We start from the raw sequence: 72089 nt of genomic DNA on the forward strand, positions 1-72089 counted from the left end.
GAAACATCCATATAATAAATATTTACAAGATTTCCATGAATTAGATTCTGAATGTGGAAATTGATTTAATTCTCCATTAATTCCCCAGCTCCACCCGTTGCACTTTTCATGCAGAAACAGTAATTCGTGATCCTGACTGTTCCTTTACAGGTGATTTATAATATGGCAAAGAAAATACTGAACCCCAAGAGAAAAACCAGAGGGAAAGCTCTGGAAGAGAGAGAGAGAGAGAGAGAGACCATGAAATATGTGAAACCATATGTGTGACATGTGAACCATGACCATATGTGAAAAACCAGAGGGAAAGCTCTGGAGGAGGAGGAGGAGGAGGAGGAGAAGAAGAAGAAGAAGAAAAAGATAGAGAGAGACCCAGGAGAAAACTCAGGAGCCTTCACCAAATCACCAGCCAGACTTGAACAGCACTCTGAAAAGAGAAACCCAAGACTGAGCACTGAGGTGTGTGTTGGCTTCCCTTAAGTAGGAGTAGCCCAGGTGGAACCAATTGCCCCAAATTAAGAGTGCCTCTGTCTCCCTCTAGTGACTGGGGGTGGCTTAGCAGGCAGCCTCGCCCCAGCCCCAGGCAGACACCTCTTACAGAATCTTCCTATAAACTCTCCATTCCAGACACAACCTTGATTCTCTTATTTATTTACGGTGAGAAGCGTTCATTATTAATATGACATTTTGGATCAATGACTTCTAGTCCATTCATATCTTTTTAGAAACGCAAGCTAGTAACATATAAGACTTTTCACATATTTGAATAATGCAAAAATATAGTCCATTTATACCTTATCAACAAAATCCCAGAACATTATTTTGCAGATCCCTAGTACATGTGCAGTACATATGTTTTATTTTTATTATACACACACACACACACACATTTTATTTCTTTATTTTTTTAACAGTGTAACTCAATGATGATGATGATGATAATAGTGAGCCAAACTGGGCTGGTATTTTAATGCTGACAACATTGGTCTGTATTCGTCAAGCTTCTTAATACAAGTGAGTTTCAGGATTTTCTTGATGCAAGTCAAAGTAAATAAGAGATGGATCTGATCTTAAGTCAACACTCCTACTCTGAGGAACTTCATGAACATGGACCACACGGCAAGAAAAGTTATTCACAATTATTTCTAGAACCATCATCTAAATGTTCATGATGGTGACAGTCCTGTTTGCCACTTGGTGTTGACAGATTCTGCTGCACTATTGACCCTAGTCCATACACTTGTATTTACATTGTGTAATTATAAAGGTTTTAACATGTTAGTTTTTATTTATATATTTTATATTTTCTTTTTGTTTAGTGGATTTCATCACTGCCTGTAAACATCAGATAGATTGAAGACACTTATATTTACATTAATTCTTCACTTATGGCAGTCAGATCCTTATTTTTATTCATATTTATCAAACTTTTATTCTCTCTCGCTCTCTCTCTCCCTCTCTCTCTCTCTCTCTCTCTCTCTAGTAGCACTAATGCTAATCTCAGTAAGTACACTAGTCCTATAGCAGTAACTCTGGTGTAACTGTTAACGCTAGTCGTGTTGATGCTAATCTGAATCACTCTGATGTTTTTACACTAAACTTATTAATGTTCAATCTACTTTCAATTGAATGAGACTTTGACTTTTACATAAATTTATTACATCAAACTGTTACAAAACACACCATCACTCCTCCCTTAACCCCCCAAAACCTTTAGAGAGAGAAAAGAGGGAGAGGAAAAGAGAAGCAGAGATAAGAGAGTGATGAGAGGAGAGAGGAGAAGGGAGAGAGTGTGAAAGAGTGAAAATGAAACAAAAGAAAGAGGTGTTTACAGCATTTAATGAAGTGAATGATTCATATGAATGTTCACTAATGTTAATGCATTAAATGTCTGAGTCTTTTATTCTGAAACATCCACTTCCTGATGCAGTTGGACTAAACTCTAGTGTTGCTCTCTTCACACAGTTGTGTCCAGCTGCAGAGTCTGGGTTTATTCAATCTGACACAAACGCACTGAGGAGTCTAAATAAAGACAAAACCCAGCACAGAGGGGTTCAGTGAATGTGGTGGTAAATGTGTGTAAGTGTGTGAGTGTGTGTGTGTCAGTGGAGACGCTGTAGAAGGACAGAGCGCCGGCCGGACAGTCCACATACACTCCTACTCTCTTAGAGATGGAGGGAGGAGGAGGGAGAACAGTGATGTTCTTATTGTGACGGACAGAGTAACTGTTATTAGAGCAGATCAGACTCCAGGACTTTTCATTCCATCCAAACTCACTGTCATCACTGTCTCCTTTTCTCTTGATTGATTTATACGCCACTGAAATATAAACCCCCCACCCACTCCACTCAGTTTCCCAGTAACAGCGTCCAGTCAGACTCTCTCTGCACAGAACCTGCCTCCAGTCACTGAATCTCTCTGAATGATCAGGATACGACTGTCTCTCCTTCACACTCTTCACCTTCCTGTTCCCCTCAGACAGAGAGAGGAGTGTGTTCACTGTGTTTGGGTCCAGTGTGAGCTCACAGTCATCTGCACACAACAAGATACACACCACACAATCAGACACACGACACACAATCAGACACACGACACACAATCAGACACACGACACACAATCAGACACACGACTCACAATCAGACACACGACACACAATCAGACACACGACACACAATCAGACACACGACTCACAATCAGACACGACACACAATCAGACACACGACACACAATCAGACACACGACTCACAATCAGACACACGACACACAATCAGACACACGACACACAATCAGACACACGACACACAATCAGATAATGCAGTAAGTTTGTCAACAACACACAATCTTCTCTCTCTCTCTCTCTCTCTCTCTCTCTCTCTCTCACACACAGACACACACACACTCACTCTCTCACACATACACTCACTCTCTCACACACTCACTCTCTCTCACACACAAACACACACTCTCACACACACACACACACACACATTCTCTCTCTCTCACACACAAACACACACTCTCTCTCACACACACATTCTCTCTCTCTCACACACACACACTATCTCTCTCTCTCACAAACACACTCTCAATCTCTCTCTCTCACGCACACACACTCTCTCACAAACACACACTGTCTCTCACACAAACACACACTAAATCTCTCTCTCTCACACAAACACACTCTCTCACACACAGACACACACACACACACACTCACTCTCTTTCTCTCTCAAAAACACACACAAACACACAGTCTCACACAAGCACACACTCACTCTCTCTCTCTTACACACACACACACACTCTCTCACACACAGACACACACACACTCACTCTCTCTCTCTCACACACACACACACACACTCTCTCTCTCTCTCACACACACAAACACACACTCTCTCTCTCACACACACTCACTCTGTCTCTCACACACTCACTCTGTCTCTCACACACTCTCTCACACACACTCTCTCTCTCACACACACACTCTCTCTCACACACACACTCACACTCTCACACACACACTCACTCTCTCTCACACACACACTCTCTCTCTCTCACACACTCATTCTCTCTCTCAAAAACACACACACTCTCACACACAATCACACACTCACTCTCTCTGTCTCTATCTCTCTCTCTCTCTCACGCACACACAAACTCTCTCTCTCTCTCGGTCTCTGAGATGACACACTCATGTTATGAACATTACACTGAACACAGTGAACTTACATTTCTTCACTCCTGGTTTGATCCTGTTCTCCCCGGCATGGTCCATCCTGAAAGAAGAAACACACTCATCCAACTTGTTTCTTAATATTAATCTTTCTAATGTATTTTTCCCCATGATTTTTAAGAAGAACAGTTATTTAGTTTTCCATTAAGAATGTTCAAATACACATTCAGTGTACAACCCTGTTTACAAACAAGTTGGGACACTGTGAAATATAAATATAAACTAAAATAATATAAATATAAAAAGTAAATCTAAAATAAAACAGAATTACATCAAATGATTTAAACCCTATATTTAATTTAACATAATACAAAGACAATACGTCACAATGAGGAAGATTTTAAAGATTTTTAATATATCAAATTATAATTACATTAATTGTTATATAATTAAAATAATATTTGTTTTTATTTGATGAAGCAACACTTTGGTTCAAGGGCGTAGATTTGCTCGTGTCATTGTTGGGGACCAAATAGCTCTGAACATGGCTCACTTTTTTCTTTTTTTTTTGGATGGAATCAAGTTATTGGTGAGGACAACTCAATAATGGCTGGATATTGGTGGGGACATGTCACTTATGTCTATGCTGATTCTACGCTGTTGCTGTGGTTCATCACAGAGCCGTATAAAGAAAGACTTGCATCAATGGAAGTTCAAAATGCTTAGTGGTCAAATGACTCATGAAGACTCCAAATAGTTCCAGGAAGCTCTAGTCGGCCAACATGTCCGTGCAGTTTTGGTCATCAGTCTTCAATCAGTGTATTGATTTACAATAATTCTAGAGCACATTTAGCAGTGTATTTAGTTTATATATATATATATATATATATATATATATATATATATATATATAAAGAAATACTGAGGTATATTTATCAGACAGTCTCATAAGACAGTATTAAGAAATGTTCAGTGTGTTTTTTATGTTCAGCCATATGCTCTATGTATGTGCGCTACAGAGAGGGATGTTTAGGATAAGCTGTCAGAGAGCAGGAAACTATCAATTTTACACCCTCCCTTTAGAACATGCAAATGTAAACTACCCTCTATGTTTGCCTTATTTGGAAAGGAAAGAACTATATAGACGAAAGGATCCGAGCCAGCGGAGAGAGATCATAGACATGGGACAGAGAGAGATGATCGGAGCGCTCAATTGAACACTACTCTCACGGGATCCTTAAGAACCCGTAAGACACTGTTTTGGTAAATAAAGATGTATTTACACTTTTAACCGTGTCTGCGGAGTTTCTTTTCCATCACCTGTCTTCACAACACAGCAAAGTTAACAACAAAGATGGCGACGAGGATGGGATGCGGAGTTGTGGATCTTCCTGCTTCGGACGGCCCCTGCATTCGAACTACCGCTTAAAAGCTGGCAAATAGAAGGTGAGATTTTCACAAATTTGAGCGCTGGTTGGGTGTTTGGGCTGTCTGATGCAGAAAGAGTTGCATTCATAAATAGACTCAATAGTGTATGTAGTGTTGTGTTGATAATGGTGTTGGAAAAAGTTCTCCGTTCTAAATTTTAACTATAGTCATAGAAAATAGAGAAATGAAGAAAATAAAAGGGAATAATGAAGAAAAGAGTAAAGAGGAAAAAGAAAAGGAAAAGTTGAAGTATAAGTGTAGAATAGCTTAATTAGTAACGATAAGGTGAGCTGATGATGACATGCGAGTTTGGGTAAACAGGGCCCTATTTTTGCTTGAAACTGTAAGACATGAATCACAGTCATTGCGTGAAAGTAAGCTTTGAGTTATTGTGGAATTGGATTATATTGAAATAGTGAGAAGCCCTGGGCCCAGTGGCATTTGGTTAAAATTTATTTAAGGTTAAAAGGAATTTAAGGTTTTAAGGTTAAAAGTAAAAGGAATAAAAGAGGAAAAGAGACAATAAGAGAGTTAAATAAAGAAAGGAAGCCGCTGATTCGGATAAGCCCTCGTGGAGGCGGGATTAGCCCGGCCGCAAATCCTGAAATATTCACTAGGTGATTTTTTGGGTCAGTTTGATGAGAAACTGGAGGTGTGATGCAGAGATTTAATTAGGGGTGCCCACTCAAAACACTGTTGACGAACACTGTATTGATGCTGCCTCTTTTTGAATTATTACACTTCATAAGGTAGCATAAATTAAAAATAAGGAATAAGAAATAAGGAAATAAGGTAAGGGCGGCAATAAAAAAGCATGCTGTTAATGTGTGAAAGAGTCGACTATGAGAAATTGTGTTGAAAATGATGATTGTGTGTAAGCGCTGTTTGGATGATGAGTATGTGTGTGTGCCTAGTGAGTTAAGAAAAAAGGAGTGTCTGGCTGTGTATGTGTATGTGTCAGCTGAGTGTGTGTGCCTCACCCCTCCCTTTTCCCATCTTATAACTTTGTCTCTTAGTCTGTAACTATGTGTGTGTGTGTCAGCTGAAAGAATTTTTTTGGGAGAAAAAGGAGAAAGTGGGGGAATGATCAACCCCCTCCCTTCTGTGGTTGCCTTTGAGTGTGTGTGTGGAGAGAACTCTCCCTTGCGCTGTAAAAGAGCCATGAATTTTCTGTGGGTGTGTTCAGAGAAAAGGGGGGAAAGGACACCTCTGCCCAGAGAGTGTCAGAGAGAGAGAGTGTTTAAAGAAAAAGGGGAAATGTGATAAAGAATGAGAGATTTAGAAATTAATAGGGAAAGAAATTTGTAATGGTAAAAACTATGAGCTTCGTTCAAGGACAGTTATTTAAAGAATATGAACCTCAATAAAATGAGGGGTTTGTTTATCTATGACAATGAGCCTGAACAGAAGACGTTTTTAAAGTAAAATATATAAAGTAAAAATAAATTAGCTTTCTGGGAGACAGTAAATTAAAGAAAACAGTAGAAAATGAGCTCCAGAGAGACGATTTTATGAGCTTTCTTGGAGACTATACATTAAGAAAATATAGACAATGAGCTCAAGAAAAGACATTTTTAGATGCTGAGAATAGGAGAAACGAGAGCAAGGTGTAAAGCTGAGTAATTAATAGGGTACATTGGGGAAACTGTAAGGTTTAATCATGGGAATTAAAGGGAAAATTGTTATTGGGGAAAGGAGAAAAATTTTGAAATCTCCATATGATGGCTTTTATTGGGAGAAAAAAGGGATCATGGGTCTAGTTCCTCTCATTTTATTGAATTTTTGAAATCTTATGCTTTGCAAGGGGGGTCTCTTTCTGCAAGTGTGTAAGGCCTAAAATTCACTCTTGAAAAAGAGAGAAATGGCAGGACTTTGATTTGTGACGTACTGATAAAAGCCACGTTGATTTGATTTAAATAGAAACTAATAGTTATTGGGCAAATTAGAAAATTTTGATGTATAGTGCTGTGCAGGGGTTTGAAGCTCCTGATAATGGGTGTGGTGCTTGTGTTGTGCTTATGATCTAAAATAAAAGGGAATAGAGGATTAATTTAACATAGTGGGTGAGAGTGAATTGGTGGAGCAATAATTTGGTTGTGTTCCCTTTAAATGCAATAGTTTGATGAAATTGAGATACATTGAATGGGGTAATTGTTTTAGGCCAGTGGAACTGAGAAATGGCCTTATATGGAGAGAGCTGCTACAAGATGGAAATTAGAATTGAATTAATAAAGTGTGTTGGAATGGTGTTATTTCAGTTGCTCAGAAAAAGGGGTGAATTTTATAGTCTATGGTGTTGAGATCTCTGTGAAGCACTGTTACTTTATATGAGAAAAATAATAATTTTTAGCTGCCAACTGATAAATGAAAAATACTGCAAATGTGTGAATATTGGAAAACTCTGAGTGTTTGACATTGGTGCTTTCTGGGGTTTAAACATACCACTACGATGTTTATATTTGAAGAGTACAACATAGTACATTAATCTTATCTTAATATATACATCTTAGGAACCAAGATGCAGGGTTGGAAATTTACTATCATGTGGTCATAGAATAGTATGTGAAATGTTTATGCTAAACTGGTTAAGCCAAACCAGATGTTAAAGGAAGCTGCATTAAGGATGAACTTATTGCCATCAATCACTTTAGACCCTTTTTAGGGGGGTTGAGATTACGGTCGTTTAGGCTTCAAGCCAATGAAGAGATTTGTTGGAGGTGTTTACAATATTGAATGAAGGGTAAAAATGTTATGAATGAACCAAATGTTGGTAAATAAAATACAAATAAGCATATTGAATGTTTAATTACTAAGAAGTACGCTGAATGTATTAAATTTCTATTTGTCTTTTTATCCTGTGGGGTGTGTGTGTATGTGTGTGAGTTCTCTCATCTGTGAGGAGACGGTGAGAAGAGGAAGGAGGAAAAGAGGGGGTCTGCCCATAGCAGAGCAGACTGCACAAAGGCCAGTCATTTTATCCACAAACTTCTTTCACAAACACCTGTATTGATACATTTAGATTAAATCATTAATAGGTCTCATTATTAAAAAGTAATAATTGGAAATGCATTGATTTGTTTATCTATTTGCATTTAGTCCATTATTGGTGCTATAGTACATGACATAGACTTCTTCAAAGAAAGCTTGGCAACAGGTTGTTCATTTTAAGGTAATAATTTGATTATAAAGAATTAACAACGAGGTTTATGAAGAAAAATAATTATTTGTAAAGGGTTTTTTTTTTTAATTTAAGCTTTGCTATGAGTAATGGGGTTGCAAATATTTAGTGGTAATCATATTTAGAAGTGCTTGTTGAGTCTTATATAAGTTTGTATATTTTTTAATTACAAGATAGTCATTGAATGTTTAATAAATCTAGGTTTATGGTGCACTTAGTAGTTATATCACTTAGTAAAGGGGATTTAGTGGTGTGAATTGTATTGCATATTAAGGTTTGATTTCTCTGAAGTTGGCAAATTCAATTGGGGATTAATTTTTATTGATTGTGGTAATATAGTGGCATATAAACAGAGGAAAAAGGGGAGAGAAATAATTAATAAGTATAAGTTGGGAACATATTTAGTCATTATTATGCCAAAAATGGGCACTAATGTTTCAAAAGGGGTTACTCCTGTTGATATAGTTAAGAAAAATAATCCTTTAATAAAAGGCATTGCAAGAATATCAGAAAAATTTTATAAGCGATGGCCTGACATAGACCAACCATGGCCGGTAGAGGGGACACTTAACCCAGATGTAATTAAAACAATAGAGGTACTTGTATCAACATATAAAGCAGGACAGAAGAAAGGGCGTAAAGGAGAAAAGCGAAAGGAAAAAAGAGAAATAGAGCTTGGCATTCTCCAGTTATTTGAACAAGAGAGTCAGAAACTGATAAAGGCAGCGAAGGACAAGAGGGAGAAAAGTGTAGACGCGATTAACCAACTTACGAAGAAAACCGAAAGACAGATGGCCGAAGTTAATGTGTCTTTTTCACATGTGGACTCAGTTAAGACACCACCACCTTATGAGAAGGAAGTGAAAAGTGAAAAAGCCTATCCTCAGCTTCCAGTGATTAGTCAAGGAGGAAATTATCACATTGAAGACGAAGATGAATGCATCATTGAAACAGGACAAGCAGAGACAATGATAAAACTGTATCCGAGTTCCAAAAGCAAGAAGAAAACTCGACGTCTGCAGACTAGAGGTGAACTGAGAATGAGAAGGAGGACCATTGGAGATGAGGATCTGAGTGACCAGGAGGAGGCCATGGGCGGAAAACACTTGAAAAGATGTGTCCAGTGATAGTCCGTGGACGGAATTTGGAATACAAGCCTTGGCAAAATACAGATATGTCAGATATCATGGAAAAGTTGCCTACTTTGCAAGAAGGAGCACATCCTTGGATTTCAAAATTGGAAGAGCTTCTGGTGGGAACGCAGCCAGCAATAGGTGACATAAAGAGACTTTTAGCAAATCTCCTGGGAGTTCCAGCCATGGAAGAAATTCTACAGAAAGCGGGCCTAGAACGATATGTAAGAACTGCTGTTAATGATCCAGAGCTGTTTGCTGCAATCAGAGGTCGAATGTGGAGAGCATTGAAAGATTCATTTCCAACCAATGTGCATCCTGACAATATCCTGATTGAGCCTTTGGGAGAAGATGAGAACCCGAGAGCCTATGTGCCAAGAGTCCATCAGGTATGGAGAAATATCACAGGAAATGATCCAGATTTAAATCAGATGGAACAGTCAATTTTGCGAGCCAAATTACAGAAAGGACTACCCTTACCAGTGAGAAGTAAACTGGCAGAAGTAGTGGGTCTCGGAAGCATGGCAAAGAGTGTCTATACAGATCATATAGCCCATCAAGTGGAGCTATATAGAAAGAAGGAACATGATCAGAAAATACAGGATGAAGAGACCCTCAGAAAGCTGAACCAAATACAACTGGTGGATAACAAGAAAAAAGAAAAGAAACAAGCTATAGTCATACAAAGTCAGCCTCCTAATCAGCCAGGACCGCATCTGGATCAGACTCAACCTCAAGTGAGCCAGTCAGCATCAGTTGCTCCAGTGACTCCCTGGCCACAGCCAGTGTTTGGTCAGGTGCAGACATGGAGAGGAAGAAGTCAAGGAAATCTAGGAAGAGGAAGACCAGGAAGATTCAGTCTGAACTTTCAGCAGCCTCCTGAAGTGTGCTATAATTGTGGACAGTTTGGTCATTTTGCTCGTGAATGCAACCGGCCAGGAGGAAACTTCAGGGGATAATTTAGAGGAGGATTCAGAGGAGGATACAGAGGACAACCAAGGTCAATCAAGGGACCTGTGAACCCTTATAGGGGCCCGGAACCAGGATTCTAGGGATGCCCGAAGAACTCGTGTGGGAGGTGTCAGCTGGTAGCAATAGGGCCGGAGAGAGATCCAACAATAGAGGTGAAAATAAATAATCGACCATTGACAATGATGGCAGATAGTGGAGCTGCTTTCACCTGTATTCGGCCTGAAGGTGCTATACACCTCCCCAGGTCTGGTCAGATGATTCGGACAATCGGGTTTGAGGGAGTAAAACAGCTGATTCCTCTCACAGAACCAATTGAGCTCTGCTATAAACATCTGAAGACTACAATACCCATACTGGTATCAGAACATACACCTATTGCACTTTTGGGAAGAGATGCTTTGTGCAAACTGAACTGTACAATAAAATGCACACCAGACGACTGCCTGGTGGAGGTGCCGAGTGAAATGATTGATCAACTGATGATGAAAACAGAGACTGAAGCTTCTTCAGTATTTTGGATTGGAAATCTTAGTGAAGAATTCTTGGAACCAGCCAAGATGTGGGAGAAGTTTATTGTAGCAAACATGCCTGATGCAAAGACTCCAGAGTATCCATTTCATTGTACACTGAAATATTTTAAGGATGCTGAACAATCAGATGGAGAACAATGGCTGAGTCATCAACCAAAGCAAGTTGAATTACGTTCATGTTGCATAATTTTGGGACCACAAGGAGCTGCTATGAAGATAGACAAAAATTATTACTTGCATAAAGAGTTTGAGATGGGAAAAAGTGTACCACATGTGACTTTGCTGGTGTCTGAAGATTGTGAGCAGAAACAAATAGGTGAAATGATGGCAGAAGCAGAAGAACTTGTCTTTAAACCGCTTAAAGAGAATCTTTCCATCTGGAGGAGTGAAGATCAGCGATTTATTAAGATTATGATTACTGCTCAAGGACAAGGACAGCCACAAGTTATCAGGATGACACATGAATCACTTTACAATGAGAAGATGGATTCAAACTCTTTGAAAGAGGAAATGCTGCGATGTGTTTCAAAATGTTTATGGTCACAACATAGCACTGACATTGGATTTGTGAAGTCAGCTCAACCAGTGAAAGTTGAACTCCGACCAGGAACAAAACCTCCGTGGAAGCCTCAGTATCCTTTGAATGAAGAAGCAATCAAAGGGATCGAACCACAAATTGAAGGTCTTGTGAAGGCAGATGTTCTGAAGATAACACAGAATCCGCAGAGTAATACACCTTTGTTGCCTGTGAAGAAGCCAGATAACTCTTATCGTTTAGTACATGATTTGAGAGCAGTAAATGAAGTAGTAGCAGACTTTCCAGCAGAAGTGCCAGATCCACATGTTTTGTTAGCCCAAATTCCTCCGGAGGCAAAGTATTTCACAGTATTAGATTTATGTGGTGTATTTTTTAGTGTTCCACTAAGTGTAGAAAGTCAGGGTTTATTTGGGTTTACTTACAAGGGACAATTCTATGAGTATAAGAGATTACCACAGGGATATAAACATAGTCCTCACATTTTCAATAAAGTATTGAAAGATGATTTAGTTGGGGTAGATCAGAAGTTAAAAAGTACTGTCATTCAATACATGGATGATATTCTTCTCTGTGCACCAGATGAGGAAACATGTCATAAGGATTCAATTACTTTGTTACAGATGCTGGCAGAGAAAGGGCACAAAGTCTCTCAGAAAAAATTGCAGTATTGTCAGGAAAGGGTAGTTTATTTAGGACAGACCATAACACAGGGACACAGATATATTTCTGATAAGCAGTTAGAAGCTATTTGCAAAGCTCCCAAACCCAGAACAGTTAGAGAAATGATGACATTTTTGGGTATTGCAGGGTATTCCTCAGCATGGGTAGAGGACTATGCTAGTTTAACAAGACCTTTGAGAGCTATGATTAAAGATACAGGGAATGCTCTGTTTATTGTAATTTTTCCTTTATTGTAATCTTTCCTGGACACAGGATGGCCTTTTAGCGTTTGAGACAATAAAACAGAGGTTACAAGAGGCTCCAGCATTAGCTCTGCCAGATTATTCTAAGAATTTTTTGTTATATGTGTCCACTTCTACTGGAGGAAAATATGCATGTGCAGTTCTTTGTCAGCCAACAGGTACGGGAACCAATCCCCAACCAATTGCTTATTATTCAACTGCTTTTTCAGAAGTGGAATTGGGGTTACCAAGTTGCTACAGAGCAATGGTGGGAGTGTACTTAATGTATGAGAAAGCATCATCTGTCATGATGGGTTATCCAGTGACAATTCTTACACATCATAGTCTTAGAAATCTTCTAAATTTTGGTAAATATACTCTAACTATGCCTAGAATTAGAGATTATCATAGGCTCTTAGAACAAGAAGATGTCACCCTAGCGAGGTGTGTAACAGTAAATCCAGCTGAGAACTTGCCAACTCCAGAGGATGGTGAACCACATGACTGTGTACGAGACGTAGAGAGGTATTCGAGACTTAGATCTGATTTGCAAGCTATTCCATTGCGTGAGGCTGAAGTGGAGTATTGGACTGATGGGTCCTGTTATCGTGTAGGAGATAAATTGAGGGCTGGCTATGCAATAGTAAGAGCACAGGGGACCGAATTTGTTGTTGAAAAGGCTGATGTAATTCCACAGCCTGCATCTGCACAACTTGCTGAACTTGTGGGGTTAACAGAAGCATGTTTGTTGGCTGAAGGTAAGCGAGTGAACATATACATAGATTCGGCGTATGCCCATAATGTGTGTCATTTGTTTGGATCAGTGTGGAAAAACAGGGGGTTTAAGAAAACTGATGGGTCACCAATACAGCATCATGCTCAAATAATGAAACTGTTGCATGCTATGATGAAACCTAAAGAAATAGCAATAGCTAAATGTGCAGCTCATAAAATGGATGCATCAAGGGTTTCACAAGGGAATAGAGCAGCTGATGGAGCTGCCAAAGCCATTACAGGAGCTGACAAACTAGGGGAAGTGTTTTTGGTAACTCATGAAGTGGACTTCGAAGAGAAGGTGACACTTAATGATGTACTTTTAATGCAGGAAGCTGTTCCTGAAATAGATAAACAATTGTGGTTAGATCGAGGTGCCAGCAGGGATTCTACTGGTCTCTGGAGAAACCATGAGGGGCTGATAGTAGCACCCCCGGACTTGTTAGGTCTGATGATTCAAGAGGCACATGGGTTAGCTCATGTAGCTAGGGGAGAAGTTAGGAGGAAGATTACAAAGGAGTATGGTTTTTGGGCACCATATTTGCTTGAACAGATTGATTACGTAATTGGCAGATGTATAATTTGTTTGAAAAATAATGTTCGCAGGGGGTTGATGGTTCCGCCTGGCTACATTCCAACACCAAGGGGTCCTATGCGTGAGTTAGTTGTGGACTTTGTTGACATGATAAAACCAGTTGAAGGTAAGAGGTATATGCTGGTTGTTGTGGACAGGTTTTCACGATGGCCTGAGGCATGTCCAACTAAGCGTAAGGATGCTCAGTCGGTTGCCAAGTTTTTGTGTAGAGAAGTCATAAGCAGGTGGGGACTTCCAGATCGAATATCCTCAGATAATGGGAAAGAGTTTGTGGATAAAACGGTGAAATTAATTTTGCAAAAATTGGGAATTAAACAGCGTCTGGGAGCTGTGTACCATCCACAAAGTCAAGGGATTTGTGAAAAAATGAATGGTGTCTTGAAAAATCGGATTGTTAAAATCTGTCAGCACACGGGGTTAAATTGGATAGCAGCACTTCCATTAGCATTAATGGTTTGTCGCTCAAGTGAGCTGCGTGATTTACACATGACTCCTCATGAGTTGATGACAGGCAGACGAATGCCAACGCCAAGTTTGCGTACAAGTGGGAAAGGTCCAAGTTTAGCTCTTTTAGAAGATGATATGAGAGCATATGTTTCATACTTAGCTAATTTACATAAAAGAATATCCACATACGTTTCAGAAAAGCAAAGAAAATAGGAGGAGCAGGAGAGGCTGGATGAGCAAAGGAAGAATACAGTGCAGCCTGGAGACAAGGTGTTTGTAAAGGTATTTAGAAGAAAATGGTATAACGAACGCAGAGAAGGACCTTTTGAAGTTGTTCGCAGTACTGGAACGGCAGTTCAAGTTAAGGGGTCTCCAACGTGGTATCATTTATCTCACTGTGTTAAAGCACCAAGTGAAGAGGAGCCTTTCTCAAAGGGAGGAGAGGTTGCAGGTTCAGGAGAACCAAAAAACATGGAGGAGAACAGGTTGAAAATAACATGCAAGAAACAAATCAGAGTAGATCTCCTGAAGAGGAGATTGTCCCTGGTTTGGATGATGCTGATGACTCTGTGTATATTTCTGACGATGCCAGACATGACACAGCAGATTGTAAACGAGACAAAAAGTTTGGAGAAATTGAATTTCAATATGCCCCAGAAACAGCAGGTCCCATTTCAGAAAGCAGTAATTCCATTTCAAAACAGTTCAGAGACTTGGATCAAGAAAAGAGTCCAAGACCAGTTCGGAAAAAGGTTAGGCCTAAACGGTATGAGAACTAAAGAGAATGAAACTTTAAAGAATTTTACTTTTCCAGTGTCGAAAGTTAGTGAGGGGGTAAATGGATCACATCTAACTACACTAGTGCCTTTGATAATTTCAACAACGTCATCACCTTTCAAGACAGTGGTTAAAGCTAAATTAGGTAAAGCAGTTCATCTTCCCTGTAAATGTGGAAGATTTAATACAGGGAGTAATAGTCCTCCTGAGTGGAAAAATAGTCGTGGTGAAAAAGTGGTGTTAACAGGACCTGAAGTTGATCATTTGCCTCATGACCAGAGAAAGTATCTTTTGTTTAATGCCTTTAGGTGGTTCAGAGTTAGAGATTATTGTTCAATTCTTTTACGTAATGTTACATGGGAAGATCAAGGGGAATACACTTGTACTTATTTGGAACCAGAGCTTAAGTTTGTGCCATTTCAAAATGTGTGGAGAGAAGGGTACATAACTCGCACAGTGATAGTGATGATAAAGGACCAGAGTCCTATTGAAGTTTTTACATCTATTAAAAGAGTTCAGGACCAAACCACTATGGCAATGACTTTGAAGGTTACTAAAGAACAAATTAAGCCATTTACTTTAGCTCCAGAAATAAGTAAAGGAAATAATGTAACTAATTGGATTACTACTTTAGATATGCCATTAAAGGAGATGAATAGCACTACACTGCCAATGATGACTTCTGCTTCGGGTACTTCTGAATCTAGCACAACTGTTGAAAATGGAAAAATAACAAGATCACATAATGTTGTAAAAGTAACCCAGACTCCAGAAGTAATGTCCTTTCCATTGCAGAAGGAAATAAACATAACACAGGGTCCAGAGTTAAATATGGAGCATGAAGTGAATATCAGTCAAGTGACTTTTGAAGCTAGAAACTCAATGGATTCAAAGGGTTTAGTAACCACTGAGAAAATCACTTTAGAAGGACAGAGAGAGTTTATTGATTTTGACTGGACATTTGAAGAAATGACTGACCATTACCATGCATTACAGAAAAGAGAAGCAAAATGGAAAGCATATGGATTTGATTCTTCAGTGTTACAAATCACAGACCCATGGGCATCTAGAAATTTATGGTTTCAGCAAATAACCCATTCCGTAAGAATGAGTACGAGGTTGACTGGTCCATGTGTGGTGAAAGTTCCATCACCAAGCACATGGCCATCAATTTTAGAGACAGTACCAGAACCATTGCATGCTATGTGTCAATCTTATGCTTTATCGTGGTTAATATATCAGCAAAACTCTGAAGAAGATATAATAATGGCTTTATCAGTGCATTTGTTTAGACCTAGATTAAATTGTACTTGGTTGATGAAGTTACCATATGTGAATTTCCTTAATCAGCATGAAAATATACTGACAGCACGGCCTGATGCAATGGAAGTAAAATCTGTGGAGACTAAAGACTGTTTTTGTTCCAATGATACTCACAATGGACAGGGGATGTTTATGGGAATATCTGATTGTGCTCATTATAAGATGAATTTTAAAGAGCCTAAACCTAAGGACATTTTGTTTAAAGTGAATTTTCATACACCAGATAGCAAACAGAGTAGAACATTAATGGTGCAGTATGACATTTTGCCTGTAAATGTGACTATAGGAAATTTTAAGGATATTTGGTGGGATTGTGGAGATAAAGCATACATATTTCTACCATATGGGTGGACAGGCTGTTGTTATATGGCAACATTAAAGCTTCCTTATGAGGTTTATACTCTCCAAAAAGTTGAAGCAACTGATGAAGGGAATTCTGAAGGTAATTCTGTGAGAAGAAAGAAAAGGGAAATGGCTCAGTTTCATAACTTGGAAGCCTACCATTGGAGAATCAGTATAGGAGAAAAATGGGGTATAGGATTATTCCCATGGTATGGTGTGACATTTTTAGCAGATCATATAGATAATATTACGTACACTTTACAAGGGTTTGCTAATGAAACAATAAGAGGGTTTCAGTATTTGTCAAATACACAAAAAATTCACAGATTAACTTTGTTGAAACATGACATGGCTCTGGATTACATTTTAGCTAAGCAAGGGGGTTTATGTGTAGCTTTGAATCTGACAGGGGATGCCTGTTATACTTTGATCCCGGATAATACAGATAATATGACTAGTGTTATAGAAGCATTGAAGCATATAAGGGAGGCGTTTGGTCCATCAAAAGGAGCTGGATGGTCTGTGAATGCTTGGTTATTGGAGAAATTAGGACCACTAGGAGCAATGTTGGCTCAAGTTTTTGGAGCAGCTCTTTTAGCAGTGTGTATAATGTTTTGTTTTTGTACACTGTTGTTAACTTGTGCAAAAGCTATGATTTTGAGATGGGTTGGAGTTGTAATGCCTGGAAATCAAGTACAGATGCCATTATTAAGTAGAACCGACTCAGACGAACATGAGGAGGAAATGTTGGAAAACAACCTGGTAGAAAGATATCCATTTTGAATATCCACTATTATATATTTTTCCATTCACTTATGATATTATCTTTTATTTTGTTAGGTTTATTATTTAGTAATCAAGTATAATGATTGTAGGATGAAGTATACACTGTAGCTTATAAAACGTATTAATCCATTAATGTTACTATTATTAAAGTTTTATTTGATGTTTATTTGCATCTGTCATTTTTGCAAAAGATACTGGCTGTTGTTTCTTTCTTCCAGAAAGAAAAAGGGGGGAAGATCACTGTAAGGGAGGATGGTTGTTTGAGATTCCTGAAATGCTACAGGGATCCAAAAACTCAAAAAGAGGACAATAAAACAGAAGGACTTTGAAACAGAATGGTGAAGACTTGCTGAAGCTCAATATGTCATCAACATCACATCAGAAGACAAAATTGCTGAAAAGACAAAATTATGTCATATGTTTCTATTGAATTGTTTATTATTAGTAATCTTTGATATTGATAAACCATTATATGAGTGATATTAAAAATTGTAACAACTGTTTATTATGAAGATTTATAGACTGATGAAATGTAATCTGTGTAAGTGTATTGAAATCTCAGAGTTTTTTTTTTTTTATCGATGTTAGGGCCAAGGGGTGTGTCAGGTAGGGACAGGTCCATTGGAAGGTCCGATGGGTCGACCAGCCTGAATTTGGACATTGGTTTGATTTTATTTTCTGAGATTTTTATATACATTTACTTAAGTCAACTCTCTACACATATAGAATAAATTTAATTGGATTGGAGTACAATTTTGTGATCGCCTAGGCAGAGGGATCGTTGAGGGAATTTTTCCTGTCTAAAATGTTTGAAGGATTTTCAAGAAAGATGACTGCCGGGCAGGTTTTTTCGCCCTCACACTCCATGGTATTTTGTTACATCATAATGCAAGTGATGTTAAAATTGTGTGTAGGAAGGTATCACTTATTTGTTATGACATTAACATGTATGGGTTGCTTAAAATTTTACGAGACTTTAACAGTCTCGAAGGGAGGAAATTATGAGGTATATTTATCAGACGGTCTCATAAGACAGTATTAAGAAATGTTCAGTGTGTTTTTTATGTTCAGCCATATGCTCTATGTATGTGCGCTACAGAGAGGGATGTTTAGGATGAGCTGTCAGAGAGCAGGAAACTATCTATTTTACACCCTCCCTTTAGAACATGCAAATGTAAACTACCCTCTATGTTTGCCTTATTTGGAAAGGAAAGAACTATATAGATGAAAGGATCCGAGCCAGCGGAGAGAGATCATAGACATGGGGGAGAGAATCGGAGCGCTCAATTGAACACTACTCTCACGGGATCCTTAAGAACCTGTAAGACACTTTTTTGGTAAATAAAGATGTATTTACACTTTTAACCGTGTCTGCGGAGATTCTTTTCCATCACTTGTCTTTGCAACACAGCAAAAGTTAACAACAATACATTTGCCACTATTTCTGGATTAATATGAAACTCAGGCGTTAGTTTCCTCGTATGTACATTTTAGACTGATATCTCAGTTACAGACATATTCATGTTGTGGATTGTGTTCAAATTTTTTTATTTACAATTTACTGCTTTTTAAACTTGTACGGTGGTCAGTATGAAACATCCCCTATGGTTTCAGATAACTGAAAGAGGTGAAGAGATGTTCATAAATCAGTTATGATTAGCTTTCTAACACATCATGGTGGTTTCAGTAAATTTATATGGACCTATTCTTAACGACTAATGTATGAATTATTATATCAGATTGAACAGAAGGTGGAGCCTTCATATAGAAATCTAAATATGGTGCATTAAAATATCACATCCAGAAGGACATTAAATCACAATGGTTTATCACAAAAACATATTTTACCATGCACTTATTACCACAATTGATAAATCTCTAAAGACAAAAAGGAGACATTTGAAGGAAGTTCTGTTCTTTGCTGTTGTGTAACTTTAGCTTAGATTCTATTAGAAAATAAATCTTCATTTCACGTTCTTCACTCAGAACTCTACAATCGTCTTAAACACATGACACTCGCGTCTGTTCTGCTGTAATTATGGTGCTGCTGGTGTCTGCTGCTAATTTCCGGGAAATATTGAGAGTCTCCACGACCCACCATCGCTGTAAAAAACAGAGTTGGCAAAACTCTCTCTCTGTTTATGGCTCTGGTTCAGCATGCAGCATCCAAAACAATTTCACATTTTTACAGAGAAAAAATATGTGGCTTTAGCACATTAAGTGCATGTCTTTTTACACTGAGTCAGTCAGTAATTTAAAGAAAGGACCTTTAATTCAGTTCTTAACAATGAACTCCCCAACTCAAGTACAAATTTAATACATTGTTCACTACTGCAAGACTGCAGGTAAACAAGCTACACACACATAGTTTTACACAATTTACATACTTGAGTGTGTCCAGTCTGCAGTGTGGATCCTCCTTTTTATTGGAGAGCAGCTTTTCTCCTGTGTCTCCAGGGTGATTGTAGCTCAGATCCAGTTCTTTCAGGTGTGAGGGGTTTGAGCTCAGAGCTGAAGCCAAAGAAGTACAAGCTTTCTGTGTAACCAGACAACCAGACAATCTGGAGAGAGCCAGGGAAAATAGAGAGCTGTGGTATTTACAGAGGCAAAGCAAGTTTGTGTTTAGTGCAAAAACAGCAAGCACCAAATACTCTACATTATTTATAAACACTGATATGAAACAGGGCCAAATCCAAACATACAACCAATTAAATAATTTCATATAAAAATAAACCTGAATAATGTAAACACTTTTTGAGCAGCTGAGCATTTTTATATAACCAAAATTTTTCAGAATATTAAGATTATATTCAAATGTCCCTCATAGCAAAAAAGAATATGGACTTGTCAAGCTTCTGAGTCTAGGCGCATTAGTGGCATTTAATGAACACGCCATGGGTGAATTCACATGTCTCAGGGAATTTATGCTTGCATTTACCCTCCAAGGTTTGAGGCATCAGGTGGGATTTTGAGAATCGTATCTAAATACTGGGTGAATTTATTTTTTTTATTATACATCAGTGAATCAGTGAATGGAGAAAAAATAATATTAATCATTAATACCATTTTCTCTGATTCCTATTACATCACCCTCACCTATCATCAGAGAAAAAATGATCAGCTAATTCAGGGACCCTCTCTTATACTTTTTTGATTAAAAAAATACATCTCCATTCAGAAGGGATTTCAGATTTCTGACTCACATTTACTATGCACAGTTTTATTTATTTACATTGCTACCAAAGGCTACTGCATTATTCCTCACTATCTCACACTCTCAGCCTAGACTTTAATACAGTTCACGAGAGACATAAATACTCTGAATTCACATCTTAGTTTTTGCCTTCAGAAGTAAATCATAGAACATCTCACCTGAGTGTCTCCAGTTTACAGTGCGAACTCTTCAGTCCTTCACAGAGCTTCTCCACTCCTGAATCCTGCAGGTCATTGTTACTGAGGTCCAGTTCTTTTAGGAGGGAGCTGGACTGTTGTAAAACTGATCTCAGATTTTCACAAGTTTTCTCACTAAGTTTACAAGTGGCCAGTCTGAAAAGGAATAATTACATGAAAACATTTTTAAGTTTCATTGCTTCTAACATTAGGATGGGAGACATTAGAATTCAGAAGATAGTCACCATCCCAAAGACAGTCAGTGTAACAAAAACACAAACAAACACATATCAGCAAAACTGAGAACAGAGAACAAAAGAAATCCAAGCAGTTATAAATAAAATGGGAGGTTCTGCTTACTTTCCTCTCCCTGAGGTACATTCAGATCGGTGTGAACAGTGATTCATTGTCATTTAACAGAACAGATGCTGAAGCTGTCTGTTCTGAACAGGACTATTAAGACAGGAAAGATTGATCCTTGTGGTGTTTTTACTAAAGCATTTCATAGACATTTCATTAAGACCCCAGAACTGTGTTCACTTGTGGAAAATGCCACTGATGTTATTTGACAATAGGATGAAGTGAGAGTGGAGGGGTGTAATAGAGCAGTGGAGAGGTAAATGGTGACTTCACTTACTACAAATAATCAAACAATGACATATAACTGATCAATAAAAACTATCTGTGAAAGATGTACTTATTATGAGTGCCCTAAGTAACATTATTATGCATTAAATTTTAAACTTCTGTTTCACTCTGGAATCTCACTCATACTTGTCTTTGCATATTCACTAAGTTTCCAGTTTGATAAAACGTTATAACATGGTTATAAATAAGTTAACGTTATGTTAGAGTTCATTCACCAATGACTTCTGCTGGCATTCCTGAATCTCATAAATATGTTAAAATAATCCATGTACGGAGCCCTGGAGGGGATGTGGGTAAAAAAAACAAATTCAAGTGAACGATTTACAATTTGTTCAAGCGTTTTAATTCATTTGTATGATTCGTGCTCATGAATAACTAATTGATTCTCTGGGGGCTCCGTAGAAGCCAGATGCCTTTTGCCAAAACCCTTATAATGTTGGAGCCCAGGTTCTAATGGCTGCAGTCACTGCACATGAAGTAAAATTACCTTATTTAATCCGTAAAGACAAAAGATATCAGTTCAGTGTTGATCACACTGTGTACATATGGATTATTAAGCGAGTGGAAGGAAGTGTTGAAGTAAATGGCGTGCATCATCAGTGACACTGACGTGGTGGTGGTGTGTGAGTGTGTGTTGTGCTGGTGTAAAGTGGATCAGACACAGCAGTGCTGCTGGAGTTTTTAAACCCTGTGTCCACTCTCTGTCCACTCTGTGAGACACTCCTCCCTCGTTGGTCCACCTTGTAGATGTAAAGTCAGAGACAGTAGCTCATCTGTCGCTGCACAGTGTGTGTCGCTCGTCCTCTAGTCCTTCATCAGTGACACAGGACGCTGTCGGCTGGATGTTTTTGGTCGGTGGACTGTTCTCAGTCCAGACACTGAGGGGTTTAAAAACTCCAGCAGCACTGATGTGTCTGATCCACTCTACCCCAGCACAACACACACTAACACACCACCACCACGTCAGTGTCACTGCAGCGCTGAGAAAGAGCCAGAACATCATATCTGCTCTGTGGGGGTCCTGACCATTGAAGTGCAGCATGAAAAGGGGCAAACAAAGTATGCAGAGCAACAGGTGGACTACAGTTTTTAGTTGTAGAACTACAAAGTGCTCCTGTATGGTCAGTGGAGCTGATACAGTGGATAAATGTTGTAGAGACAAGGTAGGTTTTCCTAACCCAATGATTACACTGATACAGTGTATACTGCCCTTATGGTTAAATATTTACACACAGGTCTGGTTCTAGACAGATTTGCCCTGGGGGGGGGGGGGCAGTAAAACATAATGAGTGGACAACTCTTTAGTCATATTTAGAAAACTAGAACTGTATTCTGAGATTGATTTCATACATTAAAAGACCCATTTACAGATTGATTACATCACACTACTGCGAGTGTGCTGTCCCTTTTCAAAGAGTCCTCCACATGTGGCTGATAAATTCATCCAGAATATGTTACATTTAATCAGAATAGCTCAGCTGTAAGATTAGAAATACTTCTGTGGAAGGTGTGTTTTGTCCAGTATCAGTACTACACTATGTTCACTGAGGAGAGCTTAGACACAAATGTAAGACCAGGATGCAGAGTGTTAATAATAATAATAATAATAATAATAATACATTTTTATTTGAAAGCGCCTTTCAAGTGACCCAAGGACACTGTACAATAGATAATAAAAATAAAAAATAAAAATGAAAATAAAAAGTAAAAAAAAAAAGTCAATAAAAGGTAAATGCACATACAAACATAAAATGACCATAGAGACATATACATAGTATCATCCATATGCTAGTTTAAAAAGATGAGTTTTGAGTCTGGTTTTAAAAACATCTAAAGATGAACAAGCTCACAGTTCGTCAGCAAGACTATTCCACAGCTTTGGACCCGCAACACAAAATGCTCTATTTCCAGTGGTGCTTAGCTTAAAATGTGGGACCTCAAGCAAATGGAGGCTTGAGGACCGAAGAGTACGCACTGGAGAGTATGACTGTAGTAAACTACTTAGGTAAGAAGGGGCAAGGTCATGCAAGGATTTAAACACCAACACAAGCAATTTGTAGTGTATTTGGTACTTCACTGGAAGCCAATGAAGACGACTTAGGACTGGAGTAATATGCTCCCATGATCTTGTATGGGTCAGCACCGTAGCAGCAGAGTTCTGCACATACTGCAATCTGCTCAAAGCCCGAGCAGGGAGGCCACACAACAGAGCATTGCAGTAGTCGAGCCTGGAAGTTACAAATGCATGGACTATGGTCTCGGCAGCAGTGAGAGAGAGAAAAGGGCGAATCCTAGAGATATTTTTAAGATGGTAGAAGGCTGTCTTACATGTGTTGTTAATATGTGAGTCAAACGATAATGTAGAATAAAAAATTACTCAGAGATTTCTCACTAGTGTTGAGGTAGAGACAACAAAACCAGGGACACAAACAGTAGTGTCACTAAGCCTCCTGACTGTTGCAGGAGAAGCAATTATGATGGCTTCAGATTTTTTATTATTTAAGCTCAGGAAGTTCTCGATCATCCAAGCCCTCACATCAGTTAAGAATTTCTGCAAGGCACTAGGTTGCAAGCTGTGGGAAGGTTTTGTACAAATATATATCTGGACATCATCAGCAAAACAGTGAAACTGCAGCCCATGATGTCTAATGATGTCACCAAGAGGAAGGATGTACAAAATAAAAAGCAGTGGCCCGAGAACAGAGCCCTGGGGGACACCATGTGACAAGGAGCATGTGTCAGATCGAAAACTTCCCATTGAAACAAACTGCTGCCTACCAGAAAGATACGATTGAAACCAAGCTAATGCAGTACCAGTTACGCCAACCATGTTTTTGAGCCGAGTTAGTAAAAGGCTATGACACACTGTATCAAAGGCTGCAGTAAGGTCCAACAGTACAAGAAGACTCAGCAGTCCTTGGTTAGCTGACATCAGCAAGTCATTGACAACCCTAACAAGAGCAGTTTCAGTGCTGTGATTCCTCCTAAAACCTGATTGGAAGACCTCAAACAGATCACATGATTGAATAAGTTCTGTTAACTGAGCAGCTACTGTTCGCTCCAACAGTTTAGGAAGGAAAGGGAGATTAGAGATGGGCCTATAATTTGCGAGGTTCTCAGGATCTAAGCCAGGCTTCTTGAGAACTGGAGTAATAGCTGCCAGTTTCAAAGAAGCTGGGACCATTCCTGAACTAAGTGAAGCATTGATAATTTTGGTAATAAGAGGACAGATAAATGGAGAACAGGCTTTCACCTGCTGTGTAGGAAAAGGGTCTAACTGACATGAAGTTGCCCTTGAGAAATTAATAATCTGTGAAACAAGCTGTTGGTTTACAGTATTGAAGGTGGAAAAATAGCTGCTGCTGAACTGAGGAGATAGTTGTGGAATGTTTAGCCTGGTTGCAGTGGGCTGGAACTGAGAGTAAATTGTATGTATTTTATGATTGAAAAAGTCCATGAACCGAGAGCAGAGTTCAGCTGAAGGAACCATAGGGAAACTTTTCACAGGGCTCAATAGCTTATTAACAGTAGAAAAGAGAGCTCTAGGGTTACTGTGGGCACCATGAATTACATCAGAATAATAGAGTGTTTGAGCTTCCTGTAGTTTTTTCTTATAAAACAGGACCTGATCACTGTAAGCAAGGGCATGCACAGTCAGGCCAGTTCTGTTTGAGAGTCGTTCAAGCTGGCGACCAACAGCTTTCAGCTTGCGCAGCTCAGCAGTGTACCAGGGAGCAGGCTGAGAAAATGTAACCAAGCGTGTTCTTAGAGGTGCCAGGTGGTTTAAAATATGTGACAATGTTTCATCGTAGTGGGTCACTAGCAAATCAGGATCTAAGCAATCAGGTACCGGGCTCTGACTGAGTATCTCCATAACAGCAGGAGGACTGATATTTTTAACGCTCCGGAATGTAAACTGGCGTGATTGATGCTGCCCTCGCAGTTGACATGATAGCGAAGAATCAAAGAACACAGCTTTATGGTCAGATACACACAGATCAATGCCTCTCACATTAAAAGGGGTTTTACCCAGAGAGCAAACAATGTCCAAGGTGTGGCCCTTGTTATGTGTAGGAAAATCAACGTGCTGAGAAATATCAAAGCTCTGTAAAACATTAAGAAATTCTTTAGCAAACAAACAGTTACCAGAATTGATGTGAATATTAATGTCACCAAGCAGCAACAAATCACAAAAAACAGGAATAAGTGTGGAGATGAGCTCAGAAAACTCTGCCACAAAAACAGATGAGGTTTTTGGGGGGCGATAGATGAGCAGAACCAATACAGGTTTAACAGCAGAGACCAACAGTGCCAAACACTCAAACGATGTCATATTTGGGATTAAAACTGTTTAAACTTTGAGGCCAGGGCTGTACACCACTGCAAGTCCTCCTCCTCGTCCAGTTAAACGAGGTTTATCCACATATTGATAGTGTTGAGGCAGAGTCTGATTGAGCGCAAAATACTCGTTGGGCCGCTGCCAGGTTTCCGTGAGACAGAGCAGGTCGATGTCATGTTCCTGGATAATATCTGCGACAAACGTTGCCTTATTATTTAAGGAACAAACATTAAACAGAGCACATTTAAGATTATGATCAGTGCTTGGGGTGTGTAGAGATGTTGTAGACACGTAACATAGGTTCCGGTTATTTGCGTGATCAGTTGAGCCTGCCGTCGCCTGGGAAGATTTACGGCGACACGATGCCCACAGCGAGGGAATATTGTTGGGGTGCTGATAATAGTTATAAGTCCGACCAAGACCCCGATGACAATATTTAGGTCGTCGCAAAATACCAAGGTGACGATGGATCAATAGAGGAGCAGGAGTTTAACACTGTGCATTTCGGAGCGTAAAAAGTTCACCAAAAGAGTACCTTATCCGTACTTAGCCGTAACAGCCCAGTAGAAGCCAGAGAAATAATCCCGAAATAATCCACATAGCACGGTTCAACACAGGTGCTCTCGCGGCAGATGTTAAGCACAGTCACGGACGCTAAACTCTAAGAGAGCTCAGAGCCACAAGGAGAAATCCAAGGCTCATATTACAATAAATCCAGTACAAAGTTTGATACAGTGTGTTGGGTTCCGCACCACTTTTCCACACAGCGGGCAGAAAAACCGAATACAAACTTTAAAACTATTACAAACTTTGTCACCGGGGGAGAAGCGGCAGCCAAACGCGCCAGCGTATCTCTCGCAACTCGGAAGTCCAGTGTTCCAGATGAATGTGGTTTTATTAACAGAATTCCCCCCTTTTTTATCTTTCTCGTGTATGTGTATCAGAACATTTGTTCAAATCTTCACTGCACTTGCAGACACAAGCTTCCTCTCTTATCTGCCTTTCTCTGCTGCACTGATTGGATGTGTGCGTGGCTGATGTCACCCACAGAGCTCATTGGGAGATTTAGTTCTGCACTCTGCTTTTTGGATTCGGGGAGTCAGTTAATGTTCCCATTAAAATAAACAACACGCATGATGCAGCACTTAGTTTAGTAATGCTGGACTTTAGTAAAGCACATTAGTTTAGTTTAGTAACACATATTCAACTCAAAATAAACAATGAATCAATACACGACAGTATTTAAGTCTTAAATGTGTATATTAGCGCTCTTAGCCACAATGCTAATCCATGCAGAGACACTCATCAGAGAGTGAGAGGGAAGGCTACATGATTAAACTCTAATCGTCCTGTTCACAGTAACAGAACCTGTCTGCTCTGCTAAACTGCACCAGACAGTCTGTAGATTTTGTATGATTTAAAGAGCCAATCAGAAATAAGCAAAGCAAAGAAACATTCTGTGGTTGGTTCAGCTGGCTTTTGTGTTTGTGGGGGCAGAGAGGACATTTTGTGGGGATAAGGGGCAATGCTCACCCCTGCACCCCCCTCAAGAGACAGCCCTGTTTACACATCAATAATAAAGTCACTAAGAGTTTACCTGAGTGTCTCCAGTTTACAGTGTGAACTCTTCAGTCCTTCACAGAGCTTCTTCACTCCTGAATCCTGCAGGTCATTGTTACTGAGGTCCAGTTCTTTTAGTAGGGAGCTGGACTGTTGTAAAACTGATCCCAGATATTCACAAGTTTTCTCACTAAGTTTACAAGTGGCCAGTCTGAAAAAGAATAATTACATGAAAACATTTTTATGTTTCATTTCTTCTAACATTAGGATGGGAGACATTAGGATTCAGAAGATAGTCACCATCCCAAAGACAGTCAGTGTAACAAACACACAGACAAACACAAATCAGCAAAACTGAGAACAGAGAACAAAATAAATCCAAGCAGTTATAAATAAAATGGGAGGTTCTGCTTACTTTCCTCTCCCAGAGGTACATTCAGTTCGGTGTGAACAGTGATTCATTGTCATTTAACAGAACAGATGCTGAAGCTGTCTGTTCTGAACAGGACGATTAAGACAGGAAAGATTGATCCTTGTGGTGTTTTTACTAAAGCATTTCATAGACATTTCATTAAGACCCCAGAACTGTGTTCACTTGTGGAAAATGCCACTGATGTTATTTGACAATAGGATGAAGTGAGAGTGGAGGGGTGTATTAGAGCAGTGGAGAGGTAAATGGTGACTTCACTTACTACAAATAATCAAACAATGACATAGTACTGACCAATTAAAAAACTATCTGTGAAAGATGTACTTATTATGAGTGCCCTAAAGTAACATTATTATGCATTAAATGTTAAACTTCTGTTTCACTCTGGAATCTCACTCATACTTGTAGTGTAATATATATATATATTTATAATTTGTGTTTATAGCGTTGACCTTATTCAAACTCCTCTGATCTCTGATATTTGACTTAATGATATTAATTAAAGTTTATAATTGGCTTAGGCAATTAAAACATTAATAATTAGTTTGAGAATGAATAATAATCACGCTAAATGAGTACTTCAGGATTTTCAGGAAAATAATGAACAAAATGTAAACACTGTGATTTCAAATAATGAAAGTTTTATTAACAAAGAGAAGGATATTTACTGAACATAGCGTGATCTTGGAATCTCACGGCATCAAAGCAGGGGAAGCCGATTCGACTGCGGTGATACGCTAGGCACTCTAACTTGTGACTAATGTGTTGCTAACTGAGGTTTAATTACGGCAAAATTTATCAAGAAACTTGATTCAAATTTTCAGCTCTGGACATGCGTAAGTTTAGCTTACTTTTTCGTCGATTCTCACCGCTCGTTCAATGCAGAGGCTCTATGAGGTCCTGGGAGTGAAGGCGTCTCACTTGGTCTCGCGGTTCTCCCGCGAAAGCGTCCAGGCTGGGTCAGCGTGGAGGTCTTTCTTCGTCGGTTGAGTTTTCTCGGGCGTACCCAGAGTGTGATGACGCAGGCGACAGGATCCTCTCTTTGGCTTTCTGTCCTGAGCAGGAGAGTCCAGATGTATGGACGTCTTGGACGAAAGGTTCGCTAGTTACTGCAGATCCAGAACTGAAAATCGATTCAATAAACTCACTTATTCTACGACTTTCCTTATCTCGGCGGTGTTCTCTTACTCTGGCCACGAATAAGTTCACCGGCTTTGATCAGTCGTGAAATTAAACTTAGATTGGGCTATAAAACATAAACAAGGTTAAAAGAAAAGGAGATATTCAAAACACTCGACGCATTATTAAAAATTTCATACGATCAGCTAACTCAAGACGTCTCTTGTAAGCTTTTGATGAAATCTATGAGGTTCTATTTGTCTTGTCGGCGGGAAAGAGAAAGCGTCTCTTTGTTGTTTCAAAGTTTCTCGAAATCCTCGCTGTTGTTGTCGTCTTCGTTCAGTTCTGTTACTTCTGTGTCGAGTTGTCGTTCTGATGTGGTCTCTCTCGCTTCCAGTTCTCTTCTCTGTAAACTGTTGAGCTGCTCTGTGTTTTCAAAGCTAGCGCGGTCACGCCCTAACGGGAGGTGTCCTTTCCTGATTGGGCACAAATTCAGCCTCACGTGACCCTCACGAGGGAGAGAGAGTAGGAGGGGGTTTGAATCAGTGATTTGCACAGAAATAATATAAATTTCGCGTATCGAAATTCTTATACCTGTTATCAATATATAACAATGAGTACACTGGACTGTTAGCATCCAACATCCACATAAGATCCCATCTTGCGTACGTTGTTTACGTCCAATTCATGATGATACGCTGGAAAAGAATATTAATCCGTTTTCTCTATTCAGAGACAGAACTTTTCATGATAGAAACAATCAACAATATACGTCATTTCATTAGAAGATAGGCATTCATCTGAGGGTACAGAAAGTGACATTAATACATTTGTTTATACACATTTAATCAGAGTTTGACTATTTTCCGCTATTGTTTTAGACAACCCCGAGCGAGGCGTAGTTTCGCCAGTGTCCATTTGGGGTCGCTGTTGGTCCATGTGTAGGTTGTCGTGTAGATGAGTCAACGGGGTTCACTCGAGGTCACCCCTTCTAAACATCTGCTGATTCCCGTGGGAGATAATGAGAGACATTGAGGTGCCACTTCGTCATAAACAGGATTATAACCCTTTCCTTTTGTTTGAGGTTCCTGTCTCTTAGAAGCATCGTAAAATCGGTTATCTCGACAGTTCCTGGCCATGTGTCACTTGGGTGGGTGCGTGTGTGTGGGGGTTGCTAGGTTGCAGACGAAAAGTCTTCTTCAGAATGGAAAAGTTTTAATTCAAAACTTTTCATTTCTTCATTTCGATCTGGTTATCTGGTATTCGGTCCATACTCCACTACATACTTGTCTTTGCATATTCACTAAGTTTCCAGTTTGATAAAACGTTATAACATGGTTATAAATAAGTTAACGTTATGTTAGAGTTCATTCACCAGTGACTTCTGCTGCCATTCCTGAATCTCATAAATGTGTTAAAATAATCTATGTATGGAGCCCTGGAGGGGATGTGGGTAAAAAAAACAAATTCGAGTGAACGATTTACAATTTGTTCAAGCGTTTTAATTCATTTGTATGATTCGTGTGCATGAATAACTAATTGATTCTCTGGGGGCTCCGTAGAAGCCAGCTGCCTTTTGCCAAAACTCTTATAATGTTGGAGCCCAGGTTCTAATGGCTGCAGTCACTGCACATGAAGTAAAATGACCTTATTTATTCCGTAAAGACAAAAGATATCAGTTCAGTGTTGATCACACTGTGTACATATGGATTATTAAGAGAGTGGAAGGAAGTGTTGAAGTAAACGGCGTGCATCATCTTTTCGGCTGAGCACTAGAAGCTCATAGCTGTCATTTAAACACAACGACACCAAAATAGAATAATTATTTGCACTGGATCGAACTCCAGAGCCCTACATTTCACACAATTGTTCTGTTTATAACTTAGTAACCATAGATATTTTACATAATTCCTGTGAAGGGGTTTGTTTCCCAAAAGCATAGTTGATAACTACGTTAGCAGCTTACATAGTTGGAACGATGCAGTTGCTATGCAAGTGTTTCTCAAAACAGTCGTTGGAACTATCGAGGTAACTACTTTGGTAACCTGCATAGTCCGAACCATCGTTAAACAACACAGGTGTTTCTCAGAACCGTAGTTCCACTGAACGTTAAGTTGTGTAGTTGGAACTACAGCTTCAGACCTGTGGTTAGAAGCTTAGCTCCTGGTGACTACATCATCAATGATGGTACTGTAGTGTGTGTGTGTGTGTGTGTGTGTGTGTATATATATATATATATATACAATATAATATATTGATTACAAATCTGAGGGCAGTTTTAAACTTTTAAATAAAAACAATACAGCCTTTACATAAATTAAATGTTATTAATTAATGTTTATATTTAATTTAATTTGATAACAATTATAAAAAGGTTTGAAAAATATATATAAAAAACCCTGGTATTAATACACAGTCATCATTTAAATCCTGGTATTAAATACCTCACCTTGATTTTATTTTTATACCTGATTTTTTTAACTATGAATGGCCATTATGAAGTACACTGTGAGCTTAGAGATAAGTTTTAATGAAAGGAACAGGAGAGAAATACTTAGGATTAGCAGCTTTCATTCCCTCAACACTGTGTTTTCCAGCAGTAGTCGGTCTCATTGTGTCCCTTTTGAAACAATAAAGACATGTTTCAGTTATATGTTGGGGATATAATAACTTTAATGTAGTAGTTTAAGGTGGATTTGAATATTATTTTATCTTCAGTTCACTGAAGGATTGTCAACATGTCTTTTTTAAACAGATACAGATTTATAAATTCATTAATCACTAAGTACACCACACATCACTTTTCCTGCAGAACTGTTGGACAGAACACATCTATTTCCTATTCCCCACCTCTAGGATGAGGAGCTGGGGCAGCATGTAAACCTGATTTACAGGCCTTTATTGAAGTAGAGAATGGGCAGAAGGGATTGGATGCAGAAAGGATCAATCAAGGTCTGTAAAAGTGAAAAAAGCTACTCATTATACAACCAGTACATTAATACAAATAAAGAGCTATATTAATTACTCTCTGGTGGGTGGGGGACAGTGGGTCTGAGGAGCTATACACTGCACTGGCAGCAGATGCTTCAAAGCCAGTGGGTCTGGGTGTGAGTGTCACGCCCTCGTCTCGTCATGTCTGTTTTCCCTGGCCATGTGCTCTTTTAGCACATGGCTATGTGTGTTGTTGTTCCAGTCCCGCCTTTGTTCCGCCTCCTCGTCTGTGTCATTTGTTACCCTGCCCCCTTGTTATCTGTCTCAGGTGCGTCTCGTCTGTGTTTTGTATTTAAGTCCCCTTCCTGCACTTCCTGTTTGTTGGTCATTCATTCTTTGTATCTTGTCAAGTTTGTTGTATTTTCAAGTCTGTCTGTCTCTGCAAGTCATTCTCATTCGTTCTCTTACTCGTTCCTATTCCTAGCCTTGTTTCGCTTCTATTGTCGCTCTGTCCGGTCTGTCAGTCTCTATCGTGTTATGTTGTCGTTTTACTTCCTAGTTATGTTGTTTAACCCTCTAGTTTGTCTGTCCGTATCTCTAGTTTATCTGTATTCCTCTTCAGTCTGTTTAGCTCTCTGTCCTGTTAGTTTGGTAGCTCTCTAGTCTCTGTCCCTTTAGCACTGTTTAGCACTCCGTGTTTATGTTTAATCTGTTTAGCACTCCGTGTTTAGATTTGGTCCGTTTAGTCTTCAGTGTTTAGGTTTCGTCTATTTAACTCTGTGTCCTAGTTTAGTTCGCTTAGCTCCTTTGTCCATGTCTCTGTTAGCTCTCTGTTAGTTGTCTTATTTTTGAAAGTTTTTTGTTTGTTATTCTTTTGTAAATTAAAGTTTATCTGTGCTTTAGCATGTGTGTCCGCTCCGTCAGTCCTCCCCTCGTGCCTGACAGAATGACCAACCGATATATGGACGCAGCTAGCACTAAGAGTCTGTATGACAGGGCTTTGGAGTGGAATATCCGAGGTTCCGTATCCCCTACCGGAAAAGTCAACTCGTGAATCGAGTGATTGCACCTCCGCGAGTCCTGACAGAATGAACTACCAATATAAGGACGCAGATAATACAGACTATCTTTTTGTGAGGTGTGCTGTTCGCCGGACTCCATTCCGTACAGGCCCCAAAGATCCTGTGGGGGAGGTTTTGAAAGCAGCCTCGGAATGGAGTCGCCGGCTCTAGCTCATGCCTGGCGCGGTTCCTTATTCCATACCGGAGGAGTCGACTCATGATTCGAGTAATTGCGCCAGCGGGAGTCGAAAGAGTCGGCGAAAGAAACGTGCTGGAGGCACCCCCTCGATGGTGGATTACCCCCTTAGGTCCGGGGAAATTTTTTGGTGGGGGGGGGTGTAAGGGTAGGGGCTGTTAGCTTCCAAGCTCAGGACAACGGAGGTGGGGCTAACAGGGGCACACCTCTGAGGGATCTGATGGGTGTGCCCGTCAAACCCCCTAAACCCTCTACAGCTCCAGCACGTGCCCGGCGAGCAGCACAAGCCCCTGCCTCCGTGGACATCGTCGCAGGGCCCCCTGCCTCCGTGGACGTCGTCGCAGGGCCCCCTGCCTCCGTGGACGTCGTCGCAGGGCCCCCTGCCTCCGTGGACGTCGTCGCAGGGCCCCCTGCCTCCGTGGACGTCGTCGCAGGGCCCCCTGCCTCCGTGGACGTCGTCGCAGGGCCCCCTGCCTCCGTGGACGTCGTCGCAGGGCCCCCTGCCTCCGTGGATGTCGTCGCAGGGCCCCCTGCCTCCGTGGATGTCGTCGCAGGGCCCCCTGCCTCCGTGGACGTCGTCGCAGGGCCCCCTGTCTCCGTGGAAGTCGCTGCAGGGCCTCCTGTCTCCGTGAAGGCAGCACCCGCCGCTCTTGTCTCTGGGAGCGCGGCATCCGCCGCTCCTGTGTCCATGAAGGCGGCGCCTGCTGCTGCTGTCTCCATGAAGGTGGCGCCCGCCGCTCCTGTCTCCGTGAAGGCGGCGCACGCCGCTCTAGTCACAAGTTGGTTATATTTTCAAGTCTGTCTGTCTCTGCAAGTCGTTTTCATTCGTTCTCTTACTCGTTCCTATTCCTAGTCTTGTTTCGCTTCTATTGTCGCTCTGTCCGGTCTGTCAGTCTCTATCGTGTTATGTTGTCGTTTTACTTCCTAGTTATGTTGTTTAACCCTCTAGTTTGTCTGTCCGTATCTCTAGTTTGTCTGTATTCCTCTTCAGTCTGTTTAGCTCTCTGTCCTGTTAGTTTGGTAGCTCTCTAGTCTCTGTCCCTTTAGCACTGTTTAGCACTCCATGTTTATGTTTAATCTGTTTAGCACTCCATGTTTATGTTTAATCTGTTTAGCACTCTGTTTAGATTTGGTCCGTTTAGTCTTCAGTGTTTAGGTTTCGTCTATTTAACTCTGTGTCCTAGTTTAGTTCGCTTAGCTCCTTTGTCCATGTCTCTGTTAGCTCTCTGTTTGTCTTATTTTTGAAAGTTCTTTGTTTGTTATTCTTTTGTAAATTAAAGTTTATCTGTGCTTTAGCGTGTGCGTCCGCTCCGTCAGTTCTCCCCTTGTGCCTGACAGTGAGGGCCTCTGTGTTGAAGCAGCAGGGTGGAGCAGATGAGTTCCCAGACTGAGGGGATTCTGGGGTCCAGGGGACAACCCAGCCCTGGGGGAGGAATGGTTCTCTATAGAACCCTAAACACTTGAAGAACCTTAGTAAGATTAAAGGTTTGTTTGTATCATGAAAGTGTTCTTCAGACTGATGGAGAATGTGCTGTAGATGGCTCTATATAGCAACATTTATAAAAGGGTTCTATACGACACAAAAAAAGTGTTCTTCTGTTTTTATGATTTCAAACTTTTAACAATAAAGGAACCATTTATGGTGCCATACAGAAGTGTTTTCTACAAGGTTCTCTATAGAACCATCTATAGCACATTCTCCATCAATCTGAAGAACACTTTCATGATGCAAAGGAACCTTTAATCATGCAAAGGTTCTTCAAGTGTTCTATGTAGAACCATTTTCTTTACTAAAGAACCCTTGTAGAACCATCTTTTGTAAGTGTGAGATTAGGGCATAAACATATAGCAGTTGTTTTCTCACAGATTTCCCACCCTCTCGCTCTAAACTGTTTAATTACTACACGACTCACTCAGAAGAAAAAATAAAAAGAGTTTAACTGTACCTGTCACGCCTTCGTCCTGTCATGTCTGTTGTCCCCGGCCATGTGCTTTTAGCACATGGCTATGTTTTGTTTATGTCCTTGTCTCCGCCCTCGTCCCGCCTCCTCGTCCGTGTCATGTGTTAACCCGTCCTCGTTATCTGTCCAGGTGTGTCTCGTTTGTGTCTGTATTTAAGCCCTCTTGTCTCTCATCCGTTTGTCGTACATTTCCCCTTTATCCTTTGTTTAGTAGGTCACGTTATTTAGTCTGTCCGTCTGTCTCTAGAGTTTCCCCGTTTCTTCTCCTTTGTCGTCGTGTCGCTTTTCATCCGTCTGTCCTGTTTACCCTGTCTAGTTTCCTTTGTTTAATTTAGCTTGTTTGGCTCCTTGTTTGTTTTTGTTCTGTTTAAGTATCGTTGTTTTGTTTATATTACAATATCCCGTGTATCCGCCTCCGTCAGTCCGCCCCACGTTCCTGACAGTACCCTTTGTGTGTGTGTGTGTGTGTGTGTGTGTGTGTATATGTGTAAAAAGATGTTATCATGTTGGTATATACTACAAATATATATCAGAAGAGGCAGCGTAGAATACTTTACAGTACTTTAGTGAATCAGTGTTTCATCACTGAGAGCTTCAGTTGCTGTTATAAAAACGACACTATGAACGCTCTCGGGTCTCGAACCCACCTCTGTACGACACAGAAATGCAGGGTTTTCACATGTAGCCCACTGCACCACTGAGGAACACTGCTGAGAGTTCTCACCGTCATATTTATAAACTTTTATAACATACTTCATATCTATTTTTTATAATAATAAATACACTGAAATATTATTGTTTTTGTTACAAAACAATCTTTGTCTGTTATCACTGTTATTTCTTTGGTTTTATTTTAAAATATGCGTTTATTTTTAATTAAAGTAACGTTATTCTTTTTGCTGCTGATTGTATATGATTACAGTATGATTAATTGTGGTCACAACTCTCATATTTTCGCCTAATTTTACAAAATGTGTGAGTTTTTGCAAGTTTCCCGCTGTGAAAACCAGACCAAACACGTCTGGAACCATTGTAGTTTGGACTACGGTGGTTAAAACGAACATGGTTCTAACTACTGTGGTACTAACAAAGTGTGACGGTTTTGGGAAACGGTCAGATTTCAGATGTTGGTTAGTTTATAGATGCATCGTACCACGATAGCTGCGTCGTTGTACGGGAAACACACCCCAGGACACTTTGTAGTTCTACAATTACAGACTATTGTCCATAAGTTGCTCTGCATACTTTATCCCCCTTTTAATTTTTTGAACGATCAGGACCCCCACAGAGCAGGTGTGATGTGGTGGAGGATCATTCTCAGCGCTGCAGTGACACTGACGTGGTGGTGGTGTGTGAGTGTGTGTTGTGCTGGTGTAGAGTGGATCAGACACAGCAGTGCTGCTGGAGTTTTTAGAAAACCTTTAGTAAAGCACATTAGTTTAGTTTAGTAACACATATTCAACTCAAAATAAACAATGAATCAATACATGACAGTATTTAAGTCTTAAATGTGTATATTAGTGCTCTTAGCCACAATGCTAATCCATGCAGAGACACTCATCAGAGTGAGAGGGAAGGCTACATGATTAAACTCTAATCGTCCTGTTCACAGTAACAGAACCTGTCTGCTCTGCTGAACTGCACCAGACAGTCTGTAGATTGTGTATGATTTAAAGAGCCAATCAGAAATAAGCAAAGCAAAGAAACGTTCTGTGGTTGGTTCAGCTGGCTGTTGTGTTTGTGGGAGCAGAGAGGACATTTTGTGGGGATAAGGGGCAATGCTCACCCCTGCACCCCCCTCAAGAGACAGCCCTGTTTACACATCAATAATAAAGTCACTAAGAGTTTACCTGAGTGTCTCCAGTTTACAGTGTGAACTCTTCAGTCCTTCACAGAGCTTCTCCACTCCTGAATCCTGCAGGTCATTGTTACTGAGGTCCAGTTCTTTTAGGAGGGAGTTGGACTGTTGTAAAACTGATGCCAGATATTCACAGGTTTTCTCACTAAGTTTACAAGTGGCCAGTCTGAAAAGGAATAATTACATGAAAACATTTTAAAGTTTAATTTCTTCTAATATTAGGAAGGGAGACATTAGAATTCAGAAGATAGTCACCATCCCAAAGACAGTCAGTGTAACAGAAACACAAACAAACACCAATCAGCAAAACTGAGAACAGAGAACAAAAGAAATCCAAGCAGTTATAAATAAAATGGGAGATTCTGCTTACTTTCCTCTCCCTGAGGTACATTCAGATCGGTGTGAACAGTGATATATTAAAATATTTTTTTGCTCTACTAATATAATAAAAACATGTAAAATGGACAAAATAATCATTCTACACTGCCATTGTGGTTAAAGAAGCACTAGGTAAGATATTGTTATATTGCACCTGGGGCTCCCCCTAGTGTAATATATTTATTGCACGCAGGGGGGCTGGGAGGAAAGGAGTGGTTTCCTATTCTTCACCAAAAGTGACATAGTGCAGTTTCTGCAGTGCTGATCCTGAATTAGCAATGACAGAGAATCTAAACATAGCACAAAATGTAAGGAAATGTGTGTTTGTAGATTATTTCTTTGTTGTTACAATGTGTCTTGGCAAAAAATCTTACACCATTGGAAACTGTTAATTTCCCTTTTAAATGGTGTCACGTTTGTAAGGAACATGCATTTGTGGGATGAGCCGTAGAGCTGAGTATGTGAGTTGCGCCCATGAAAAATTTGCCAAATCCTCTCTGTCAATGCCAAACAGCTTATTCTGTGTGATGGTGTGGGGCAGCTTCTCCCTCTCTAGAAAAACGAGGCTTGTCATCATTGGAGGCTTCTCAATGCAGAGAGATATCGAGATTAAATTCTGTAACCAGTGGTGCTCTCATATCTCCACAGTCTGGGACTGAACTCTATCCTCCAAGATGACAACACTCACCCCCACAGAGCGGGGTTTATCTGAGACTACCTCCAGAATCTGGGAGTGGAGAGGACGGAATGGACTGCCAGCTCCTGACCTCAACCCCATTGAACACTTGTGGGATCAGATTGGGCGTGCTGTTCGTGTTACAGTGACCAACACAACCACATCGGCTGACTTGTGACAAGTGCTGGATGAAGAACGGGATGCCATCCTACAGCAGTGTGTGCCCAGTCTGGTGACCAGCGTGAGGAGGAGGTGGAGGCTGTTGTGGCTCTGTGTGGTTCTTCCACACGCCACTGAGGCTCCTATTTGTTAAATGAATAAATTGTTTAATTGCCAATACGTCTTCTTTCTTTTTTTCAATAATATAAGATTTACTGGCAAAAAGCATTGTTACAGCAAAGAAATAGTCTATGAACACTTATGTCCTTACTTTTTGTGCTATGTTTACATTCCCTATCACAGCTCAGTAGAGCATCACAATTTTATGTAAAATATTACATTTGTTCTTTGAGTCAGGACATACGTATTTAGTGTCTTGGTATTGTTTCGTGACTGTCATATCTGTGTATATTCAGTTATGGTTTAGAGGGACATGATTCGCTATGTCAGGACATACGTATTTAGTGTATTGGTATTGTTTCGTGACTGTCATATCTGTGTATATTCAGTTATGGTTTAGAGGGACATGATTCGCTATGTCAGGACATACGTATTTAGTGTCTTGGTATTGTTTCGTGACTCTCACATCTGTGTATATTCAGTTATGGTTTAGAGGGACATGATTCGGTATGTCAGGACATACGTATTTAATGTCTTGGTATTGTTTCGTGACTGTCATATCTGTGTATATTCAGTTATGATTTAGAGGGACATGATTCGCTATGTCAGGACATACGTATTTAATGTCTTGGTATTGTTTTGTGACTGTCATATCTGTGTATATTCAGTTATGGTTTAGAGGGACATGATTGGCTATGTCAGGACATAGGTATTTAGTGTCTTGGTATTGTTTCGTGACTCTCACATCTGTGTATATTCAGTTATGGTTTAGAGGGACATGATTTACTATGTCAGGACATACGTATTTAGCTGCCTAATTAAAAGGTAGGATATTTTGATAGGCTAAAAGAAGTTTATCAGAAAATACTCCCAAAATAAAGAGATATGCACAGTCTAAATCCCTGTAAAAGGGCAAGAATAAGGTAATTAACAACCCGGTCTCACACTTACTCGTGATATAGTCACATATATAGGAGACTACAATTTTTGACATAGTCGCATTTTTTTGACATTTTATCGACAATATCACAATCATAAGTGAATGGGTAATTACCATACAAACCGTCATATCCGTGCCCCGTGTTATGCAACAGTAACAGGAAAACTCTTCCTCATTAAGGCGTCATTAGCATCCATTAATAACACGGTCTTGTTTTTATTTACGGAAAATATAACGTTACTAATTCATTATTTGCTAAAATATCGAAGGAAATAATGGCTAGAGAAATGCTTTTTTCAGTGTTAACCTTTTGAAAATTAGTCAAAATAATGTTAAGTGAAAAACATTTTCTTGTTAGAGTTAAATCTAAAGTAGGACACCAATAATAAACCTTGCTTAGGAGAAATATTATAATAAAGTGTTTATGCCTTTGTTGGAATAACAACTTATTCCAATATGTAATTACATCATGCCTTTTTCTATGTTATGAGTAATGACGCCTGTAATGAGGAAGAATTTTCATGTTAGTGACGCATAGTGTTTGTTTGTTAATTACCCATACTCTTATGATCGTGTTATTGTCGCATAAAATGTCGGAAATATGCAACTATGTCACAAATTGCAGTCTCCTACATATGTGACTATATCACGAGTAAGTGTGAGACTGGGTTGTAATTAAAGGTGATTTTATTGATATCAAATCAAATCAAATCAAATTTATTTATATAGCGCTTTTCACAACTGATGTTGTCACAAAGCAGCTTCACAGAATTCCAGTAAGACAAGATTTGACATGAAATGTAAAGACAAATGTAAAACCCTCAAGTGAGCAAGCCAGGGGCGACAGTGGCAAGGAAAAACTCCCCCAGCTGAGGAAGAAACCTTGGGAGGAACCAAGGCTCACAAGGGGTGACCCATCCTCCTCTGGTCAATCTACTGGTGATGATAGTTAGTAGTCCATGAGAACTTCAGTGTAGGGACAGCTTCAAGGCACTTGGTGGTTGCTGGAGCGTGGGCAGCTGGTCTGAAGCGTGGAGGAGGATCTCGACAGTCATCCATCAGTGTCCAGACAGACAGGTGGGCAGTCGTTTACTCGGAAAGATGTAAAGGGATGGAATTAGTTTTGAACTGTTTTGTGTTTGTAAAGTAGAAAATATGAAAATTTCCAGAGTGTGGCTAATGACTCCGGCAGATCTGACTATGACAGCATTAACTAAAAGGAGAGAACCAGGAGGACACACAGACACGGGAGCATCCTGAAACACTGGCATCCCTCCGCTCCACCGTCAACAAACCTGAGTGATCGCGAGAAGCGGCGGGACGACAGCACCAGCGTCTCAGTATACTATAATTCCCTGTGTCCATGGACCCCCCGGATCTGCCGCCTTTATCTATGGGGGAGCATTAGCTACCAAATGATAAACTAAACAAATGAGTTTTTAGCCTACATTTGAAGATTGCGACTGTGTCTGAGTCCCGAACATTTTTTGGAAGATCATTCCAGAGTTGGGGGGCTTTATAAGAAAAGGCTCTTCCCCCAGCTGAGGCCTTCTGAATTCTGGGAACATTTAAAAATCCAGTATTCTGTGATCTGAGTGAACGTGGAGGCTCATAATAGGAAATTGTATCTTGAAGATATTCAGGAGCAAGCCCATGTAGAGCTTTATATGTTAATAACAAAATTTTGTAGTCAATGCGGAATTTAACAGGCAGCCAATGAAGTGATGATAAAACTGGGCTGATATGTTCAAATTTTCTAGTTTTAGTGAGGACCCTAGCTGCAGCATTTTGAACTAGTTGAAGTTTTCTTAAATTGCTGCTGGTGCATCCTGACAGTAGTGCGTTACAGTAGTCAAGCCTTGAAGTAATAAAGGCATGTACTAATGTTTCTGCGTCCTGGAGGGATAGGGCATTTCTAATCTTAGCAATATTGCGAAGATGTAAAAAAGCTGTCCTAGTGATACTACCTATGTGTTGATCAAATGATAAATCCGGGTCAATTATGACACCAAGATTTTTTGCTGCTGAACCAGGTTTAACTGGAAAGTTAGCTAGATCTAAAATTAAATCTGATAATTTATTTCTTGTCACTTTTGGACCCAAAAGCAGGACCTCTGTTTTGTTGCTGTTTAGAAGGAGGAAGTTACGCAACATCCAGCCTTTCACGTCTTTTACACAGTCCTCTATTTTCTTTAATCTGTGTTTGTCATCGGGCTTGGCTGAAATATACAATTGTGTGTCGTCTGCGTAACAGTGAAAGTTAATGTCATGGTTTCTTATAACTGTGCCTAGCGGTAACATGTATAATGTAAATAATAATGGTCCTAAAATAGAGCCTTGTGGAATTCCAAATCTTACTTTAGAATAATTTGAATTTAGATTGTTTACTTTTACGAATTGATAACGTTCCGTTAAGTAAGATTTGAACCATAATAGGGCTGTCCCTGTGATTCCAACCATGTTTTCTAACCTTTCTATGAGAATATTGTGGTCTATTGTATCGAAGGCTGCGCTTAGGTCAAGAAGCACCAACAGGGATACGTGGCCTTGATCAGAGGCAAGAAGAAGATCATTTGTTATCTTGACTAGAGCTGTCTCTGTACTATGATGTTGCCTGAATCCAGATTGGAATTTTTCATATATATGATTCTTATGTAGATATGAACTAAGTTGTTGGGCCACAGCTCTTTCTAAGATCTTAGACAGAAATGGCAAATTAGAAATAGGCCTGTAATTAGACAGTGTACTAGCATCAAGATTTGGTTTCTTGATCATAGGTTTAATAACTGCTAGTTTAAAAGCTTTGGGTACATGGCCCAGACTAAGCGATGAGTTTACTATAGTTAAAAGAGGATCAATAATAGCTGGTAGTACTTCTTTGAGCAACTTTGTGGGAATTGCGTCAAGTGTGCAAGTTGTACAGTTTGCGGAGGTGATAATCTTCTCTAGTTCTAATTGTGGGAGTGGGTAAAAGGTTTCAAGTCTTTCTTTTACAGTTATATTATGTTTTATTTCATTCACATCAGGTGGCAGCCAGGATGGATTTGATCCTGTGGCTAGAGTTTGTTGTCTAATATTCTCAATTTTATTATTAAAAAAGTCCATAAAATCTTTACTGGTGAGAGTTGCTGGAATTAGTTGTTCAGAACCTGCTTGATTTTTTGTAATTCTAGAAAACACACTAAACAGTGCTCTCGGATTATTTTTATTATTGGAGATCAGCGAGGCCAGATATGCTGAGCGAGCTTTAGTGAGGGCATTTCTATACTCTATAAGGCTGTCCTTCCAGGCAGAATGAAACACTTCAAGCTTGGTTGATCGCCATTTCCGCTCTAGTTTTCGTAATGTTTGTTTTAAAGTACGGGTCTTATCATTATACCATGGTGCGAGCTTTTTCTGTCTTATACTTTTATGTTTAAGTGGTGCTACCTTTTCTAAAGTAGATCGACAGGTATTTTCTAGGTAGTCAGTTAGTACATCTAGGTCCATTGGGTCTGATGGAGTTGGAACTGGGGTCGATAGTTCTGGTAGGTTTTCTATAAATTGTAGGGCGGTAGATGGTTTTATTATACGCCTTGTAGAATAGCGAGGGTTCTTACATATATTATGGATAAAACGTAGCTCATATGAAATTAAGTAATGATCGGAGATTGCTGAGGATTGCGGTAAGATATTAATTTTGTCAATGTTAAGACCTAGTGTCAGAACTAAGTCTAAAGTGTGGCTGCAGTAGTGTGTAGGCCCTGTTACATTTTGAGTAATACCAATAGAGTCTAAGATTGAGGTAAATGCCTTTTTTAGTGGGTCACTTTCCTTCTCAAAATGGATATTGAAATCTCCTACAATTATAACTTTATGATTGCACATCGCTAGGTTTGTAGCAAAATCGCTGAATTCTTTCAGAAATTCTAAGTAAGGCCCTGGTGGTCTGTAAATGTTGCATAATAAAAATGCGTCCTTTTTTGTGACCGGATTTGTAATAATAGTGGAGAGAACCTCAAAAGAAGAAAAGGTGTCACATTGTTTAAGACTAATTTCTAGGGTATTTTGGTAAATTACACATACTCCACCTCCTTTGCCTGATATTCTTGGGCTATGTGCATAATTATAGCCTAGGGGGGTGGCTTCATTTAGTGCTAAATATTCATTTGGTTTAACCCACGTTTCCGTGAGACAGAAAACATTGAATTTATGATCACTTATAATATCATTTACGATGAGTGCTTTTGAGTTTAGCGATCTTATGTTGAGTAACCCAAATTTTAGTTCTGAGGTGTTGCTGCTAGGTGTTGTGTATGATTTAATATTGATTAGGTTGCTGAAACAGGCTGATTTTGTTTTTCTACTTTTACATTTAGTTCGGGGGAAAGACACAGTCTCAATACAGTTGAACCTGGGTGACGCCTCAAGACAGTTCGCAGACGGTCGGTTTAGCCTGTCTGTCTGCGGCCTGGTCCCGGCTCTGGATTGTCAGCAGCTATCTACACTACTCTGCCGACTAACTAAAAGACTATGTGCTATACTGCAAGAAAGTAAGGCAGCACCCTCCCGCGTGGGGTGGATACCATCCCTACCTATAAGACCAGGCTTGCCCTCAAAACGTAACCAATTGTCTATAAAGCCCACTTGATTTTCGGAACACCACTTGGACATCCAGCAGTTTAACGCCGAAAGTCTGCTGTAAGCTTCGTCGCCACGCCGCATTGGTATGGGACCAGAGCAGATTACGGCATCGGACATCGTCTGGGCCAGTTTAATCACCTCTGTAATATTACCCTTAGTTACCTCAGACTGCCGCAGACGAATATCATTGGCCCCTACATGAATGACTACCCTCGAATATCTCCTATTAGCTAACAGTCTAAGGTTGCCACTAATATCCGGCGCTCTGGCTCCCGATAAACAGCTAACTGTTACTGCCGGCGCCCCTAAAGGAGTAGCTAGTTTCACGTGCCGAACAATAGAGTCTCCTATAACCAGAGCACTCTTAACAGGCTCCTCAGCGGGTGCTTCGCTGAGCGGGGCAAACCTGTTTGACACGCGAATCGGAGGAGCGTGGTGTCCCGGTGGGCTAGCTTTGGCCTCAGCGTTAGCATCAGCCTTAGCTTTCCGGCTATGACGCCGAGACGTCACCCATTCACCCCGCTGTGAGGGCTCTAACGCCGGAGTCGTGGGGGTGCTAACTCTCCCTAAAGCACCCGGAGTTGCTAACACTGAATCTCGCTGTTTATCCCTCAACAATAATAAGCTCCGGATGCGCACTTCTAGCTGGTCCACTTTATCCACCAGAGAGCTAACTAGCTGACACTTACTGCAAATACAACCACTATATTTATCGCTAGAGGTGGAAAAGGGCGTTAAACTAAACATGCCACACTCTGAACAGGCAAAACAGCCAGTAGTAGCCATGGAATTGCAGGTACTTACCGCTTTTAGTGAATTTTAGTAACTTATACCAAGAACGTTACTCCAGGGTCCGGTGGCAGTTTTAGTGCCTCTGTAATGAATATTCCTGCGGAGACAATCTACAAGATAGATCTATGGATGGTTAGTAGGTTATAAAAACAGATATAAATATAGAAATAACAATGGAAACGATTAAACAGGAAAACCCGAGCGATCAAAACAGCTTCCAAACGGGTACAGAAACCCGTTAGTGCATTTATACACAATGATAGTGCATTGTGTATAAATGTATAATTTTGATTTTGATAATGTGATTAAGCATGTACATTTTTGGAATGCTGAAGCAAATAACAGTAAGCTAAGACTGTATAATGCACCTGTTTTCCCATAAAAACATTAAAACTTTTGTGTCAGAGCATACTCAGAGCTGCTGTAGGATAGGTATCGATAGGTAGCACAACTTGTCAGAGCACCTGTTTAGTTCTTACAGACAGCCTCAGAGACCACTACATCCATCACTCAGCTGGACATTAATGAAGTAAGGTAAAAGTTTCATCTTATGTTATTGTTTCATTCCTTCAGGATTCAAAAGGTGATCTTGTATGTAAAAAGGTTGGTGACCACTGGTTTAGAGGGACATTTCCTATGTCAGGACATAGGTATTTAGTGTATTGATATTTGTTCATGACTGTCATATTTACAATTACACACGTTTTGTTATACACATGCTTATTTCTTTTGTGGGTATTGGAACAACTAAAAAAAAGGCAAAATTGATATTTATTTCATGCAAAATTCAAAAAATAGGGTGCACATTGTTATTTGTACCCTCAACTTAATATTTATTTTCACACACTTTGGAAAAAATATCTGAACTGATCTGTTACTACAACAACAACAACAACAACAATAATAATATAAATATTAAAAATATATTTTATTTGTTGGTGTTTTTCATGACACTCAAGGTCACCTTACATCAACTAAAACCTATAACCATCAACAAGCTTCTTACACCTCTCAACTTGAATTTTGGACCGGCAATTTTAAGATGTCTCCACATGTGTTCAATGGGATTTAGATCCGGCCTCATTGCTGGACACTTCAGAACTCTCCATTGCTTAGCATTTTGAAGTATGTTTGGGGTCATTGTCCTGCTGGGCCCTACATTGCGACCCAAAATCCTCAAATATCTTTGAACCTCCACCATATTTGACTGTAGGTACTTATGTTCCATTCGGTTTTCGACCATATTCAGGTCTGTGTATGTGTATTTTACGTAAACAGTCCTGGTAAACCATGCCCGTCCTTGTAAACCATATTCAGGTCTGTGTATGTGTATTTTACGTAAACAGTCCTGGTAAACCATGCCCGTCCTTGTAAACCATATTCAGGTCTGTGTATGTGTATTTTATGTAAACAGTCCTTGTAAACCATATTCAGGTCTGTGTATGTGTATTTTACGTAAACAGTCCTTATAAACCTGTGTGTCCCTACAAACCATGTTTTGTTGAGTCCCCTCAAACCTGTAAAAAGTCAGAAGATACTTTCCCATGATTTTAGGATCCAAATCAAATTTTGAAGTGTGATGTATCTTAATGAAACCAAACTAAATTTTTTGGCACATATATTTAATTGGTAGGGTGTCAGGAAAGGTGTGTCCTCATAAACCATGGTGGTTACAGGGTGTCCTGATAAACACTATAAACCCGTATGTGTGTGTGTGTGTGTGTGTGTGTGTGTGTGTGTAAAAAGATGTTATCATGTTGGTATATACTACAAATATATATCAGAAGAGGCAGCGTAGAATACTCTACAGTACTTTAGTGAATCAATGTTTCATCACTGAGAGCTTCAGTTGCTGTTATAACAACAAAACAATGAACGCTCTCAGGTCTCGAACCCACCTCTGTACTACACAGAAATGCAGGGTTTTCACATGTAGCCCACTGCACCACTGAGGAACACTGCTGAGAGTTCTCACCGTCATATTTATAAACTTTTCTAACATACTAAATATCCATCCATCCATCCATTATCCACCGCTTATCCGGGTCCGGATCGCGGGGGAAGCAGTCGGAGCAAAGAAACCCAGACCTCCCTCTCCCCAGCCACCGCCTCCAGCTCCTCCGGGGGTATACCGAGGCGTTCCCAGGCCAGTCGAAACATATAGTCTCTCCAGCGTGTTCTTGGTCTGCCCCGGGGCCTCCTCCCCGTTGGACATGCCCGGAACACCTCTCCAGGAAGGCGTCCAGGAGGCATCCGAACCAGATGCCCGAACCACCTCAACTGGCTCCTCTCAACATGGAGGAGCAGCGGCTCCACTCAGAGTCTCTCCCGGATGTCCGAGCTCCTAACCCTGTCTCTAAGGGAGAGTCCAGACACCCTGCGGAGAAAACTCATTTCAGCCGCTTGTACCCGCGATCTCGTTCTTTCGGTCACTACCCAAAGTTCGTGACCATAGGTGAGGGTTGGGACGTAGATTGAACGGTAAACTTAATTCAATCTATTATACTAATACTAATACTACTAATACTTAATATCTATTTTTTATAATAATGAATACACTGAAATATTATTGTTTTTGTTACAAAACAATCTTTGTCTATTATCACTGTTATTTCTTTGGTTTTATTTTAAAATATGCGTTTATTGTTAATTAAAGTAACGTTATTCTTTTTGCTGCTGATTGTATATGATTACAGTATGAGTAATTGTGGTCACAACTCTCATATTTTCGCCTAATTTTACAATATGTGTGAGTTTTTGCAAGTTTCCCGCTGTGAAAACCAGACCAAACACGTCTGGAACCATTGTAGTTTGGACTACGGTAGTTTAAACGAACATGGTTCTAACTACTGTGGTACTAACAAAGTGTGACGGTTTTGGGAAACGGTCGGACTTCAGATGTTGGGTAGTTTAACGATGCATCGTACCACAATAGCTCCGTTGTTGTACGGGAAACGCACCCCAGGACACTTTGTAGTTCTACAATTACAGACTATTGTCCATAAGTTGCTCTGCATACTTTACCCCCTTTTAATTTTAAAAACTCCAGCAGCACTGCTGTGTCTGATCCACTCTACACCAGCACAACACACACTAACACACCACCACCACGTCAGTGTCACTGCAGCGCTGAGAATGATCCACCACCACATCACACCTGCTCTGTGGGGGTCCTGACGTGTAGCATGAAAGAGGGAGATCGAAGTATGCAGAGAAACAGGTGGACTACAATTTGTAATTCCTGTATGGTCAGTGGAGCTGATAAAATGGATAAATGTTGTAGAGACAAGGTTTCCTAATCAAATGATTACACAGTGTATTCTGCCCTTATGGTTCAGTAATCTAGGCATATGATATCAGAATATTTTTTGGAGTAAAGTTAAAAGAGAAACCTCACAGCTCACTAAAGCATTGGGCATTTTATAAAGATCTTAATTGTATAATATTTGAAAAATTAAAGACCTCACCAGCAAGTGGCTGTAGTTTATATAGCGATGGTATGTGTGACTTTGAAAAATATGAATTACACATTAATGATACGTACAGAGCTCGCTGAGTGTACTTCACCACTGGCAGTAGTCTCCTCAATCCTTCATCTGATGGAATGTATTTCTTCAGCTCAAACTTCTCTTGTGTCTCCTCTGACATCAGTATCACAAACACCAGAGCTGACCACTGTGTGGAGGAGAGTTTCTGTGTTGAGAGATCTCCTGAGTTCAGGTAGTTCTGGATCTCACTTGTCAGAGATCTGTCTTTCAGTTCATTCAGGCAGTGGAAGAGATTCATGGTCTTCTCTGAGGATCCTGAGGTTTCCTTTTTGATCTTTCTTTTAATGTAGTCTACAGTGTCCTTCAGATGCTCTTCCATGATTTGCAGCTCTGGCTGTAGATTCTTGAGAAGTCTCTGATTAGACGCCATTGAGAGGCCAAAAAGAAAGCGGAGGAAAAGGTCCAGGTGTCCATTTTCACTCTTCAAGGCTTTGGTCACTGCAATTTTTAAGAGATCAACCAAGGAATGTTTAAATTTCCATTTTATTTTCTCCGGTGTGGTCTGAAGAAGTGGGTTGGAAGTCTGACTGAAAGTGAGGAACACAAACACAGCAGCAAGGAATTCCTGGAAACTCAGATGCACAAAGCTGAAGATCTTCTCATCCTTCTTAAAGATTTGTGTACACACTCCAGAGTACACTAAAGCCTCCTCAACATCAATGGCACATTCTTTCAGATCCTTCTCATAGAACAGGATCTGTTCCTGCTGCAACTGAAGAAAAGCTAACTTTCCAAGCTTCAGTACGCCCTCTGCTCCTAGTTTACTCTCAGATGGTGGAACTGTGCTGCCCTTGTTCTGCACTCTGCTGTATTTCTCACGCTTTAGTTTCGTTTGAAACAGCAGGAAACGCGTGTACATTTCTGTCAGAGTTGTGGGAGCATTCTTCATGTCTTCCTCATTCTTCAACATTTTCTGAAGCACAGAGGCAGAGATCCTACAGAAGACTGGTATGTGACACAAGATGTGAAGACTTCTAGCTTGTTTAATGTGTGAGATTATCATACTGGCTTGATCCCGATCTCTGATTCTCTTCCTAAAGTATTCCTCCTTCTGTTGGTCATTGAATCCACGTACTTCTGTCACGTGATCAAAATACTCATGTGGGATCTGATTGGCTGCTGCTGGTCGAGAGGTGATCCAGATGAGAGCAGAGGGAAACAGCTGTTTTTTTTATAAGGTTTGTTATTAGTTTATTGAGAGTGGTCTTCTTTATTACATTAGATACTTTCTTTTCCTTAAACTCTAGACTCAGTTGACTTTCATCCAGTCCATCCAATATAAACACCATTTTATGCTTGTTATTCAAGATCTCCATTGCATCTCTGTCACAGAACTCAGGATGGAAGTAAAGCAGAAGTGTCCAGAGGCTGTGCTCTTCATCTTTGATCAAGTTCAGCTCCCGAAATGGAAAGAACAAAACAAAGTCTAAGTCCTGGTTGGTTTTGTCCTCAGCCCAGTCAAGAATGAACTTGTGTACAGAGGCTGTTTTTCCCACTCCAGCGATTCCCAGTGTGAGTACTCTTGTACCCAACACATCAGACTTCACTTTGAAAAGTTCAGTGAATGTAACGGGTGTTTCATTGGGTTTGGGACAAAACGTCTCTATCTGTCTAACTTCATGTTCAGTGTTCACTCCTCCAGTGCAGCCTTCAATCACATAGAGTTCAGTGTAAATATCCCTTAGTGGCACATTACGTCCTTCCTCTGAAGTCCCCTCATACAACTTAGCAAACTTTTCCCTAAACATTATTTTAATTATTTCTTTGACAGTACGTTGTGGTGTATCTATGGAAGGTAAGAACAAAACCTGGTTAGATGTTTCATGATATTAGTGTAAGAGTTCTGGCTGGGGCTGGGCAAGGCTGCCTGCTATGCCATGTCCAGCTACTAGATAGAGACACTATTGCTTAATTTGAGGCAATTAGTTCCACCTGGGCCACTCCTATTTAAGGATAACCAACCCTCACTGCAGTACTCAGTCTTGGGTTTCTCTTATTAGAGTGCTACACAAGCCCTTTGGTTTCCCTCCTTGTGGTTCAATATTTTCCTTTTTCTCAGTTTCTTGGTATAAATAAATAGAAATAAAATAAGTTTATATTTCTCCTCCCTGTTGTTTTGGGAAACTCTTGTCTTTTATTTACCATTTTGCTCAATAATCTTAAGTTTTCCTCTCTTATTTCAGACTTCCTGGCACTCTTATTTTATGTTCAGAGGGTTTGTTTGTGTGTCTCTGTACTTGAGTCCTATTTCTCCAGTACTCTGCTTGTAGCTCACCCTGTTTACTCAAATCCACCCCTGGGTGAGCTGCCACATTACAATGAGGCACTCATGTTTAACATAATATTATGTTGTTCTCATTGAGTCTTTTCTGTAAAATAAGTGAGAAGGGAGAATGAGTTGTAATTGTGTACAATCATTCTTCACAATATTCACTATGTCAACATAACAAGACCATGTGTGTTATGAACAACAGAAATTAAAGTGAATTCAAATTTCACAAATAAAGTGAAGATTCAAATTTAAACCTTGTGTTTTTGTAGTGTATGATTTACAGTGATAAGTTCCCCTGAAATCAGAGCTGTACCTGAGTCTCCAGTCTGAGCTGCAGTGGATGAAGAAGTTGTACTTTGATCATAAACATCTTCATTTCTGTCTCCATCTGAGAGAGTGAACAAATGTAGGAGAAAAAAACTACTTAAAGCACATAAAAAACAAACAAAAAAAACATGTGAAGAGAGGCTAATGGGTAAACAAAGCATCAATTTCCTAGGAGCATAAAGACTGGACGGTTCCAGAGCAACGAGTGTATCAGGGTAAGAAGAGAAGTGCCTGAAATTATACAGTCATGTATCATTTGTCATCAACGTGGCCTCTATACAAGCCTCTGGGGACTGTTAAGACCTGTGGGGCTTGAGGGAGCAACTCAAATCCTTAAGTGCTGTGATATGAATATGACCTATTGTTAACCCAATGTGCTAAAAGTCACCACAGTTTGTCCTCTGGCTTCTGTAATCTCTGTGTGGCACAGAAAGTAGCAAGTTTTTCATTCTGTGTCTCAATGTGATCTAAAGCAGATCTGGAAGCTAAATGTTCTGTATTTAGTGTTTCATTTGGTATACTCTTAGATATTTTTTAAATCTGTGATTGAAATTGATATAAAATTGACCCCCACCTTCCCATCATCACAAAAAGAAGGGCTTCGTGAGTTCACATGACAGAGCTTGAAAAGTCCAATCTTTACCCAAGGAAGGTTTCTTAGGAGGATCTTGATCCAGCTCAGGATTCAATTTAGAACTAAAAATCTCCCAGAACATGAAAGGGCTTTGCATGGGCCACAACATCTCTAAGCATATTTGATTAGAATTTATGCTAGGATGTGACAGACCAGGTGATGCCACAGGCCAACACTAGGGGTCAAAGGCAATAAACTAGGAGTGCAGGCATCACCAGCTCTCAGAACTCAAATTCCCAGACTCCCCGGCACTGCAGAGTGAACCTGCTTGATCCCTAATTACAAGACCATCCAAAGAGAGGTTCTGGGTTGTGCATTTTTTGAAAGATGACAGGTGGTGTGTTTCAGAAAAGAGAAAATATACAAAAAGAAATAGAAAAACGATAGAAAGAGAAACTAAAAAGAAATAACAGAGCTCCAAGGGAAAAAGTATTTAAAGGGTTAAGTCCTTTTCAAACAGTAGCTGATTTATTTATTTATTTTTAATGAGACGTTTGAGTATATAGTTCTAGCCCTTACCAGTAACTGTCTGGTATTGTAGTAATGCAGCATAAGTTGCCTTCTTCAAATCAGCTCATGGGTTCACACAGCAGATAACAGTGGCCCATTCTGATTATTTTTGTTCTGCTGTTCACACTGATCCAAAAATGCAGATTCAACAACTTACAAATACATTTTAAATTCGAGACTTTCGACTTTAAATTTACGTTGCATATATTTGTTAAGAAATATATCAATTTTATGTGAAAAATAAATACAAACCGTATTCCAAAAAAGTTGGGACACTAAACAAATTGTGAATAAAAACTGAATGCAATGATGTGGAGATGGCAAATGTCAATATTTTATTCATAATAAAACATAGATGACAGATCAAAAGTTTAATCTGAGTAAATGTAACATTTTAAAGGAAAAATATGTTGATTCAAAATTTCAGTGTCAACAAATCCCAAAAAAGTGGGACAAGTAGCAATAAGTGGCTGGAAAAAGGAAATTGAGCATTTAATGAACAGCTGGAAGACCAATTAACACTAATTAGGTCAATTGACAACATGATTGTGTATAAAAAGAGCTTCTCAGAGTGTCAGTGTCTCTCTGAAGCCAAGATGATAAGAGGATCACCAATTCCACCATTGTTGCGCAGAAAGATAGTGCAGCGATACCAGAATGGTGTTACCCAGCGTAAAATAGCAAAGTCTTTTAAGTAATCATCATCAACCGTGCATAACATCATCAAAAGAGTCAGAGAATCTGGAACAATTGCTGTGCGTAAGGGTCAAGGCCGTAAAACTCTACTGGATGCTCGTGATCTCTGGGCCCTTAAACGTCACCGCACCTCAAACAGGAATGCCACTGTCAAGGAAACAACAGAATGGGCTCAGGAATACTTCCAGAAAGCATTGTCAGTGAACACGATCCACTGTGCCATCCGCCGTCGCCAGGTGAAACTCTACAGTGCAAAGAGGAAGCCATTTCTAAGCAAGCTCCACAAGCTCAGATGTTTGCACTGGGCCAGGGGTCTTTTAAAATGGAGTGTGGCAAAATGGAAGACGGTTCTGTGGTCAGATGAGTCACGATTTGAAGTTCTTTATGGAACACTGGGACGCCATGTCATCCGGAGCAGAGAGGACAAGGATAACCCAAGTTGTTATCAACGCTCCGTTCAGAAGCCTGCACCACTGATGGTATGGGGTTGCATGAGTGCTTGTGGCATGGGCAGCTTGCATGTCTGGAAAGGCACCATTAATGCATAGAACTATGTTCAGGTTCTAGAACAACATATGCTCCCATCTAGATGTCATCTCTTTCAGGGAAGACCCTGCATTTTTCAACAAGATAATGACACTGCAATGCAATCACAACATCATGGCTACGTAGGAGTAGGATCCGGGTACTGAAATGGCCAGCCTGCAGTCCAGATCTTTCACCTGTAGAGGACGGCTGGGATCCCCAGAACTGTGCCCAGGCTGGTACCTCAGGCTTCCCCACAGGCTTTTACCAGTCCTGGGTACCCTCCTGTTATTTTGGTTCCCCTGTCTGTTCCTGTCTCTGTCCAAGTCCCTGTACCTGTGTCTGCTTTTGTCTCTGTTCATGTCCCTGTCACTGTGTTTGTTTCTGTCCCTGTAAATATCCTGGTCCCTGTTCCCCTGCCAAGTCCAGTCTCCTGTCCATTCCCAGCACCCAGTCCCGTCACCTGTCCTGTCTCAAGTTCAGTCCCCGTACCAATCCAGTGTCCAGTCTAATGTTTCTATTCCTCTCCAGTCCAGTGTCTTGTCACCTGTATCTGCTCCTGTCCAGTCCCAGTACTTGTTTCCTGTCTCATCCTTAGTCCAGTCTCAGTACCCAGCCTCAGTCCCATCACCTGTCCTGTCTCCATTTCCGTCCAGTGTTCCATCAAATGTCCAGCACCCTGTCCTGTCCCCATCCATTCTCTTGTTTCTAGTCTTGTTCGTTCCCCTCTTCAGTCCAGTGCTTTGTCACCTGTCTCTAGTCCTGTTCAGTGTCCGTTTCAGTCTAGTCTCTTGTCCTCAGTTCAATCTCCCTTCAAGTCCTTGGTTCAGTATGGTGTTCAGTCTCCTGTTTCTGCCCCTGTCCTGTCTTGAGTCCAGTCTCCGTTATAGTTGCATGTCTTGTCTCCTGTCTATTCTGCTGTTCAGTCTACTGTCTGGCCTCAAGTTTCGTCTCCCGATGCTCCCCTTTATCAGTCTCCTGTCCGGTCTCCTGTTTGCGATCCTGTCAAGTCCCCAACTCCATTTTCTTTGCCTTGTCCTGAGTCCTGTCTCCAGTTGGTTTCTTGTCTTGTTTTCCTTGCTCCTCTCCTGCGCCAGCTCCTGGGTCTAGGTCAACTCCCAGCACCCTGGGAGTTGTGCGTTTTGGAGGGGGCATCTGTCACCTGTTTGTTTTCCTAGCCATGTGCTCATTTAGCACATGGCTCTGTTTATTCTTCCTGTCTCCGCCCTAGTCCCGCCTTAGCTCCGCCCTCTCGTCAGAGTCTCCTTTGTAGTCCTGCCCTCTCGTTATTGTCCCCAGGTGTTCCTTTGTATATATAGTCCCTTTGTTTCAGTGTTCCCCGATTGGTTCTTGTGTGTAGATATTTTTTTGTTTGTTGTCTTACACATTACCGCTAGTTCCTACTTATGCTACTTTTGCTTGTTCCTATGAATATTTTGAGTCTATGAACATTTTGGATGAATCCAGGTAATTATATTAGTGATTTACAAATTATATATTTGCAAATTAATTTTCTGCTTGCGTTTCATAAATGAGGCCCACTTAAGTGTAAAGAGGACACCTATAGACATATGGGCTTTGGGCTGGAAAGCTGGAGCAAGAGAATAGAGAAATGATATACATATGAAAAAGAAGCATGTGTTTAAACAGGGAATATTATATCAGCTGTATTACCTGATCCCAGTTTGGTCTTCAGCTCTTCGGCAAGTTGGTTCTGGTTTATTTTATTCAGGACAATTAATGCAACCCTTACTGATTCATTATTTCCATATGTATTCACCATTATATGGGCAGTGTCAAATCTGTCTGCCTTCTCCAGCTTAGACCGTGGGATGGAGGGGAATTTACCCACACCACGGTTCAAACGCCACTTAAATGATTTCAGGTCTTCTTCTGACAGGTCGTCAAGAGTATTCAACAACATCTCTGGGATGTCTGCCATCTTTCAACACTAGAGATAAAAAAGGATAATACAGGAAAATTAATTACAGGTTTTGTGTGTGTGTTTATTAAAGAGTATCATGATGTATATTTAGAAGAAGATTCTGCAAATTCCTGAGGGAAAAACAATAATTCAATTCAGTCTCTCTCTCTCTCTCTACACCTTGCTCTGTTTCTGTTTTAATTACATGATCAGAGGACTAGTTACTCCAGTTACTGGAGTAATAAACACACCTGTTTTTCATGCCCCACTCTTTACAGAGAGTATATAAGCAGAGTGTTTGTTAGGGATGTTGCAGAGTATTGTGTTAATGTATTTAAAGTGTTTCTCTTGTTTATAGACTTTTGGTGTTCGTTTTATGCCTGTTTCTCATTTTCTTTGTTTTGAATTTGTCCTTTGGATATATTTGCTTCTTCTCACTATATATTTGGCTTGACTTCACACTGCCCTTTGATTCAAGGTTTTTGATTATCCCTCAATTTCTTATTAAATGTTTTCCTCAAGTATCACTCAAGTTATTTATGCTATGACACTTCCTTAAACAATAAATATTTGGAATCAGAAATACAGAGTAAATGTGAACATTCCCTATTGTTGTAAAAACTAATCATTTTCATCATCATCAGAATGAACATGTGGCCTTTAAGAATATACACAATGGAAACATTTCAATAGTATAAATATTTTTACTCACTCACCCTGTAAATCCCTAACAGGCCAATTAAATCAATATATACAAGTATTAGATATCATTCATTTGTTTGTAATTAACATAATACAAATAGAAAGTTTTTAAATCTTTAAAAATTATTTTTGTTAAGGTTTACTGTGCATAAGCTAAAAAAATGAAATTGTTGCAAAACTGCTTCACGTATGGACCAAATGAAATATGTAACAATCAAAAATAACTAAAAAACTACATGGAAAAATAAATGTTTTTGAACAAAAATCTCAAAACATTTTTAACTAGAAATCCAGGAAAACCAGGGCTAAATTTATATGGTGAAATTTATTTTATGTTCTGGAAGTGATATTACTCTTTACACACAAATATTCATTTATTCATCTTCTGTAAAGCCAAGCAAATACAAGTTTGTAAATCTCGCTCTTTAACAATAACTGACATTGTGTCTAAATCTTTCATTAAATTTATATGCTCACAGTATAAGAAAGTGGTCATTCTGGCTGACACACTGAGACATAGGTGCTTGTACTGAAGCTGAAGCGCAGCCCAAAGGCAGTTTATCTACAAGCGCTCAGCTCAGCAGGGTATAGTGCCCTGTCTATAGAAAAACGTTGAGATTCTGCATAGTTTTACTGACTTGGGTCAGGCTCTGCACTGAAATTCCATGAAAACAGGAGACACATATGGAGAGCAGGTGGCTGGAAAGACCTGAAAATGTGTCCATTTTTCAGAGAGAACTAGAGGTAAGCAACTTATCTGTGTGCATGTGAAAGGGTGTCCACAAGTTTCAACTCGCTCTGTATATTGTCTGACCGTGACATCAAGAAACTTGCTCGTGGGGCTGTTCAAACTGTGAGACTCCCTCCGGCTGCTCACTCTGAACATGTTTGGGCAGTTAATCTGACATCACTTCTATTCTACTACCTCTCTCACGGCATGTCAATCATCAGCCGAAATTCAAGCAAATAATTGTAGAAAAGCAGGAATAAATTATGGACAGTGATAGTCCATCACAGGGCATCACGCACTCCTGCAGTCACTCAACCCTAGAAGTAATTTCACACAGCCAGTAAACGGGTATTTGGACTGTGGGAGGAAACTGGAGCAGACAAAGAGAGAACACACTGTGAACAACTCTTCACAGACGGTGAACCAAGGCAGGATTACACACAATGCTCCAGAATCCAGGAGCTGTCTGACAGGAACACTACCTGTAGCACCACTGCAATTACAAAGAAGTGATGCAAACAGTGAATCAGAGTCAAAATATGAATGAGGGGGAAACAAAATGGAGAAACGAGACCACGAATAAAAAACAGTAAATGGCACAGGAATGACAACAGTGTACACAGGAGCACAAATTAAAATGAGCAATGACAATGGAGAAACCCAGAACAAAAATAACAGAGCAATCCTAAAGGTTTAAACAAGACTTTGGTTATAATAATTGCAAAAAATATAGTTAAATGGTAAATAAATAAATTTGATCCTTGTATGAAAAGCATAAATGTTGTTTTATTATTAGTAAACGGAGGTGAACTGTTGGCAGCTGCTAACTATGGACCAGCAGCTGCCCACTAACTGCTTGCTGTGTGGAGTAAACTTGTGCTCATTTGTTCCATTTTTGTGTTTGCATTTATATAATTTTAGAATCAGAGATCTGAGAGCAGTTACCTGATTCTGAGGTGGATCTTCAGAGTCTCTCAGAGGAGTCTTCAGTAGAGAAGTTCAGCTCTGTCTTTATCAGGAAACTCAGTCCTGCCACAGAGAACAGAAATAATCTCATGATAATTTAATATTTAGTATTTTAACTTCTCTCCAAAGCAAGCCTTTTATCTTATACACGTCTACACACACTCAGCCGCTCCACTGAGGTTAAGACTCAATAAAAAACTTCCTGTCACTTTATCTTCAGAAGGAGAAAACCAGTTGGAGCACATTTCCCAACTGTAAACAGAGAGAACAGCCCAGCGAAATGAAGTACAGGTGATATCTTTAACACACTCAGACTAAAATATCATTGTTTTTGTTACTTAAACATGGTGAAAGAAATGAAAGAATACATTTCCAACAAGTTGTTCAGGGGTTAAAGGTTTGTGTGTCTTTTTAAACACTGCAGATTTTTGTTTTTAATACTTTAATATTAATCTATATTAGTAACAATATTGCAATAAATCTTGGATTTCACAAGGTAGCATAATGCTGCTACCACCTTTGTTACAACCGTCACGTCCAGCTAAGAGAAAAAGAGTATAAACACACAAAAGGAACAGGTAAATCATTTTTTGTTTTCATTTTCTTATTCAAAGAAGATGATGTTCAGGCAATTTAAAAAAGCATCCCCAAAAGCTAGCCACTACACACTTAAATACAACCTCCTCATGAAATGACCTAAACAAACACACTTGCAAACCCCAGAAAGGGTCCCTAATGTTAAATGCACACAGCACAAATAAAAACTCATTTTTCTTCATATTCATTTTGTTAATATTCACAGAGTCTTCGTTGCTATGGACACAGAGTGCTCACTTTGGCAATGACTAGGAAACCTTTAGAGAAGTGACTGTGAAGTGGGATATTATTGGACTTCTGTGCTAGTAATGGTTTGTCTTTAACAAACACCATGTTTGGACACAAGGTTCCTCATAGGTGTACTTGGTACCAGAGTACCTTGGGTCAAAGATCAGTATAAAACATTGTTATTGTGTCTTCTGACCCGAGGCAGTATGTTTGGACACTCTGGTAAAGAGAGCGAGTAAGCTGTCAACTGATCGTTGTCTAGTGGTTAATTGGATCGGGGAACAGGGAAGCTGCCAGACAGACCTGGTACGCCAAAACATACAGTGAGGGTTTGCTGGGAAAGGCTGGTGGAGGACTTTTTCCAGATTGATTTCAATTCCCACCTCTGAGAGAAACTTTACTCATTCTGGAGGACACAGTGGGACATTTAGTTTGAATGAACGCTCCTTAAGACCTCCATTGTGGACGGAGCTGCATATACGTGTGATCAAAACTTGTCTGTGCTTGTTATTGTGGCAACCCAAGAACTTTGTCATGAGCATCGGGGTGAGGGAAGCCGTCAAGTGGGAAAGGTAGGCTTTTGGATCTTAGCTGGTTCAGAACATGGGTACCGGCATGTGAAAAAGACTGCAGCTACGGCATTTGTAGAAGCAAAATTAAGAGTGTGGAGGGGTTTGGAGAGGCCAAGGAGAATGATTTCTACACAGCCTCAAAGATGTTTTGTAAAACACTCCTATTGTTCAGGAAGGGTAGTGGGGATCTTGTTCAATGTCATAGGTAGTTAAAATTATTATTAAGATTTTAAATCATTTATCTTCTCAATAAGCTTGTTGCTTGTAAAAATGATATGGAATAAGAATAAATTAAATAAATTCAGTAAAATTAAAAGGTCTGTTTAATTGGTGGACCTGTGAGCGAGTGTGAAGACCAGATTTTTTTTTCAGCACACTTGATTTAACACAGTGAAGAATTTCTAAACCGGTAAAAACCAGGGATTGGATGATAACCTCAGATATTACTAGACTCCCACAAGGAAAGATATGGAAAGGGCTAAACAAACACATTCACATAGAATATCACTACTTACTGTAATACTGTGTAACTTAGCCTTCACACTGCATTGTCCAGCTAATGCCTGGCTATAAGTTCCAGTAAGTGAGCAACAAAGATACATGGAATGAAAATAAGTTGCTAATTTGAATGCAGTTCTACAGAATGTTGATTTCTGCTCAGAAGTGTTGTTTTCTTTGTTTTTTTTAAGGCTTTTTGCTGTGATTCCTCAGTCCAAGCTTTTTCTTACATGGAAGTTATTTTCATTCATAAATGAGGCGGAAAGATTTCAGGAATATCCCATTACTCAGACATGATGTGCGATTTGCTTTGGTTTTTTACAATGGTTTCCCGAATGAGGCCAATGGTGTTTGATTCATTGTTGTCAGCTTTTTAAAAACATACCATACTGCAATGTCACGAGTGCTAGCAGCAGAATGTCCTATCATAGGGATTAGTGCACGTACAGGGTATAGACAATGAATGTTAGTAGGAAACTTTAAAAGATGGGGCACTTCAGGTTAATGCGGGGAATATTTTCCAAGAACACTATTTTTTGTGTGTACTGGTATCTTGTCATTCCACACTTCATTCTGCAGCAGAAGCAGGTGGACCTACTTGTTCATCTGGAACCTGTGGGGTATTAATAATTACAAAGTGATTTGTTTCTTAATCTACTTTTCCAACTATCCACCACTGATCTTCAACTTTTATTAACCTCTAAAATAAAAATAATCCTAGCATCACAGTTAATTGTACTTATATTACAAGACATAAGTCAAAGAACCCAGTAAAATTAAGACTGTATTTCTGCATAATTCCATCAAATCACATTAAATATTCTCCAGAAGAAACAAATACTATACTAAAATCTCTGCTCTGTTCGTTCTTTTAGTGGGTAGTTATTTTAGGTGTGTAATGTTGCATTTTAAAGAAATAATGGCACATTACACAGATTCAGAAGCAATCACAACAGTAGTGATAGGAACCAGATGTTCCATTACTCAGTGAACCATCTCCTGTGAAACAACTGTTAGGAATTAGGTTGTAAAACAATACCTATTAAAAACGTCTGTGCCATCTTTTACATTTTTCAGTATTGGTTTATAGGGTGGCAAGGTGATGTAGCAGGTAGTGTCTCAGTCACAGCTCCAGGAGACCTGGGGGTTGTGGGTTCGAGTCCCGCACCAGGTGACTGTCTGCGAGGAGTGTGGTGTGTTCTCCCTGTGTCTGCGTGGGTTTCCTCCGGGTGACTGTCTGTGAGGAGTTTGATGTGTTCTCCCTGTGTCTGCGTGGGTTTCCTCCGGGTGACTGTCTGTGAGGAGTGTGGTGTGTTCTTCCTGTGTCTGCATGGGTTTCCTCCGGGTGACTGTCTGTGAGGAGTGTGGTGTGTTCTCCCTGTGTCTGCGTGGGTTTCCTCCGGGTGACTGTCTGTGAGGAGTTTGGTGTGTTCTCCCTGTGTCCGTGTGGGTTTCCTCCTCTTATCTTAGAAAAAACTGTTTGTCCTAACAACTTAAATAATATCAGACTATCACATTCTGTTTCCAATAGCAGCACCTCTGATCTAAAACGTCATCTGCTTATTATAAGATCACTTAATTCTAAAACTGTGATTGTTAATGAAAGTAAGCAGAAAACAGATGTTCCCTTGTATGTCTTAGCAAAACTTGAATTATACCTAAATAATTTTTCAGTTTAAATGAAGCCACTGCGGTAGGTTGTAAGTACACACATAGCCTGAGGTTATATGGGGAAGAAGGTGGTGTAGGCGTTATCTACCGAAATACCTTGTACATGAATCAGAAAACAGAGATGCACTTTTACACCTTTGTGTTTAACATTCAAATAATTAGAATAGTTGCAAGGATTCATCAAGTTTTATTTTAAAATTATCAGTGGGAAATAACAAAGTGATAATTGTAGTTTTCTGAGAATGTAAATGATCCAAAAAAAAGAAAGAAAGCATTTTCCTTGAACACAGCTCCAAAGATCTGTGGCATCTGTCATCTTCATGCATTGATTCTAGGATCCGTGATGGGATTGATTCAGCTTTTTACCTTCACCTTTACTAAAGGCCTCCACTACCTCTAGAGACTCCAAGGATGCCTTGGAGAGAGGGATGTGTCCCACCTGTTAGCTTTGGTTTCCTTGCCACGTTTACCTTTGATTTGCTCACCGGGTGTCAGACCCACTGTGACCCTGAACCGGATAAGCGGTAAAGATAAAAATGTTTCTTTGGACCATTCTCAAAGTATTTAAAATTTACCAACTCATGAGAAAATAACAAAAAAGGTCCAAAATACACTCTCCCTCTTCGGGGAAGGCGTGTCCGTTACGAGAGAGTCGCAGACACCAGTCGAGTGAAGTTCAAAGCAAATCAAAGTATTTATTTACCAAAATACTGGATCCAGGAGAACTTACACATTGAGAACCGTGTGATACCCCTCCCAAGTGAAAATTCTGACCTCCCATCATCTGACTCCAACAGTTATACCCCAGATGACGTATAGCCTGGTGGTGAGGCGTTTCTGGCTGATTAGCGTATATTAATATGCATAATTTCACGTGTTAGTACTCAGCTCTTCACGTGCAATATTCAGGTGCCTGTTGTGACCCTGAAGACATTCATTATCTGGCCAGGCTGACAATGGGCCTCTCTTCTGTTGTAGAAAACAATTTTATTACTTTGTGTTGGTTGACAAATATCCTTAAATGATGATTAGTTAAATTAGCATTTATAACTACATACTCATTGTGTGAAATCCTGTACCCTATATGCATGTATATGAATGACTAACCAGTATTTACATTATTAATTACTTACACATGTAGTTAAACATTTTTGCTTGATTCTGCACCACTAACTCATATGATAATTACTCCTAAAGACATATTATAAGCTAACTTCACTATATGGCATGATAACTTGATATTGACACACAGTTTTAATTCTTAACGTCTAACCTTGAACAGATGTGCACTCCAGAATTGTAACACACTGACATCATAGTGTTGGGCACGGAGGCGCTGATCTGTAGCTTCTGTTTGTGGCCTTGAAGTGTATCTCTAACTCCCTAAATTTTAGTCTCTAGGGAAAAAGTGCTGAGAAGAGAGGCCCATGGTCAGCCTGACCAGATAATGAATGTCTTCAGGGTCACAACAGGCACCTGAATATTGCACGTGAAGAGCTGAGTACTAACACGTGAAATTATGCATATTAATATACGCTAATCAGCCAGAAACGCCTCACCACAGGCTATACGTCATCATGGGTATAACTGTTGTAGTCAGATCATGTGAGGTCAGAGCTTCACTTGGGAGGGGTATCACACTGTTCTCAATGTGTTAAGTTCTCCTGGATCCAGTATTTTGGTAAATAAATACTTTGATTTGCTTTGAACTTCACTCGACTGGTGTCTGCGACTCTCTCGTAACGGACATGCCTTCCCCGAAGAGGGAGAGTGTGTTTTGGACCTTTTTTGTTATTTTCTCATGAGTTGGTAAATTTTAAATACTTTGAGAACGGTCCAAAGGAACATTTTTATCTTCAAATTGGTGACCCCCGACGTGCGGGAGGTCCAGACCGGAGACCTTAGGACTCCTTTCCACTCGCGGCCGCAACATAATAAGGTGGGTGTGCAGACCCTGTTTTATTCAAATTCTGCATATTGGACTTTTTAAATTGGAGTGGTGTGGAGCCCCGACGGTGGTCCGGAGTGGGGTATTGAGCAAATCAATTTATTTTAAATATGTTTTTATAATTTGTTATTGGTTTATACTTTTGGGGTTGCTTGGTTATGGAATTTAAAATGGAATAGATGGACGTTGTACCCATCTGAGACAGAGTGGTGGCGTCCTCAGCTCGGAACCTGACGAGGTTTCGTGTTAATTGCCTGGTCTAAGGGTAGGCCGTGAGAGTTCGTCTCCTCAGAAGTATATTCATAAGCGGAAGTTGTCCTCGCGAATTAATTAAAAAATAGCAGCGGAAGTTGTCCCCGCGAATTAATTAAAAAATAGCAGCGGAAGTTGTCCCCACGAAATAATTAAAATAAAAAGAGCGGATGTTGTTCCCGCCACAGTTTGTTGTATATTTTAATGAAATTTGATTGTGTATTCATGTTTTATCTCTGTTTTGAATGCCTGTGTTATTCTTAGAGGCTGTTACATGACTGTTGTGTATGTTTTTGCTCGCTAGAGGGCGATAGAGGAGTGTCTTGCTGTGTGTGTGTATGTGTCAGCTGAGTGTGTGTCTCACCCCTCCCTTTTTCCATCTTATAACTGTCCCTTGTCTGTAACTGTGTGCGTGTGTCAGCTGAAAGAATTTTTTTTGGGAGAAAAAGGAGAAAGTAGGGGACTGATCAACCCCCTTTCTTCTGTGGTTGCTTGTGTGTGGGGAGAACTAGTTTCTCCATGTGCTGTAAAAAGCCATGAATTTTTTGTGGGTGTGTTTAAAGAAAAGTGGGGAAAGGACATCTCTGCCTTGAGTGTCAGAGAGAGTGTTTAAAGAAAGTGGGGAAAGGTGATAAAGAATGAGTGATTTAGAAATTAATAGGGAAAGATATTTGTAATGGTAAAAATTATGAGCTTCGTTCAAGGACAGTTATTTAAAGAATATGAACCTCAATAAAATGAGGGGTTTGTTTATTTATGACAATGAGCCTGAACGGAAGACGTTTTTAAAGTAAAATATATAAAGTAAAAATAAATGAGCTTTCTTTGAGACTATACATTAAGAAAATATAGACAATGACCTCCAGATAGACATTTTTAGATGTTGAGAATAGGAGAAAGGTGAGCAAGGTGTAAAGCTGAGGTATTAATAGGGTACATTGGGGAAACTGTAAGGTTTAAACATGGGATTTAAAGGGAAAATTGGTACTTGAACACTTGCTCTAATTTTGAATCTGGTTTCTTTGTTATTGGGGTTAATTTAGACTGGCAGTGGATAAAAATATATTTGGTATTTTGTTTACTGCTTATTGTCCTAAGAATCTTATTTTTCCGGTTCAGTTTGCATTTTTTTTTGACTGTGGTAGTTGGTGTTAAAAATTTATTTTCTGCCTCGGTTTGAACTTTTTGTTCATCATAAGATATTTTGTCACTTGCTTGCTATTTCTGTAGTTTTCAAAATTTTGTTTTCACTTTTTATAATATATCTTGTAGTTTGACTGCTTATTGATGGTGTGCTGATGATGTTTGTTTTGTTCGGTTGGAAATTGATACTCTACATAATAGGCACGATGGTGGCTTGTTGACTGATAAGTGTGTTCAGTTATCTAAACTATAGTCTTTGGTTTTTTCTGTTTATTACTAATTCTATTTCATATATTGGTGTGTTATTTACGTCTGACTAAAGAGCTTTTTCGGTTCGTGGGTCGGTTTGGTACTTAATGTACATTAGGCTTGGCTTGCTTCTAATTCAATACTGTGTTTGAAGACAAGCACTACGTTTCTTATCAGCCTGTGAAATTCTTCACAGGGCTGAGGTGGTTCTGCTTTTCTTGGCTGAGCTTGAAAACTTGACTTAAACTTTTCTTTTCTTTTTTTATATAAATTGAGCCGGAAAGCGCTAAGTGTTGCGTGGGCGCTCTGTGGGGGAGACCCTGGGAAACTGTTTTGATTCACTAGGGATTGAAACAGGGAGTAATAAATTTGAAAAAGCGGGATATTGTGCACAAAAGTGTGCTCCAGAGATTTGAAACGTGGGTTAAAACACACACAGGGGACACTGTATCTTTGATAACCTGTATTAATCAGTTGAAAAGAGCAAAGGAGCAAATATTAAGACAGGCTGAAGCAGAGGTTAGTAGGGCTAGCCTTTTCCAAAGAGCTAAAGCAAAGAAAAGTTTAAAAATAGCTAAAACGGACCTTGCGGAGCTTCAAACTATTAAAATGGTCTTCCTGAGCATGACAACACAGCTTGTTACATTGAAAACACCAGCTCCGTCAAACTCGACGGCTGTAACACTTACTGCCGAGAACGCGGAAGTGGAAAGTGAGTATACAAAACACAAGGGGGAGGGGCCTACTGCCCCGCCTCCGCCATACAACATAGGCCACGTCCCACCAGCTGACATCATCCTGCCTGTCTTCAGTGTAGACTCGGGCACAGTGAGTTTACAGAGTCACACACACAAACGCAGACACAGACGGGAGGGGCTCTGTGAGCAGGCAGCACACACACAAACGCACACACAGAAAATCTTTTTGAATTGCGGAGGCCACGAGAGTCAATTTTAATTGCACACACAAATATTAACACCGACTGTTCTGACATTATAGATACCAAGGGAAATTATATAGAACAGGATAAACCGCGCCTTCACCATAAACAAGCACTGACAACACCATTTAAGAACCAGATGCCACAAAAAAACTAAACAAAACATTAGGATTAAAGCAGATTTAGAGGGCCATGTCACAACTGATGATGACTTTGACCATGATGACGGACACACAGCACATGATGAGGACAGTGCAAACGGACGATGTGGTGATAGACGGATGACTGATTTGAAAAATACATTGCGTACCGTGGAAAACCTTATACTAGAAGAAAAGAGACAATTGGAATTACAACAACAGACTTTAGAACGCGACATGCACACCTCAGACAGAACAGACATTTTGAGAAGAAGCACTAGACCCCGACACCCGCCTGAGAGGTATAGGACTGACACTAACGTCGGCACTATGCTTCCATTAGTGGCCACTAGTACAGGAACATATAAATATGTACCATTAAAAATTAGATAATAAAGACAAGGAGACAGTTAAGTTACAAAGAGACCTACTAACTGTTCAACTAGCAGAAGCCAGGAAATCTATTAATGATAATAAAAAGCAAACAAAGTCTGACACCATGATGCCTATGACTGCAGTACCACAACCAAACATTCAACCACCACAAACATACATGAACACAAACATATATCCCGACCCAACCAGGGCCACCACAAAACCCACCGTATAATTATGGACTAATTTCATATTTCCCATATCAGCCCTACTCAGGGGGCAGGTGGCGGGGTAATGGTAGGTGGAGGGGCAGGGTCCACCACCAGACCGGGGCGTGCCTAAGATGTGGAGCTTTGGATCACTGGGCAGCCACTCTTTACTGACAACAGCTATCCACACCAGGCACTACACCCACATTCGGCACCAAAACCGGAGCTATCACATCTTCCTGCTGGCCAATACAGCATGGAGCCGTGGGGTGGACATTGACGGGGCCCAGAGGAGCACCAGGACAGCAGGGCCAGGGCAGAACCCATGCTGTCATTAACTGTGGGGGGCCTCCAAAATAACTTTTCTGGTTGACACGGGAGCCACATGGTCAGCCATCAACACAGTATTACCCGCACACCTGATGAGACCTCAACAGGATGAGTCTGTAGACATTTACTGGGGTTTAGTGACTGGACAGACGGACCTGTCACCACCACTAATTGACTTGTTCCATCAGTGGTCGTCTTGGATTACAGCCATGGCACCCTATGTCCCTCCGCCCGACCCATTCCGTGTCACCCTGTTCTATGATGTAGGGGGAGATTTAACTTACTATGAAGCTTTTCAAACAGAATTAGAGGGCACACAGTGGTCGGTTGATACCACAGGGATTTATGTGGGTCCTGAAGGGGTGGCATCTCCTGTTTCACTAACACCACAACAACATAATTGGTACAAACTGTCTGACACGGCGGCACCACACATTTCACTAGCTCTCCATCCGGGACACAAGGCCAGGCGGTTGGGCCCTATGGTAAAAAGAGCAAATGAGGCCACGGATTGGGTCCGGACCCAGCTGCCTGGTGTCGTGTTTTCACAGTCAACACAGACATATCACATCACTGATAACTCACCCATCCAAGTCACATTGCACCATCAATTGCTGCCTAGACATCATGGTTGTGAGGACTCTGATTATCTACAGATGGAGGTATTATTAGCATCACTACCTGACACATTGTGGTCCACAGGACCAGATGATGTACGATACACTAATCAGACACCTGTCTCTTTTTGAATGAACATTACACAACCAATTTGGATTCCCCAATATAAACACAAAACCAGAGACTGTGAAAGACATGTTAGCATTTTTAGGACTGACTGGTTACAGCAGACAATAGATTCCTGACTTTGTCGGACGAACACAACCTCTTAGGGACATGGTGAAATCTCTAGGGATGAGAAATTTGTCTGGTAAGCTGAATTGGACGGTGGAGTCTGAACAGGCGTTTATAGATGTTAAACAAACCTTATCTGCTGCAGTTGACTTAGCCAGACCTGACTATTCACTACCTTTTTACATGGATGTTTCTGAAACAGACACTGTGATTAATGGTGTACTGTTTCAGAAAAAGGGGGAACGCAGAACTGCTAGCAGTAATTTCAGCATTAGAAGTGGCACATATAGGAAAACAACAGACACTGGAAAATCTAAAACAATGGTGGCACCCATACATGTCAGCATTAGTGGTTGATTACATCACTAAATGTCAGATTTGCAACACTCAGAACGTAGCAAAAGCATTTAAATTAGCTCCAGGAAGGTTTACATTGCCAGATTCTCATGGACATGAGATTCAAATGGATTACACAGATATGATTGACCCCATTAGGAGATATAGATATCTCCTGGTCGTTGTAGATTGATTCTCGGGGTGGGTAGAGGCAGTCCCCACTCTGAGGGAAGATGCAAAATCAGTCTGTAAGTTTCTGATTAATTGTTGGATTCCGAACCATGGGTTTCCTAGGAAAATTTTTTTCAGAAAACGGGAGTCATTTCACGAGTAAAACACTGCAGTGGGTGGAGCAGTCGTTGGGGCTGCACCATAGCTATGGTTGTGTGTATCATCCTGCCTCACAAGGTCAGGTGGAGAGGATGAATCAAAATTTGAAATCCAAATTAGCTAAGATTACACTGACCACGGGCATTGGCTTGATGCCCTACCAATTGCCCTGATCAGTATTCGGAGCTCTATTAATAGAAGCACAGGCTTCTCCCCATTTGAACTGGTCAGAGGCGTAGCATTCCCAGGCCCAAAAACGAGTCCAGATGTGGGCTCGCCTGGGACAAACACAGATGAGTATCGTCAACTGTTTTTGAAACTAAAATCAGTGTGTTAGGAACTATCTGTGCAGGTACGGAGGAACAGAGGAGGAGACGAGAAGCATGAGATACCTCCCGAGGTGGCCGTGGCCCCATGGGTGTATCTGAGAGCCATTAAGCGAAAGTGGTCAGAGCCTCGCTGGACAGGCCCATTCCGGGTGACAGAGAGAACCAGCCACGCGGTACGACTCCAGGGTAAAGGTAGTTCATGGTACCACCTGTCTCAGTGCAAGCCAGCACTGCCACCCGAGGAGCACCAGACGCAGCAGCAAGCATCTAATTAGTAACAAGTGCCAGCTGGACACTCTGTGAACGACAGGTGTCACCGGAGAGCTGTCTGAAGCTCTTGAAGATCTAGAACAATAAAACATTTTTTCTTACAGGTTGCCTTGGACTGCATAAAATTGTAAAAAAAAAAAAAAAGAACGCACATTGTAAGTTTTAACACTTACACATATAGGGCTATAGACTATTACTTACTAATTAGAGGAGAACACATTATTATTTTCCTTACAGGTTGTCGTGGACTATTCTTCTTTACAGGTTGCTTGGACTCTCAATTTTTTTTTTTTCCTTCTTTCCTTGCAGGTTGAACTTTCTAAACGAATTTGTAAAAAAAAAAAAAAAAAAAAAAACGCACCCTGTAACTTTGACACTTACACATATAAGGGTTTAGATAATATTTTACTAAGTAGAAGGAAACTTAGTGGGGAAACACATTGATTGTTTAATGATGGCTTGGTATGGTAAAAGGGGGTGGGACAGGACAAAATACAGATACCATTACCAACCAGTACTTCCTCCTGATATTCCGATATGGCTCCAGGTAACCATAACCATTATCCTATTGGGTATAATGATAATAACACTGGCCATTGTCTCAACACAGGAACAATTCACAACGGGAGAGGCAACAGTTGTCAATACTTCAGCGATCGTACGCCCGGCAAACGCGACAATTAAAGACCCGACATCACAGCTAAATAGAACTAAACGATCAACCATCTCTCAGCCTAAATCAAAATGCATCAGACGCTGGGGAGGTATCGAATTAGACTATTATAGGGGTGAGACAACCGCATGGACAGTGAACTTATGTGAAGTGGTTAATTGTGGTAAAAATCAGCAGGGGTATAAGGGGGAGCCGGTGTATTTGTGTTGGTCTCGGGACGACAATATTAAATGTAATCAGAACACCGACCAAGCAGCTTATAAGGCTAGACCCTGTAACAAGTGGGAAGATGTGATGAGGTCAACACATGTTAATTGGAATCCGACTACACGTTGGGCGACTCGTGAACGGGAGAAATGGGAAAAACTTAACATACAGAGGGATAATGGTCCAATGTCCAATTTAATAACTATTGCCTTGGAGTGGCAAGCCGACCCTAATGGGGAAAAGTCTTCAGCATTTTTCATAGGGCTCGGGGTAGATGTAAGTGGTAATGACCCTGTGGGATGGATTAAGGTCGGAATTAAAAATAGACCAACAGCCGACACCGTTGAGGACACAAAAAACATGACAGACAACAGTGAAGGGGATCGGTCTATATTGGGAACAGATTATTCTACATGGACAACCGAACAAATCGTAAAATTAAGCACAGGGTTTGAAGGGAGTAACTTATGGATCAAATGGATAAATGCGCAAGCCAGAGAAGCTAACATGGACGGGTGCATAGCATGTGCGGCAGCCAGACCAACATTGTTTTTAGGTCCAGCCCCATTATTTCCGAGGGAAGACCCAATAGGGTTTAAGTGTATGATTAACTTAACACGTATGGCTAATCCCGCTAATTGTACTGCCTTGGTGAACATTTTTCCAGTCATAGCAAACAACACCGGGTCAGGGCCGTTTAAGATTCCTGAATCAGGTAACTTCACTTGTTTTAATCATACAGCAGGTGACGTGACACGGAGTGCAAAACACTTAGGTAACATAAATCCTAAATGGTGCCACACTATATTCAATCATGACTCCGGTAACTCTATAGGGCCATGGGCTAGAGCAGGACTGTATTATTATTGCGGAGGGTTAACTCTATTGCTCAGACTACCCACGGATAGTCACGGCCTCTGTGCTATGGTCAGACTAATTTCCCCACTCACTATGTATGGCGCGCACAAACCCACTCTTAATCACAATAGGCTTAGACGATCAGGTGACTATGACTTCGACTTAACTAAGAACACGCCCACTTATATAGACGCAATAGGAATTCCCCGCGGAGTGCCAGATGAATATAAATTGGTAGATCAGATAGCGGCCGGATGGGAAAGTATTTTCATTTGTATCACACCAAACAAGAACGTGGATAGAATTAATTACGTAAATTACCAAGTAATGAGACTGGCTAACATCACTGGAGCAGCAATAACTGGTTTATCAGAGCAACTAGCTGCAACTTCACTAATGACCATACAAAATCGTATAGCTTTAGATATGGTACTCGCTAATCAGGGTGGTGTTTGCCATATGTTCGGAGATGTATGCTGTACTGTCATTCCAAATAATACGGCCCCAGATGGAAAGGTGACTAAAGCCTTAATGGCCCTAAAATCCCTGTCTAGAGAGATGGCAGAAAACACGGGAGTAGACAATCCTATCACTAAGTGGCTAGAGAAAACTTTCGGACAATGGAAAGGCGTGTTCATATCTATGGCTTCAGCCGTAGCGGTATTCGCCGCTATTCTAGTCACGTGCGGATGCTGCTGTGTGCCCTGTATTAGGTCCCTGATAGAAAGAACAATAACACGCATGATGGAGGGCAAAGATCCTCCACCACCATATATGTTACCAATGTTGGAGTGTGAGGAAGAGCAGGAGGAACTACTGTTGTAAAACAATTAGTCTGGGAGATAACAAACAGGGAAATAATGTCATTTCCTCCTGTTGACATGGTTAAAATTTTGGCCACCTGGGGGCAGAGGGGTCGTGAGAGAATTTTTCCTGTCAAAAAATTGGTTCCATGATCATAGCCACCTTTTTACCCATTCTAGTTTTGCTGGACACAGTCAGCAGTCATCAGTAGAACAGTAACCAGAGAAAATTGTTTTTCTACCTACCCCCGTGTGAATGGTTGTGTTTACAGAAAAAGCAGCAGACTGGGGACTAGAAGGTCGCTGGTTCAATTCCCAAGACCAATAGGAAAATTGGGGATGGGGAGAGTGAAGGAACCGCACTGCCCTCCTACATCACCATCCACATGTGAAGTGCCCATGAGCGAGGCACATAACTGCTCCAGGTGTGTTCACTGACCCTAGTGTGTGTTTCTGTTCACTGTCACGGAGGAGATAAATGTGGAAGACACATTCGTAACACGTACAATGACCAATAATTCCACCAAATCATGCTGCACTCGAGTCACTGTAGCACTCCACTAAGTATCTGTGTGTGTTTAGTCTACATTCATCTCGGGTGAATTGAGTGTTTAATGAAATACGTCTGTGTTAAACTGTTTTTGTCAGTGTTTACATTGGAACCGTGAACTAACTGACAGACACAGGATGTGCTGTATTTATGACGCAGCAGTTTTCTCAGGGTTTAGGTTCTGTTGCCTCCATGTGGCAGATTGGATGGGTCAGAGTCACATGACTACAGCTCAGCATCGTTAGTTTAAAAGGGACACTACACCCACACACACCAGGACATTAACAAAATTAAAAAGGAATGACCAGAATTAAA

At 40.3% G+C, this 72089-nt stretch overlaps 1 pseudogene; it reads right to left on the reverse strand.

The window, feature by feature from the left end:
- Positions 1-1548: 1548 nt before the first annotated feature.
- Positions 1549-55034, reverse strand: LOC136678924 (NACHT, LRR and PYD domains-containing protein 3-like; annotated as a pseudogene).
- Positions 55035-72089: the final 17055 nt, after the last annotated feature.

This window comes from Hoplias malabaricus, chromosome 2, assembly GCF_029633855.1.
Source record: "Hoplias malabaricus isolate fHopMal1 chromosome 2, fHopMal1.hap1, whole genome shotgun sequence".
NCBI lineage: Eukaryota > Metazoa > Chordata > Actinopteri > Characiformes > Erythrinidae > Hoplias > Hoplias malabaricus.